This window comes from Triticum urartu, chromosome 5 (assembly GCF_003073215.2).
Source record: "Triticum urartu cultivar G1812 chromosome 5, Tu2.1, whole genome shotgun sequence".
Taxonomy (NCBI): Eukaryota; Viridiplantae; Streptophyta; class Magnoliopsida; order Poales; family Poaceae; genus Triticum; species Triticum urartu.
Window position 1 is genome coordinate 412,118,098 of NC_053026.1, and position 72,089 is coordinate 412,190,186.

At 48.1% G+C, this 72,089-nt stretch overlaps 2 protein-coding genes across 3 annotated transcripts; one reads left to right on the top strand and one right to left on the bottom strand.

Annotated features, from left to right (window-relative positions):
* The first annotated feature begins 33,909 nt into the window (after positions 1-33,909).
* On the top strand, positions 33,910-40,446 carry LOC125509378 (AT-rich interactive domain-containing protein 4). 2 transcript variants are annotated; one of them, XM_048674345.1, is made up of 16 exons: positions 33,910-34,630; positions 34,728-34,965; positions 35,054-35,242; positions 35,757-35,810; positions 36,006-36,094; positions 36,185-36,461; positions 36,542-36,598; positions 37,306-37,337; positions 37,708-37,843; positions 37,918-38,088; positions 38,327-38,926; positions 39,022-39,159; positions 39,264-39,362; positions 39,680-39,780; positions 39,867-39,957; positions 40,036-40,446. In XM_048674345.1, exons 2-16 carry the CDS (start codon positions 34,795-34,797, stop codon positions 40,171-40,173), a joined length of 2,343 nt encoding a protein of 780 aa, XP_048530302.1. In that variant the 5' UTR covers positions 33,910-34,630; positions 34,728-34,794; the 3' UTR covers positions 40,174-40,446. The 2 variants fall into 2 exon arrangements, with proteins under 2 accessions (XP_048530302.1, XP_048530303.1); XM_048674346.1 differs by having other exon boundaries at positions 33,922-34,630; positions 36,185-36,440.
* A 144-nt stretch (positions 40,447-40,590) lies between these two features.
* On the bottom strand, positions 40,591-45,453 carry LOC125509379 (alanine aminotransferase 2-like). The gene is made up of 15 exons (XM_048674347.1): positions 45,284-45,453; positions 45,136-45,186; positions 44,707-44,757; positions 44,563-44,628; positions 44,410-44,471; positions 44,122-44,200; positions 43,756-43,860; positions 43,551-43,661; positions 43,236-43,373; positions 43,035-43,109; positions 42,833-42,953; positions 42,580-42,734; positions 41,694-41,768; positions 41,339-41,542; positions 40,591-40,989 (listed from the first exon to the last, which is right to left on the bottom strand). The coding sequence occupies exons 1-15, from the start codon at positions 45,332-45,334 to the stop codon at positions 40,849-40,851; spliced, it is 1,485 nt and encodes a 494-aa protein (XP_048530304.1). The 5' UTR covers positions 45,335-45,453; the 3' UTR covers positions 40,591-40,848.
* Between the last annotated feature and the right edge of the window lie 26,636 nt (positions 45,454-72,089).

Genomic DNA, 72,089 nt, shown 5'->3' on the forward strand with positions numbered 1-72,089 from the left:
CCGTGCTCTAAAAGATATAAGTGAAGTACTAGAGCAAAACTATATAACTCAAAAAATATAAGCGAAGCACATAGAGTATTCTAACAAATTCCAAATCATGTATGGCTCTCTTAAAAGGTGTGTACAGCAAGGATTATTGTGGTAAACTAAAAAGTAAATACTCAAATTATACAAGACGCTCCAAGCAAAACACATATCATGTGGCGAATAAAAATATAGCTCCAAGTAAAGTTACCGATAGAAGTAGACGAAAGAGGGGATGCCTTCCGGGGAATACCCAAGCTTTGGCTTTTAGGTGTCCTTATATTATCTTGGGGTGCCATGTGCATCCCTAAGCTTAGTCTCTTTCCACTCCTTGTTCCATAATCCATCAAATCTTTACCCAAAACTTGAAAACTTCACAACACAAAACTCAAAGTAGAAAGTCTCGTGAGCTCCGTTAGCGAAAGAAAACAAAAGTCCACTTCAAGGTACTGTAATGAACTCATTCTTTATTTATATTGGTGTTAAAACTACTGTATTCCAACTTCTCTATGGTTTATAAACTATTTTACTAGCCATAGATTCATCAAAATAAGCAAACAACACACGAAAAACAGAATCTGTCAAAAACAGAACAGTCTGTAGTAATCTGTATCTAGCACAAGATCTGGAACCCCAAAAATTCTTAAATAAATTTCTGTACGTGAGGAATTTATATATTAATCATCTGCAAAAAGAATTAACTAAATATCACTTTCCAAATAAAAATGGAAGCAATTCTTGTGAGCGCTAAAGTTTCTGTTTTTTACAGCAAGTGTAACAAGACTTTCCCCAAGTCTTCCCAACGGTTCTACTTGGCACAAACACTAATTAAACACAAAAAACACAACCAAAACAGAGGCTAGATAATTTATTTATTACTAAACAGGAGCAAAAAGCAAGGAATAAAAATAAAATTGGGTTGCCTCCCAACAAGCGCTATTGTTTAACGCCCCTAGCTAGGCATAACAAGCAAGGATGGATCTAGGTATTGCCATCTTTGGTAGGCAATTCTTCAATGAGGCATCTACCATATTTAGGAATTTCTTTATTTTTATTGATTATCAAACTTTTAGGCACAAGATCGAAAAAATCATTTGTAACAAATGGTTCCTTAATGATAGCAAAAAGATTGGGATGAATACTTATAGATTTGAGATCCGCAGTTTCCTTGCTAGAGGATTCACCCTTATTTTTAGGAACATGCATAAGCTTGGAAATTTTAGCGGGAGGACTTGGAGTATTTCTACGGAAGAAAAAGCAGTTCCCAAGTTGGTAATAATATCCTCAATTTTATCGATTCTAGTGGAATCATGATTTATTTTCTCATTAACTATGGGTTCCTTCTCTTTAATATTTTTCAAAGTGACTCCTACTTTAGATCCATATTGAGAGATTCGGTTGTGGATCTTTTTATCCAAATTTTCAATTAACTCTACGGTAGCAACCTTATTTTCAATAATTTCAAGTCTTTGCATTACATGCTCCAAAGTTAATACAGTTCCATTAACCAAAAGAGGGGGTGAGCCAAACAAATCTATCATAGCATTATAAGAATCAAAAGTATGGCTCCCCAAAAAGTTCCCTCCAGTAATAGTATCAAGGACATATCGGTGCCAAGGAGTAACGCCTACATAAAAATTGCAAAGAAGAACGGAAGTAGATTGCTTCCTGGTAGATCTATTTTGAGCATTGCAAATTCTATACCAAACGTCTTTTAGATTTTCACCCTCCCTTTGCTTAAAATTTAGAATTTCATTCTTGGGAGACAACGGAGAAGATAAGGGACTAGCCATAACGACAAACAAACGAACTAACACACAAGCAAACAAAAAGCAAGCGGGCAAAAAGAGGCAAATAGAGGAAGAGAGGGAGGATAGAGAGAGAGGGCGAATAAAACGACAAGGGTGAAGTGGGGGAGAGGAAAACGAGAGGCAAATGTCAAATAATGTAATGCGGGAGATAAGGGTATGTGACGGGTACTTGGTATATTGACTTTTGCGTAGACCTCCCCGGCAACGGCGCCAGAAATCCTTCTTGCTACCTCTTGAGCACTGTGTTGGTTTTCCCCGAAGAGGAAGGGATGATGCAGCAAAGTAGCGTAAGTATTTCCCTCAGCTTTTGAGAACCAAGGTATCAATCCAGTAGGAGGCTACGTGCGAGTCCCTCGCACTTGCACAAAACAAATAAATCCTCGCAACCAACGCGATAAGGAGTTGTCAATCCCTACACGGCCACTTACGAGAGTGAGATCTGATAGATATTATAAGATAATATTTTTGGTATTTTTGTGGTAAAGATGCAAAGCAAAGTAAAAAAGCAAAGGAAATAACTAAGTAGTAGGAGATTAATATGATGAAGATAGACCCGGGGGCCATAGGTTTCACTAGTGGCTTCTCTCGAGAGCATAAGTATTCTACGATGGGTGAACAAATTACTGTCGAGCAATTGACAGAATTGAGCATCGTTATGAGAATATCTAGGCATGATCATGTATATAGGCATCACGTCCGAGACAAGTAGACCGACTCCTGCCTGCATCTACTACTATTACTCCACTCATCGACCGCTATCCAGCATGCATCTAGAGTATTAAGTCGATGAAAACAGAGTAACGCCTTAAGCAAGATGACATGATGTAGAGGGATAAACTCATGCAATATGATGAAAACCCCATCTTGTTATCCTCGATGGCAACAATACAATATGTGCCTTATTGCCCCTACTGTCACTGGGAAAGGACACCACAACATTGAACCCAAAGCTAAACACTTCTCCCATCGCAAGAAATATGAATTGTGAGCGGATAACAATTTCACACAGGAAACAGCTATGACCATGATTACGCCAAGCTATTTAGGTGAGACTATAGAATACTCAAGCTTGCATGCCTGCAGGTCGACTCTAGAGGATCATAAACCCACAATTCATCGATCTCAACAAACACACCGCAAAAAGAAGATTACATCGAATAGTTCTCCACAAGAGAGGGGGGGACATTGTTTTGAGATCCACAAAGAGAGAAGAAGCCATCTAGATACTAACTATGGACCCGTAGGTCAGAGGTGAACTACTCACACTTCATCGGAGGGGCTATGGTGTTGATGTAGAAGCCCTCCGTGATCGATGCCCCCTCTGGCGGAGCTTCGGAACAGGCCCCAAGATGGAATCTCGTGGATACAGAAAGTTGCTGTGTGGGAATAGGGTTTTGGCTTTGTATCTGATCATTTGGGGGTACGTAGGTATATATAGGAGGAAGGAGTACGTCGGTGGAGCAACAGGGGGCCCACGAGGGTGGAGGGCGTGCCTGGGGGGTAGGCACGCCCCCCTACCTCGTGGCCTCCTCTTTTGTGTCTTGACATAGGGTCCAAGTCTCCTGGGTCTTGTTCGTTGAGAAAATCATGTTCCCGAAGGTTTCATTCCGTTTGGACTCCGTTTGATATTCCTTTTCTTCGAAACCCTAAAACAGGCAAAAAACAGCAATTCTGGGCTGGGCCTCCGGTTAATAGGTTAGTCCCAAAAATAATATAAAAGTGGATAATAAAGCCCAATAATGTCCAAAACAGTAGATAATATAGCATGGAGCAATAAAAAATTATAGATACGTTGGAGACGTATCATGGACTAAGCTGGAATCTACAACAATTTTATTCAAAGGGAAATACAAAATAATATGGGCTCTTTGTTAGATCAACAATAAGGCATAAGAAAGCCACTCAACATTTTCATTGTAGTCTTTCCCTTGGTATGACTCAACAAAAGTAAAAGAAAAGAAATTCATAGAAACAGACTAAAATATTTTTGGAGTCTTTAGTTTTTCTTGAAGAAAGCAGAAGTAGGGAAAACAAAACGAGAAAAACTTTTTACACGGGAAAGCTCCCAACAAGAAAAAGAAGAATTGAGAAATCTTTGGGTTTTTATTTTAATATTATAACTAAATAAACTAGAAAGGAAAACCGAAAAGAAGTAAGAAATATTGTTTTGGGTTTTCTTAAAGTTTTTCAAACACACAAGAAGAAAGTGAGAAAATAAATATAGCATGGATAATACAATGAAAAAGTGTGGACACCGACAACTGGAATGAAATGTGTGAATATGAATATAATGTCGGTGGAAATACGTACTCCCCTCAAGATTAGGCTTTTGGCCTAACTTGGTAATCACCATCTGTAGTAGCCATCCGGTCCCATGTAGAAGTTCTGTAGCGGCGGCACTTGAGCGTCCCAATCCCGTGGCTCCTCCTCTATCGCTGCCTGGTCATTTCGGTAGGCAATAATGCCCTTTGGCATGACCCAGTGTCCGCTCCTGGCAATAGAATCAAACAAAGCAGGTGCAGGCAACGAGATAATATCACGGGTTTGCACATTGAAACCCAAGTTGTAACGAATGTTATGAAAAGAATCAACGTCATCAGTAAGCTGGTGAGCCACCATTGCCTGGTGATCTAGATAAACTCGGGGCAAAGGATAATCATGTTGGCTTATCTGAACATTAAAATGACTCGCTAAACGAGTGGCAAAAATACCACCATGAATTTTGCCCTTAGTTCTGTTGAGGTGCAGACAGCGTGCAATAATAGCCCCTAGGATAAACTTGTGATCATTGTGTAGTCCATTGCGTAAAATGGCAAGGTCGATGGCACTGAGTGCTCCGGCCTTCTCCCTAGCAGTTAAACACTTCACGTTGAATAGAGCAAAGTAATGCATAGAAGGAAATTACAAACTAGTGGCGATGGCTTTCGACACGCCCCTTTCATCACCCACTGTCAAAGTGAGGAGAAAGTCCTCAAACTCTGCGGTCTAAGCTCTCTTAATTCCCCGTTAGAGGGAATCAAACATGGGTCGCTAAAGTCAGTGAGCGGTATCTGATGGGTTTCATAATATAAATTAAACCGCACCTCAGGATGATTGTTCCTATTTAAGAAATAAAAAATTTGCACAAAGGAATTTGTGAGGAGGTGGTGTTGGTCACACTCATTTGTAAGGAAGTCGGTCAGCCCGACATTTGCAACTAATTGGGCAAACTCTTGATGGAATTCGGTCTCATCCATGAAGGCATTATGTGTCCATTTGCACGGCCGCAACTTCGCCGTTCTTAGAGTGTTGAGTTCATTGTCCAAGGATTCCCCAATTACTTCCTTAACATTCTTTTTGGAGGAAAACTTCCTGAAGATACTCATCTTATTCTTATGAATAAAATTCAAAAAAATTGGTGAATTTTTTTTTGTCAACAAAACTTTACAACATTGATAGAAACTACTCATATGGGTACCTAGAGGCTATATTAGGCATTCAAACTACTTAGAACTCTAAGAATTCAACATGCAAGCCTATTTATAGCATCACCAAGAGTAGCTAATTATTCAAAATATAAACCACTAGAGCAAAAACTAATTGGGGCAATGGAGGAGTCACATACCAAGTAGCAATCCCCCAAACAGTTTTGAAAACGGAGCTTCGAGCAAAGAGATCGAAATCCATGGGTTTGAGAGCAAGAACATGAGAGAGAGAGTTATGATGATTATTTTTCTGTAGGTAGGAGATGACATGGGCTAAAGAGATAAGTGAGGGGACCCACGTGGGGCCCACTGATGACCCACAAGTGTAGGGGATCTATCGTAGTCCTTTCGATAAGTAAGAGTGTCGAACCCAACGAGGAGCAGAAGGAAATGATAAGCAGTTTTCCGTAAGGTATTCTCTGCAAGCACTGAAATTATCGGTAATAGATAGTTTTTTGATAAGGTAATTTGTAACGGGTAACAAGTAAATAAAGTAAATAAGGTGCAGCAAGATGGCCCAATCCTTTTTGTAGCAAAGGACAAGCCTGGACAAACTCTTATATAAAGGAAAGCGCTCCCAAGGACACATGGGAATTATCGTCAAACTAGGCATATCAACGGGCTATGGAGATGCCCATCAATAGATATCAATGTGAGTGAGTAGGGATTGCCATGCAACGGATGCACTAGAGCTATAAGTGTATGAAAGCTCAAAAAGAAACTAAGTGGGTGTGCATCCAACTTGCTTGATCACGAAGGCCTAGGGCAATTTGAGGAAGCCCATCGTTGGAATATACAAGCCAAGTTCTATAATGAAAAATTCCCACTAGTATATGAAAGTGCCAACATAGGAGACTCTCTATCATGAAGACCATGGTGCTACTTTGAAGCACAAGTGTGGTAAAAGGATAGTAGCATTGCCCCTTCTCTCTTTTTCTCTCATTTTTTTGTTTTTTGTTTCTTTTTTGTTTTTTGGGGCCTTCTCTTTTTTTGGCATTTCCTTTTTTTATTTCCTCACATGGGACAATGCTCTAATAATGAAGATCATCACACTTTTATTTACTTACAACTCAAGAATTACAACTCGATAGTTAGAACAAAATATGACTCTATATGAATGCCTCCGGCGGTGTACCGGGATGTGCAATGAATCAAGAGTGACATGTATGAAAGAATTATGAATGGTGGCTTTGCCACAAATACGATGTCAACTACATGATCATGCAAAACAATATGACAATGATGAAGTGTGTCATAATAAGCGAAACGGTGGAAAGTTGCATGACAATATATCTTGGAATGGCTATGGAAATGCCATAATAGGTAGGTATATATGGTGGCTATTTTGAGGAAGGTATATGGTGGGTTTCTGGTACCGGCGAAAGTTGCGCGGCACTAGAGAGGCTAGCGATGGTGGAAGGGTGAGAGTGTGTATAATCCATGGACTCAACATTAGTTATAAAGAACTCACATACTTATTGCAAAAATCTATTAGTCATCGAAACAAAGTACTAAGCGCATGCTCCTAGGGGGATAGATTGGTAGGAAAAGACCATCGCTCTTCCCCGACCGCCATTCATAAGGAAGACAATCATTAAATACCTCATGCTCCAACTTCGTTATATAAAGGTTCACCATACGTGCATGCTACGGGAATCACAAACCTTAACACAAGTATTTCTCAAATTCACAATTACTCACTAGCATGACTCTAATATCACCAGCTTCATATCTCAAAACAATCATAAGGAATCAAACTTCTCATAGTATTCAATGCACTTTATATGAATTTTTTTATTATATTCCTCTTGGATGCCTATCATATTAGGACTAAATTCATAACCAAAGCAAATTACCATGCTGTTTAGAGACTCTCAAAATAATATAAGTGAAGCATGAGAGTTCATCCATTTCTACAAAGTAAAACTACCGTCGTGCTCTAAAAGGATATAAGTGAAGCACTAGAGCAAATGACAAACTACTCCAAAAGATATAAGTGCAGATCAATGAGTAGTCAAATAATTATGCAACTATGTGAAGACTCCTTCTCATAAATAAAATTTCAGATCTTAAGTACTTTATTCAAACATCAAGAAAAACAAAATAAAATGACATTGCAAGGATAGCACATATCATGTGAAGAAGCAAAAACTTAGGCTCAACCAAAACTGACCGATAGTTGTTGAAGAAGAAAGGCGGGATGCCTACCGGGGCATCCCCACGCTTAGGTGCTTGAGAATTCTTGGAATATGAACTAGGGATGCCTTGAGAATCCCCAAGCTTGAGCTTTTGTGTCTCCTTAATTACTTTCATATCGCGGTTTCCCTAAATCTTAAAAACTTCATCCACACAAAACTCAACAAGAACTCGTGAGATAAGTTAGTATAAATCCATGCTAAACCTTATCATTCTCTACTATAGAAAGTCACTAAAATTATAATTTGATATTGCCTACTAAATGCCTCTCCATATTTAATAGTCCTATCCTCAAATAGAATCATTAAACAAGCAAACATATGCAATCATAATAGCAATCTGTCTAAACAGGATAGTCTGTAAAGAATGCAAGAGGAATCATACTTCTTTAACTCCAAAAATTCTGAAAAATTACCACACTGTAGATAATTTTTTGTTACTTATTGTGCAAAAATATCAAGATTTTTTCATGTTCTGACTATTCACAAATATTCAAAACATAACAGCAAACTTTCTGTGTTTAAAACAACAACATATGGACTTGCAAAATAAGCATGGTAAAGGCTATACTTGACCTTTTTATTGAACTAAAAGATGCAAAACATTACTCTAAATAACAACAAGCAAATCCTAATAAAGGAAAATGATGCTCCAAGCAAAACACATATCATGTGGTGAATAAAAATATAGCCTCAAGTAAAGTTAACGATGAACGAAGACGAAAGAGAGGATGCCATCTGGGGCATCCCCAAGCTTAGATGCTTGGTTGTCATTGAATATTACCTTGGTGTGCCTTGGGAATCCCCAAGCTTAGGCTCTTTCCACTCCTTATTCCGTAGTCCATCGAAACTTTACCCAAAACTTGAAAACTTCACAATATAAAACTTAACAGAAAACTCATAAGCTCAGTTAGTATAATAAAGCAAATCGCCACTTAGGTGCTTTCAAGAAAAGATTCATAATTTTTCACACATTATGCATACTCTACCCTATCATTTCTACAATTTATATTAAGCAATATAATCCATAGAAACTAGAAAATAAGCAAACTATGCATCAAAAACATAATCTATCAAAAATAGAACAGTCTGTAGTAATCTGTAACTCTCGAATACTTCTGTAACACCAAAACTTCTGAAAAATTAGGACAGCCTAAGAAATTTGTTTATTAATCTTTTGTAAAAAGAATCAGTATTTTATCACGCTTCTGTTAAAAATTAGAATTGTTTTCCTGAGCGCAAAAGTTTCTGTTTTTTAGCAAGATCAAATCAACTATCACCATAGATCATCTCAAAAGTCTTACTTGGCACTTTATTGAAACAAAAGCTATAAAACATGATCACTACAGTAGCTTAATCATGTGAACACACAAAAACAGTAGGTATAATTGTTGGGTTGTCTCCCAACAAGCGCTTTTTCTTTATTGCCTTTCTAGCTAGGCATGATGATTTCAATGATGCTCACATAAAAGATAAGAATTGAAACATAATGGGAGCATCATGAAGAATTTGACTAGCACATTTAAGTCTAATCCACTTCCTATGTATAGAGTTTTTGTGAGAAAACAACTTACGAAAGCAAGAATCAACTAGCATAGGAAGGTAAAACAAGCATAACTTCAATATTTTCAACACATAAAGAGGAAACTTGATATTATTGCAACTCTTACAAGCATATATTCCTCCTTCAAAATAATTTTCAGTAGCATCATGAATGAATTCAACAATATAGGTATCACATAAACCATTCTTTTCATGACCTACAAGCATAGAAATTTTACTACTCTCCACATAAGCAAAATTCTTCTCATTCATAGTAGTGGGAGCAAACTCAACAAAATATCTATCATGTGAGGCATAATCCAATTGAAAATTAAAATCATGATGAAAAGTTTCATGGTTATCATTATCCTTTATAACATACATGTCATCACAATGATCATCATAGATAGGAGGCATCCTTTCATCATAATAAATTTGCACATCAAAATTCGGGGGACTAAAAATATCATCTTCATCAAACATAGCATCCCCAAGCTTGTGGCTTTGCATATCATTAGCATCATGGATATTCAAGGAATTCATACTAACAACATTGCAATCATGCTCATCATTCAAAGATTTAGTGCCAAACATTTTAATGCATTCTTCTACTAACACTTTGGCACAATTATCGGAATCCTTATTTTCACGAAAGACATTAAAAAGATGAAGCATATGAGGCAACCTCAATTCCATTTTTCTAGTTTTCTTCTATAGACTAAACTAGTGATAAAACAAGAAACTAAAAGGTTCAATTGCAAGATCTAAAGATAAACCTTCAAGCACTAACCCCCCCGGCAACAGCGCCAGAAAGAGCTTCGTTGACGGTATGTGAGTACCGCTTACCTAGCCCCCCCCCCAGCAATGGCGCCAGAAATGAGCTTGATGTCTACTACGCAACCTTCTTCTTGTAGACTTGTGTCGGGCCTCCAAGCGCAGAGTTTTGTAGGACAGTAGGAAATTTCCCTCAAGTGGATGATCCTAAGGTTTATCAATCCGTGGGAGGCATAGGATGAACATGGTCTCTCTCAAAAAACCTTGCAACCAAATAAAAAAGAGTCTCTTGTGTCCCCAACACACCCAATACAATGGTAAATTGTATAGGTGCACCAGTTCGGCGAAGAGATGGTGATAAAAGTGCAATATGGATAGTACATATAGGTTTTTGTAATCTGAAAATATAAAGACAGCAAGGTAGCAAGTAACAAAAGTGAGCAAAAACGGTATTGCAATGATTCAAAACAAGGCCTAGGGTTCATAATTTCACTAGTGCAAGTTCTTTCAACAATGATAACATAATTAGATCATATAACAACCCCTCAACATGCAACAAGGAGTCACTCCAAATTCACTAATAGCGGAGAACAAACGAAGAGATTATTGTAGGGTACGAAACCACCTCAAAGTTATTCTTTCTGATCAATCTATTGGGATATTCCTATAAGTGTCACAAACAGCCCTAGAGTTCGTACTAAAATAACACCTTAAGACACACATCAACCAAAACGCTAATGTCACCACAAGTATCCGCGGGTTTGATTATACGATATGCATCACACAATATCAGATTCATCTATTCAAACCAACACAAAGAACTTCAAAGAGTGCCCCAAAGTTTCTACCGGAGAGTCAAGAAGAAAACGTGTGCCAACCCCTATGCATAAGTTCACAAGGTCACAGAACCAGCAAGTTGATCACCAAATCATACGTCAAGTAGATCACGTGAATATCCCATTGTCACCATAGATAAACACATGCAAGACATACATCAAGTGTTCTCAAATCCTTAAAGACTCAATCTGATAAGATAACTTCAAAGGGGAAACTTAATCCATTACAAGAAGGTAGAGGGGGGGAAACATCATAAGATCCAACTATCATAGCAAAGCTTGCCGTACATCAAGATCGTGCCAACTCAAGAACATGAGAGAGAGAGAGAGATCAAACACATAGCTACTGGTACATACCTTCAGCCCCGAGGGTGAACTACTCCCTCCTTGTCATGGAGAGCGTCCTGATGATGAAGATGGCCACCGGTGATGATTCTCCCCTCCGGCAGGGTGCCGGAACAGGGTCCCGGTTGGTTTTTGGTGGCTACAGAGGCTTGCGGCATCGGAACTCCCGATCTAGGTTCTGTTCGGGTTTTTTTTGGGATTTATAAGAGGTGTTGACGTCGGGAACAAGTTAGGGGGACCCACGAGGCAGCCATAAGGTCGGGGTGCGCCCTAGGGGGGCCCTCCACCCTTGTGGTGGCCTCGGGACTCTTCTCCGGTATCTTTTCGTTCCACTATTTTTTATATTTTCCAAAAATAATCTCTGTAAATTTTCAGGTCAATTGGACTCCGTTTGATACTCCTTTTCTGCGAAACTCAAAAATAAGGAAAAACAGAAATTGGCACTGGGCTCTAGGTTAATAGGTTAGTCCCAAAAATCATATAAAATAGCATATAAATGCATATAAAACATCCAAGATAGATAATATAATAGCATGGAACAATCAAAAATTATAGGTACGTTGGAGACGTATCAACGGGGTAGCGGTGGCCTCCGCCATGCCTGCCTTCAACGTGCAGGGGCTTGTGGTGCTCACGCTCCTCAACTCCCCGGTGTTGGTGTCCTCCGGCCAGGTCTCTGGGAAGGAAGGGGACTCAGAGGCGACCCTGGAGGAGGTGGGGGAGAGCTCTCCCCCACGGCAGAGCGAGCTCCTCCGCAGTCTCTTTGATGATGATGATGCTGGCGAATATCTGGTTGAGGGTTCCCCGCGCTCCACCGGGGGTATCATGAGGTCCGGGAACCCCTTTGCGGAGGCCGGGATGAGGGACTCCGGAGAAGGGCGAGGCTGTATTGCTTCCCTGGGGCAACGCACCCGCCTTGCCGCCCATTGCCGCTACTCCAGAGCCAGCCGATCTTGAGGGTGCGGCGAGGCCTGTGATCAAGAAGCTTGGAGGCGCCGCGCTCCTGTCCAAGAGGCGGGCGTATGTTGCTGACGATGAGTAAGTACTTCACCTTGCGTTTGCTCCCTATCTTTGATGTCGTGCTCATGAGGTTCTTGTCCTAGTGGCCATCCTACAGCCAATGGTGAAGAGGAAGAGGGAGGAGGCCAGGGCCTCTGAGGCCACGTGTCCTGTTGTGGTCACGGCGACCCGGACGCGGGAGGAAGGGCCCGCCCCATGTCTGCCCACGACGGAGCGAGCCTCTCGGGGCTCGGCAGCCCAGCCTCGGGAGAAGACTGCCTCTGTGGCCAAGCCGACTCCGGGGGCGTCCGTCTCCATAGCACCCGCTGGGGGTTCGAGGGCTCTGGAGCCCCCTGCCATCCTTGCCGCTTCTACGTCGCCAGCCCAGGCGCCGGTGTCACCTCCTCCCCAAGTCCTAAAGTTGGCGGATCATGGCTCCTCTGCCTTGCCCGGCGCTTTGGAGGAGGCCTTCATCGTGTTGGGCCGGCTCCGGACAGATCTTCAGGGCGCCGACCGGCGCGTGGTGGCGGGGCACCTGGAGCTGATCTCGGGGTGGCTTCAGGCCGACTCGTCCATCAGGACGGCCTGGGGTCAGGCTGAGGCCGCCGTCGCGGAGGGCAAGAGGGGGACCGGTGAAGCCATAGCAACTCATGATGCGGCGCTCAACGAGGCGGCGTCTACCAAGGAGCGCTGCCGTACAGTGGAGGTCGAGCTGAAGGCCCTCCGTGACGAGCAGGCTGCCCGCACCCGTCAGCTCAAGGAGCAGGAGGAGGAACTGAAAGCCCGGGAGATGGCACTCGCCAACCGCGATGCCGAACTGGAGCAGGTATCCCAGGAACAGGCTGCGGAGCGGAACCGCCTGGGGAAGCTAAAGGAGGAGCTGGAGGCGGCCCAGGCGTCCCACACCAAGCTTGTCTCCGAGGAGAAGGCCGGGCTGGAGGCCAGGGAGAAGTCCCTCGTCGCGGCTGAGCAGGCGGCCGCCACAGGGTGCAACGCCTTTGTCTCCATCGAGTCGAGGTCCCACGCGGCGCTGTAGGACCTTTACGAGGAAGGGTATGAGAAGCCGTTGGTGACTCCGGAGGAAGGCCCCGCCGGGCTGCTCCCCAAGCTTGCTGTGGTGCTCGAGGGCATCATCGTCGGAGGGGGCCCCATGGTGGAGGAAGAGGCTCGCACGCTTTTTACCTTGGTTGCGACGGGCATCTTCAGCCACCTCCACCTTCGGGCCCCCAGCTTTCACCTTGGTGTGTTGCTCGAACCCGTGGCCCCTGAGCTCCACGATGCTGCCGCTGAGGCCGTGAAGAAGCAGGTGGAGGCCCTGCTGCAGAAGTTCCTCTGCGTTGACCCCGCGACCGCGACTGGTGGCAAGGACGGCGGCCGTTGTTGATGACGGGCCTCCCCAGGCGAGCGATGGCGGTGTCCAAGGCTGAGGAAGAGGCTCGAAGGTGGCGCTTCCCCCTATTTTATTCCTGCAACATTTTATCGTGCCTTGTGGAGGCGTAAAAACTTATGCTTTGAGTTTCAAGAGACATTATGTTTTGTAATAATTTGCTAGGATTTCGCGACTTCCTTTCCTCTTGCTTTAGTGTTCTGCGTCGGCAGGGCCCGGCCCTGCGCATACCTCAGCCGCCGTTGGGGCGTCCGGATCACCAGGACGAGACCAAGGGGTGAGGGGCTACGTGACCGGTTAGGCCCCTGGGTCGTGATGCCCAGAGGTCCTCCTTGACGTATGGAAAGCTTTCAAGAAGGAGGCGTGACTATTGTTTTTAGTGTTCTGCATCGGTAGGGCCCGGCCCCGTGCATACCTCAGTCGTCGTTGGGGCATCCGGATCACTAGGATGAGACCATGGGGTGAGGGGCTACATGACCAGTTAGGCCCCTGAGTCGCGATGCTCAGGGGTCCCCCTTGACGTACGAATAGCCCTCCATACCTTTCCTCACCGAGCTTTCGCTCAGGAGGGACGCGAGAAGACCAGGTCCAAGGGACCTGGTGAGGTGGCGTACGCCAGACATGACCTGACCATAGCCCCCGTGCACAGCCCCCTCGCGCGACCCTCCTGAGGGGAAGGCATTGCGGTGAGACTGAGCAACAAGCCTGGTGGCTCTCCTGAGGTTGATGTAGCCGCTAGGTTGCCCTCAGTTGTTTATTCACTAGCACGGAGCATGGTGCTTCCGCTCTTGCATGGGCATAGCCGCTCCTCGACCGTGTCATCCACCAGCGCGGAGCATGGGGCTTCCATTGGTTCGTGGGTGGGAGCTCCCTCTGAGGGGAGACTCTAGGATGTGTACAACCCCGTCCTGGCACATGGCTTGCACGGCAAGACTAGAGGAGGTGTATATGGGCACTCGTGAGCCAGCACGGGACTCACGAGCCCCTACCTCAAGGCGGGTTGCGCCTGAATTTGATTTGGAACACTTGTGATGGTCCTGCGAGATAGTTAGGCAACCTGCACCGAGTGAATCTCTGAGGATATCGCATGAGAAGGCCAAACACCAACGACCCCAGGAGGTGACGTGAACGGGACCGGCCCGCCAGACAGAGCTCAACCGTTGGGTTTGTCAATGCTGCAGGGACTGACCTGAGCACAGACGCCGTGCTCAGTCTTCTCATGCGAAGGTCCTCAAGAAAGACAACCGGCACGCGGCTCCCGCGGCGGCGAGGCACCGGGTCGCGCACCCTAACTTATCTGTTCCCGATTAGCTCATGCGAGAACAAGGCACCAAGGACCATGGGAGGTGACGTGCACGGGGGCTGGCCCACGAGCCAGAGCTCAGCCACTTGGGTTTAGCGACGCTGCAGGGACGGACCCGAGCACAGATGCCGTGCCAGTCCTTAATCACGAGACGAAGCGCCGGACAGACAGGTTATAATCATAAAACAACTCATGGAAGGGTAAGGCCAGTTCTGATAGATGCAAAGAACGATACATGCCGCAGGGACAGACCCACATGACTTGGGGATAATGCAGCGCAAGGGGCGCCCCCAACTGAATAAACCAAAAGGTGTCACCTGGCACCGTTGCTAAAGAAGTGTTGGAGTAGCTGAAGACGCGCACTGCAGAAGTCGCTCCTCACGAGTCGTCCAGCTCCTGAACCTCGTGAGGCTCTGGAGGCCCGGGGGCTCGCGAGGATCCAACGCCACCTCCGCTAGGATCACTTGGTGCCTGGCCTCATGAGCCGCCAGGACGCCCCGCATGTGGCGCTGGTGTGTGGCAGCCTTGTTCAGCAAACCGAAAGGCATGCGAACGTAGCTGCGAGGGGGGCCACCGCACCGACCAACATGGGACAGCCAGAAGAGCTCCTGAGACGCGACTCTGTTGAGCCCTGGGATGTTGACGCAGACACGCAGCTCACTACCCTCGTCAGGGGAGGGAGCCGCGTTGTGTGGTGCAGGGCAACGCTTGCCTCGCATGGCTCTTGCCTCCTGAAGCTCCTTGGTTGCCTTGGTGATGAATTCCTGAGCACTTGGCGCCTCGCGCCCTGCGCCCTCCTCATGGAAACACGCGTTGAAGCACGCCTCCACATGGTGCCCGAGTGCCTCCCTCGTGACGTTGGCCAGGTCAGAGGCCCTCCAGAGGAGAGCCCCCGAGCCCAGCTGTAACACCCTCGATGCGACTATATCTCCCACGTGTCGAGGCACGACTTAGAGGCATAATCGCATTGAAGGCATATGTCGCAAGTTAGGCAATCTTCACAACATCCCATGTAATATAAATAATAAAGGGGAGATAACATAGTTGGCTTACACTCGCCACGTCAATCAAGTACATAAATAACATTACATCATCCAAACACTCATGGCCCGACTACGGCATCAAAATAAAAGATAACCCAACATGCGACAACGGTCCCGTTCACCCCCAACTGGGCACCACTACTGATCATCGGGAAAGGAAACATAGTATCGTTGAGAGTCTTCGTCGAACTTCCACTTGATCTCATACGCGTCTCCTGGAGCGGAATCATCAGGCCCTGCATCTGGTGTAATAGTAATCTGTGAGCCACAGGGACTCAGCAATCTCGCACCCTCGCGATCAAGACTATTTAAGCTTATAGGTAAGGCAAGGTAAATATATGTGGAGCTGCAGCAAGCGACTAGCAAGTATGGTGGCTAACTTATTCGCAAAGAGAGCGAGAAGAGGAGGCAAAGCATGAGCGAGAAACTAGAGAACAACCTGCGCAAACATTACTCCAACACCGTGTCCACTTCCCAGACTCCGCCGAGAAGAGGCCATCACAGTAACACACTCGGTTGATTCATTTTAATTAAGTTAAGGTTCAAGTTATCTACAACCGGACATTAACAAATTCCCATCTGTCCATAACCACGGGCACGGCTTTCGAAAGTTCAATCCCTGCAGGGGAGTCCCAACTTAGCCCATGACAAGCTCTCATGGTCAACGAAGGAATAAACCTCCTCCCAAGACGTTCCGATCAGACTCGGCATCTCGGTAATTCAAGATACTTCGACAGGTTAAAACAAGACCAGCAACACCGCCCGAATGTGCCGAAAAATCCCGATAGGAGCTGCACATATCTCGTTCTCAGGGCACACTCAGATAGGTCAAGCTACGAGTAAAACCAACCCTCGAGTTTCCCCGAGGTGGCCCCGCAGGCTGCCCGGTTCGGACCAACACTCAGAGGAGCACTAGCCCGGGGGGGTTAAAATAAGATGACCCTCGGGCTCCGGTAACCCAAGGGAAAAAGAGGCTAGGTGGCGAATGGTAAAACCAAGGTTGGGCATTGCTGGAAAAGCTTTAATCAAGGCGAACTATCAAGGGGTTCCCATTATAACCCAACCGCGTAAGGACGCAAAATCTGGGAACATAACACCGATATGATGGAAAACTAGGGCGGCAAGAGTGGAACAAAACACTAGGAGAGAGGCCGAGCCTTCCACCCTTTACCAAGTATATAGATGCATTAAGATAGCAAGATAATATAATGATATCCCAACAAGTAAATAATTGTTCCAACAAGGAACGCCTTCAATCTTCACCTGCAACTAACAACGCTATAAGAGGGGCTGAGCAAAGCGGTAACATAGCCAATCAACGGTTTGCTAGGACATGGTGGGTTAGAGGTTTGACATGGCAATTTGGGAGGCTTGAAAGCAAGTGGTAGGCATCGTAGCAATGGCATAGCAAAAGAGCGAGCAAACTAGCATAGCAAAGATAGTAGTGATTTCGAGGGTATGATCATCTTGCCTGCACAGTTGTCAGAGTTGACTGGATCCTCGAAAGCAAACTCAACGGGCTCCTCGTTAGCGAACTCGTCTCCCGGCTCTACCCAAAAAAGACAAACAAGCAACAAGGGCACAATCAACCACGTGCAAACTCAAACAACACAATGCAAAGATGATATGCTATGCGGGATGCGATGCGGGATGCAAAATGCAAGATATGACAGGAAATGCATGAACCTGGCCTCAACTTGGAAATCCAAGTGTGCCACTGGAAAGATGAGACGAAATCGCTTGAAAACGATATAAAGACGCCAGAATCGGAGTTACGATTTGGAAATGGCAAGCGATTCAAATATGACACTGGTCTTCGATTTACAGCAAGTAGCCAACTAAATGCAATGAGATGAACATGCTACAGCAACCAAACATGACAACAAAAGGCATGGCAGGGATGCATTCAAGATGCTTAACAAAAGTATAGCACTGAGCTACGGCCAATTCATCCATTAACAGGTTCAAACAAGCATGGCAAAAATGCATATGGCAAACAGATCTCAGACTTAGTGAAATTAACACTTGTCTGGAATTTCAGATCAGGTAGCCCTCTTCGGAGCCATAAAACTACAAGCTACAGGATCTGAACATGGCAAAGTAAAGCATGGCATGGAGCTACTCAAAGAGCTTAACAAAAGTCCCTTAGTGACCTTGAGCCAAAAGGGATCAGAAAATACAATTGCAAGCATGTGAACATAGCAAAAACATAATCAGTTTTCAGACTTAGTGAAAACTGGCACATGCTGAAACATAACTCAAGTAGGCATGTTTACGAGCTCGATGCACTCACTAAGGTGCAACTCATGGCAAGACAAGCATACATCCATCAAGAAGGCACAAAATGCAAGCTAGGCATGGCAAGAACAATAGCATATCATGCACGGATCGACTACAACACCATCGGCAAAATTGCAAACAAGTTGACAATCTGCCCAGATTCACAGAGTAGCAAAAGTAGAGCTCGATTGACTCAAGCTAGGGTGCTACATAATTGCAAACAAAGCCATGGATGGATAGAGCACTACAAGATTAACAAAACATCCTTACTGATCATCCTCAAAAGAGGCACGGATCACTAGGAAACAACATGAACATATGGCATCATGAGATAAACAGCTCCAGGACTTAGTGGAAATGCTAAGTCCCTGAAAACAGAATTACTAAGTGCACCACTTTGCAAGCTTGCACTAGTCACCTCACACATCACAAAAATACATGGGTTGCACCTCTGGAAAGATGACAAAACCCTTAACAAAACACATGTAGAGCATCAGGGCATATCATGCACACATTAATCATGGCAAAAATGACAAAAACCTAAACGGAGCAGCAGATCTGACAATAATCTCAAGTAGCCCTCTTCTAACAGCATTTCGGGCATCAAGATGAACTCAAATGAAAATGATGCAATGGAATGAAATGATTTACTCTCTGAGATGAACATTTTGATATTCTATATGCATGAATCGGAGCTACGGATGCAAAGTTACGGAGCCACGAACATGAGCACTTGAACTGAAAATTTCAGGGACTTAGACAAAAATTCAACCTCCCAGATCTAGGGTTTCGGCGGCACGCAATCCGAGGCAAGTTCGGCGAGCTCCTGGCGGCTCCGGCGAGCGAAGAGGCGGCGGGGAGGCGAGGGAGAGGTGGATCCGGTCCGGCCCGACCGGATCCGGCGGCGGGTGGCGGTCTCCGGCCACCGGAGATGGTGAGGAGGCGCGGGGCGGCGATGCTCGCGGCGGCCGGGGCGAGATCCGGCCGGCGAGGGCGGCGGGGAGGCGCGGCGGGCGAGGGAGGCGAGCCCGGGCGGCGGCGGCGGAGAAAGGGCCCTCGGGGCCGGCCTTGGGCTTCCCGGGCCCGGCGGCGCGGCGAGCGGCGAGCGCCACGTGGCGGAACGCCACTGGTGCGGGGGCGGCGGCGCGGAGTGTCCGCCCCGGGCGGACAATGTCCGTCGGCGGCGCGGTGGATTTTAGGGTTTGGACGGGGGAGGATCCGGATTTTTCGAGAGGGGTCTATATATAGGCATAGGAGGAGCTAGGAGAGTCCAAATGAGGTGCGGTTTTCAGCCACGCGATCGTGATCGAACGCTCTAGATGATGGAGAGGGCTTAGGTGGGTTTTGGGCCAAATTGGAGGGGTGTTGGGCTGCAACACACACGAGGCCTTTTCGGTCCCTCGGTTAACCGTTGGAGTATCAAACGAAGTCCAAATGATACGAAACTTGACAGGCGGTCTACCGGTAGTAAACCAAGGCCGCTTGGCAAGTCTCGGTCCGATCCGGAAATGTTTAATCCCCACACACGAAAGAAAGCTAGAAATGACCACCGGAGGAGAACGAAGCGCCGGAATGCAAAACGGACAACGGGGAAAATGCTCGAATGCATGAGACGAACACGTATGCAGATGCAATGCACATGATGAAATGATATGAGATGCATGACAACGACAACAACACACGGAGACAAAGACCCGAACCCGAGGAAATAAATATTAACTTAACGCCGGAAATGGCAAGAGTTGGAGTACAAATTGGGAAAGTTACATCCGGGGTGTTACACCAGCCTAAGAGGGGCGCCAGGCGCACCTTCCTATGGGAGAGGGGAAGGCGCCCCGTTAGTGGGCGCAGGTCCCAGAGCACGGCCGTCAAACGCCCCATCCTCCTGAGGTCCTAGGTGGAGCAGCTGCTTCTTCTTCTTGGGGACGGCCTCAGGAGGGTAGGCAGCACCCTCGTCATCTGGGTTCTCGACCGCCGCAGCTTGGTAGGCGCGCTCGAGGGAGCACACCACGTCCTTTTCATCGCAGGCGACCGTAATAATGCCTCCGCTCCCTGGCATCTTGACGACATTGTAGCCATGATAAGTCATAGCCATGAACTTGGCCAGGGCCGGATACCCAAGGATGACGTTGTACGGGAGGTGAATGTGGGCAACGTCGAAGTCGATGAGCTCAGTGTGGTAGTTGTCGCGCTTGCCCAAGGTGACAGGGAGGCGGATCTGCCCTATCGGGGTAGTGGAGCCATCAGTCACCCTCGAGAAAGGCTTGGTAGGCTGAAGCTGGTCATACGGCACCTGGAGCAAGTCGAACGTCTCGACAAAGAGGCCATTGAGTCCCGCGCTGCCATCGATGAGTGTCTTGGTGACCAGGACGTCATTGATGGTAGGCGAGAAGAGCATCGGGAGGGCACCGACAGTGGCCGCGCACTTGAGCTGATCAGTAGAGTCGAAGGTGATGGCGTACTGGGACCACCTGAGCGGACGTGTTTCCTCGAGCTTCGGGTGGGCCGCATTCACCCCGCGAACGAACTGCTTGAAGATGCGATGAGAGGCAGGGGCCTGAGTGCCACCTAAGATGCAAGCGATGGCACAAGGCTCTTGGAAGCCCATGGCCCCATCATCTTGGTGGTGTTCTTCATCCCTCCTTGGTGGCGGTGGCAGCGGAGGAAGGCCAGTGTTGCCATGAGGACGGTCCTCACGAGGCTGATCCCTCCAGGCGCCCTCGCGAAGCTGGCCCTGACAGCGGTCCTCACGAGGCTGATCACGCCAGTCTTGGTGGGGTCGCGGTTGTCCCAGCGTCCCCCGCCTTGGCCTCCACCACGGCCATAGCCTCGGTCGTTGCGCTCGGGGCGGCAACCGAGGTGCCCGTCGCGGATGGCCTTGAGCTCTTGGCAGTCATTGTTGTTGTGGCTGTGCACATTGTGGAAGATGTAGAACGGGCGGTTGCCCTTGGATGACTCTGGGTGGTCGCAGCCGCGCTTCATCTCAGGTTCAGCCGCGAGCACATCCAGACCCTTGCGCTTCACGTCCTTGGCCTTCTTATCTTCTAGGTCGGCCTTCGGAAGCTCAAGGAGGGAGAGGCGACCTTCCTCAGCCCTTGCACACCTGGTTGCCATGTTGAACATCTCCAGAGCCGAGCACAGGTCCTCGTGTATGGCGAGCTCTTTCTTCATCTTGACATCTAGGACGCCATCGGTGAACGCCGAAATGATGGCCTCATCTGATACCTTGGGAATCTTCAGGCAAACGTTGGTGAAACACTGGATGCATTTGTGCAAGGTCTCCCCTGGCTACTGCTTGATGCACCGTAGGTCACCCGCGGTAGGAGCGCGGTCGCGAGTGCCCTAGAAGTTGGCGATGAAATGCTCGCGCATCTCATCCTAGGAGGAGATCAATCCTGTAGGGAGGTTCAGGAGCCACGAGCACGCGCCATCCTTGAGGGCCATGGGAAACCAGTTCGGCATGACCTTCTCATCGCCGTTGGCAGCCTCGATGCTAAGCTCGTAGAGCTATAAGAACTCGGCAGGGCCGGGGTGCCATCGTAGCGTGGAGGCAGGTCTGGCTTGAACTTCCCAGGCCAGACGACGCGGCGAAGCTCTGGGGTGAATACACGGCAGCCTGCCGCACTCACTGGAGCCCGCCTTGGAGGTGGGACCTGATCTTTGTGCTCCCGCACCATCATCTCGGGCGGCACGCGGTCTTGACGTGGGGATGCTGGGAGCGCACACGCCTCTCCTTGGGGCCGCTGCACCACCTAGCAGCTTTCCTCGTCGCGTGTCGGCGCCCTGCACGGCGGGTCACGCCGAGGAGCCTCACGACTTGGCTCAAGGATGAAATCTTGCCTGGGAGGTGGAGGGGGCGCACCGCGGGCCACGTTACCCGCAAGAGGCGGTGGGGGAGGCAGCGAGCGGGATGGAGCAGGGGCCTCTCCCGCGGCGCTGACGAGCTCGACGATGCGGTCCAGCCAGTCCTCGTAGAGGTCATCGGCCGGGCAATAGTGCAGAAGCTCGCATGCCATGAGCAACGCAGCCTGCGCGTTCACCGGCTCACGATGAGCATGGGAAGATGAAGCAGCCGCCGGAGTCAGCGACAGAGTGGCGGTGCATCCATCGCGCCGCACAGAAGGCGGCAGTGACGAAGCCTGGTGCTCGTGGGCCACTGGGCCGATGGCGCCGTTTGCCGCTGGCGATGGGGAACGACGGGAGCGCCGTTGCCTGCAGGTGCTGTTTGGGCGACACGGGCGGCGAGGGCAGCCCGACACTCAACATGAACTCGACGAGCATCAGCCATGGGGTCGGCGGAAGGGTGACGAATCAACCGGCGAAAGAGAGGCTCCGACGCACCCTTACCTGGCGCACCAAATGTCGGATTTGGGGCTCTGCGGACCCAAGATAGATTCAAACTCTGGGGTGCGTGCAAAGAACTCAACCTCCCTAGTCTGCCAACTCGTCGATCTCACGGCCTAACTCGATGGACTGAGGAAGAATAGGACAAGGCAAATTACCTAGGTTCGGGCCACCTTGCGGTGTAATACCCTACTCCCGCTTTGTGGTGGATTAGCCTCGAGGTGGGCTGAGGATGAACTAGTACAGTGGAAGAACAACCTCAGGAGGTGTGTCCTTGTGCGTGTGAGGGTGTGGATGGTCTGAATGATCCGTCCTCCCCTATGGTGGTGGCTAGGCTATACTTATAGTGGCCTTGGTCCTCTTCCCAAAACAGAGGCGGGAAGAGATCCCACAACAGCCAAAATCGAAGGGGGACAACTAGTACATCTTATCCTGACGAAAGGTGGTCTACGCCTACAAAGCTTCTGGGCGTGACGTCATGGTGGGATCGGCGATGACCTCCATCCTGCCATCCGGACGATCTTGGTATTGTAGCATGGAAATGAAAACCTTTGGTTGAATCCTCGGGACTCCGCGCCTGCGCTTGCCTCTTTAGCACCAAAGAGGAAACCTGTTGTATTGCGCCCGCTGGCGCCCGCCCGGCCTTGGTCGTCATGGCTTGCGTCATCTGAGCCTCACGAGGTGAGGGCTCGCGTGGAAATCTCCGCTCCTCAGGAGCCAGCCTAAGGAGGCCACTCCCTCTGGAGGTTTTGGCGTCGTCCACCTCGCGAGGCTTGGCCCCTCGCGAGGGTCTTGTGCTGTTGGTGCTGAAGATGGGCCGTACCAGGCCGTCGATGGAGCCACGTCGTGGGCCGCAGGTAGGCAAGTCTGGGTACCCCAGTTCCCAGAACACTGACAATAGAAGTAGACCCGGGGTCCATAGTTTTGACGAGAGGCTTCTCTCTTGAAAATATCATCTGTCCCAATGCTCGGCTGACACATGGATCCTCCGGCGAATCCTAATTTACACGTGGAAAATCCCCATTGGTCCTGGCTGTTAACGAGTTGTCAGATCCAAACCGAAACCCGATAGCTTAACGGCGACCTGTTACGGTGGATGCCATGTGTCGGTTACCCTTGACGAAAACACTTCCATGACGCATCATTTATTGTCATGGAAGTGTCCCACTTCCGTGATGATAATTTCGGTACTGTCATGGAACAGTTCTACGACAACACATGTATGACTATCTTGATTCTGTCATAAAATGTCATGGATGTACATGCATGACAGAAAACGTGACTTACTGTGACAAACACGTATCATCACAGAAGTGTTTTTTGTACTTCTAGCTACTAGATACGGACCTGTAGGTCTGTGGTAAACTACTCACATATCATTGAAGGGCAACAAGGATGATGTAGAAGCCCTCCGTGATGGATTCCCCTTTGGCAAGTATTGAAAAAGGCCTCCAGATGGGATCGCAGAAGAACAGAAGCTTGCGGCGGCGGAAAAAGTGTTTCGGGTGGCTCTCTATTGGTTTCAGGATTTATGGGAATTTATGGAGTTGGGGGTCAATCGGAGCTCTGGGGTCCCACAAGCTCAGGGGGTGCACCTGGTGAGCTTGTGGCTCTCCCGTAGCTCCCCTGGTATCCTCCAAAGGCTCCTAGGGTCTCTTCTAGTTCAGAAAAAATCATCGTAAATTTTTATCATGTTTGGACTTCGTTTGGTATTGATTTCTTGAAAAAACAAAACAGGAAAAAACAAGAACTGACTAGGCACCGAGTCAATAGATTAGTACCCAAAAATGACATAAAGGCGCATATAAATTATGTAAAATTGGTAATATAATAATATGAAACAATCAAAAATTATAGATGCGTTGGAGATGTATCACCACACGACTTGGAAGCTCTCTGAAAACACCAACCATTTAGGGTTCCCCACAAACCCAAGAGTAACAATATTTGTGAGGATATCGCAGGGAATCAACGAACTCATGTTTTACTTGGATGGATTTGTAGATCAGGTGTTCCTCTTTCTCTCTCTAAAGTATAGAGTAGATAGATTGGCCAGAGAGGGAGGAATCAAATATCATAGCTTTGAAGAAGAAAGGGTGCTTTATATAGGCCCCCACAATATCTGCTTGTTATGCACACTATACAAAGAAGTCGGATAGTCCGACTTGTCAGACAGCCTAGGCCAAAGTTCGACATTGTATTCGACCTAATACAGAGAGCTGGACAAAGTCGGAGCCTATGATGAACAGTCCGACATGTCAGATAGTCCCACGTAAGTCGGATTTCCTGGCCTGGCCCAGGCAACCAAAATAGCGGCAAAATAAATGAACATTTGGGTGCTCTTCCTCGCATGGGATGTAGATGTATTTAGCTTGAATTATTCAGTGATTCCCACACTTGATCCATGGTGTGTCCCCTCTTAATAATACAACATACTTCACTCAAAACTGATAAATCATCGGTGCAAGTTTGACGTGTTGCCTTCTTTTGTCCTATTAGCTTTGGGGTTGCCGACCAACAATATGTTTCTTTTCCAGAGGTGTGGAAGTTGAAAGCAAGCTCGAAACATAGTTTTCTAATCTCTATTGCCAGTAACACCGAAACCCTTATTAGGGGCGGATGTCCTTTTAGGAAGCCATGTCGCGGTGTGACGGTTGGACATGAACCGCAAGTTTCCTTTGACCATGTAGCCTGATACCATGGTAGTTGTGTTGCTACCTCTCGAGAGAGATGCATCGACAAGATGTAGGACCTTTAAGACTTACCACAGTGGGAGTAACTTCAAGAGTAACATTGGGTCCAAGTTAGCAAATTTGCATATGTGGCAATGCGTTAATGAGGAGAGAGATAAAATGAGTAACTTAGCTAGTTACTCATTCTATGAGTAACATCACACTTACAAAGACAAAATGAGTCTATAACCTAATAAATGAAACTTTGCATGACACTACACATATGTTACTATTCACTATGAAGATAGTAACATAGTCTAGGATAGTGTGTATGTTACTAGTGTAAGTTACTCTCCACTGTGACTAGTCTAAGGGGGAGAAACACATGGAAGAGGAGAGCTCAGGACCTCTTCGCGCTACAACTGCAATAGCTGCTTTGTCTAAGCGTCATCGCTATCGGTACTCCCTTTGGGAGCCGATACTACTGGTCTCGCTCGACTCCACCGCCAGTGCCAAACTTCTCCTCTCGGCGTTGCCGACCATCACTGCTTTTTGCTGTTGGCGTAGGGGTGACGGGGCGAGGGTGAACAACTAAGGGGAAAAGCCGAGCAGTGCAGATAACTAGGAGTGGAAAAAAGAAGAAGAATTCAGTGATGCACAATTCAAAACTTTTTACATCCAAACATAAGCTGGGAATGGCGCTCGTTTGATACAAACTACCAATGTTTTATACAACCAAACAACAAAATTGGCCTTGAAACTCGATACAATGTCCTGGGATACCTGGCATTTGGAACCAATGCAACCAAGCCCTCCAATGTCTATGTCCAAACCGTGCCTTAGGAAAACTCATGGGTTAATAATTTTAGTATATCTACCAAGCATACTGCATATTTGAATTTGAGTACGAATTGGCAATCATATCTGTAAACTGCCGTAAATGCAAAAGAGAAAAAGAAAATGCAATAGCCAACCAAAAAGAAGATGCTCCGGCTCCTAGCGCTCCGCGGCCTCCGCTGCCCTAGCGGCTCCGCTCTCCCCTAGCGCTCCGCTCCCCTGCCTTGCGCTCCGCGCCGGCCGCCACTCCGGCGCCGGCGGCCACCATAGCGCCGTCCCCGCTCCGGCGGCGGCGCCCCCTCCTCCTCCTCCAGCCATGGCCTCTCGAGTCTCCCTCTCGGGCTCGCTCTCGTCCGGATCTGGGTTCTCTTCCCCATCCCCCGCTACCCCGCCGGCGCGTTCCCCTTCCCCTCACCCGCCGCCCCGTCAGGATCCTCCCCCGTCCTCCTCGGCAAGGCCGCGCCCCCTCCTCCGCTCCATCATGGTGCCGCCCGTCCTGGGCACGGCCTTTGGCCCCATCGTCCAGGGCGGGGCGGCTGGCCCGCCCCGTCCCCCTGCGTCGCGGCCCGTGGAGGAGCCATGGCATACCAAGGTGAGCCGACGCCCGCGCGCGCCTCCTAGGCGGGCCTGGCGGCAAAGGCGTCACCTTCCGGCAGGCCGGGCCCGTGCGCTGCCGGCCCCTCGTCCTCATCCTTCCTCGCGGCTTCCGGCGGAGCTCTATGGGTGCTGCTACAACTGTGGGAGCGATGGTCACATCTTGGTGGATTGCCCCAACCCGCCCTTCTGCGTGCGCTGTCGTGGGGTCGGCCACATCTCGCGTGGATGCACCAGGCCGCGTAGCCCCTCCCCGGTCGACCAGCCTGCGCTGCCGCCTACCCTACGGCGTCGCGTGGGGGAGGCGGATCCCTCGTCGCCGCGGCGCTCAGACGCCTCGCTGTCTCTGCCGCCGCCGCCTGGCCCCCCTCCTCCGGGTGCTGTTCGGCTCTGGTCCGATGTGGTGCGTGAGCCTTTTCGGGGTGCAGTGTCGGGCCTGGGTGCTGCTTCACGGCCGGCCGCTCCTGGGGCTGGAGGGCCGGAGTCCTCGGTGCCTTTCGACCAGCGGACCCCTGGCGTTCCGATGGCGGTGGATGAGCGCGACGATCTGGTGGAGGCCTGCTTCCTTGAGGCTGCCGAAGACACCCGGCAGATGGAGGCTGAGCTCGCCCGTGCGGTCCTGGTCACGGTGACTGGCCACCGGCCTGCGGTGGATCTGGAGTCGGCGGCGGAGGCCCTGCACGCTGAGTTTGACCTGGGTCCGGCGGACATGTCCATCCGGGCCTTCTTCCCCGACGACTTCCTTGTGCTCTACAAGGAAGGGGCGACCCGGGATAGGATGGTACGTGCTGGCCACGCTAGTTCTTCGTGGTTCGAGCTCAACTTGCGGCCGTGGAAGAGGCAGGCGCAGGCCATGGTGGCACCGTTGCCTTTTCTGGTGCCGATCGCCCTGCGCAGAGTTCCGACGCACGCGTGGAACCAAAGGACGGCGACTGTGATCTTGCGCGGCCTTGGGTATGTCGTGAGGGTGGATGACAGCACTGCTCGGCGCCTAGACATGGCGGATTTTCGAGTTTGGTTGCGTACTGACCGGCCTCGCCGGATCCCGCGCCGTCGGCTACTCTTCATCGACGAGCCAAGGCGGAACCTTTGGGCGGGAGATGTTGGTCAGCAGGTGGTCTATGGTCAGTGTACTAACACGCTGTGGTACCCGATCGATATCTCAGTCCTCGCTGAGCCGGTGCTGGTTGACGATGGCGCTGCGGGCGTTCGCCTCCCTCCACCGCCACCGCCATCGCCATCGCCCTCTTCCGGCAGTGATGATGCGCCGCCCGGTGGAGGCGCGGGCAGACCCGCGAGGGGCGTTGGCGGCGTCGGCAATGCTTCGGTTAGCTCTGTTGGGTCGTCGACGGCGGCGCCGCCACCGGCCGGGTGGCAGGTTCGTGTCGCCCCGGGTTCGGTCGCCAGGCCGGTCAGCACCAGCCGCGTGGCTGCCGTCACGGCGATCCGCTTGGGTCAGGGTCTGGGGACGGAGGATTCAGCTTTTCGGCAGCCAATCGTCGAGCAGTCTCGCCCGTTGGCCATGCAGAGCAGGTAGGGCCCGCTGCGATCATGATTCAAACTGATCAGACGGAGATACAGCCTGTCTCCCCCGCCTTGGTGCAACTGATGAGGTGGGCACATGCCGACAATTCTGATGGTGGGCATGCGAGGGTCCGGCCTAGGGAACTGGAGAATGCTGGGAGTGGTCAAGACCTAAACTCCGTTCTGATTGGCTCCTGCCAAATCTCCTTTTTTGGACCAAGCGGTGTGGACAGGGACAGCGGCAGCCTTGCAACGGCATCCTAGGAAGAGCTGGAATCTTTGCCCCACGAACCAGGGGACAGCACATGCAGGATTGGACGGGATAGATAGGTGGAGGCCTTGCAGACCTTCCAGGTGTGCCTATCGGAGAGCAGTTGCACCCATGCAACATGCAACGTACGCAGTGTACGTAGTGCGCAGCTGGATCCTGAAGTTGCGCCCGCGCCAGCCCTTGATTCTGGGGTGGAACTGATGCCGGACTCAGCGACCTGCGGTGGTATGGACGCACTGCAACCTGGTGACGTAGAGAGGATGAGGGCTGACACGTGTGTTTCCCTTTCTCCGCTGTTGCCATTACCATCAAGTCGGCCTGTCGCGGTGCAAGCACGCAACCAGAGAAAGAAGAGGATAGTGGAGGGGACACCAAGGAGGAGTGCGAGACTAGCCAAACACGGTGCATCAAAGCAACAGCAAGTTCTCATCCGCAAATTGTGTTTGGCGCATGAAGGTGAAGTGATTTCGGAGGATGCCCTAAAGATGTATGTGGAGTTGTTCTCTTGGCCGCTTTCAGATGCCCACATTGCCGCAATCCTGGCGTTATTTGGTTGGGAGTCGCCGCCGGTGCCCCTAGAGGAGGCAGCAGTGTGCTGAGGACCGCGTGGGTGGTTTGGTAGGCCTTTATCATGAATACTCAACAGTTGAGAATGTTAGTGTGGAACGTTCATGGGCTAAACGCTTTGGCCCGGCGAAACACTGTCTTCTAGGTGGTCACGGCGGCTAGCCCGGCTATCGTGTGTCTTCAAGAGACTAAACTTCATGATGTATCCGTGAATGTTGTAAGACAATGCCTCGGGGCTAAATTTGAAAACTTTTTCTACCTTCCTGCGTTAGGTACGCGTGGTGGGATCTTGGTGGCATGGGTTGCCACTTCGGTTCAACTCTCTAACCCGCACCGTACCAACCATACCTTAACGACTCTGGCTAAGTGTCCCGATGATGAGCAACCATGGTGGCTCACTTGTGTCTATGGCCCGCACGAGGAGTCCGACAAGGTGGAATTCCTCCAAGATTTGGTGGATATTAGAGACTTGCACGCGGGGCCTTGGCTTGTGGCCAGGGACTTCAATCTCATTGCCAACGAGGAGGACAAGAACAATGCCTTGATCAATCGCCGGATGTTGGGAAGGTTTCGCTCCAAGCTCAACTCCCTCGAGCTAAAGGAGATCTACCTGAATGGAAGAAGATACACGTGGTCGAACGAAAGGAGAATTGCCACTTTGGAGAAAATCGACCATGTTTTCGTGTCGAATGAATGGGATCTGGCGTACCCAACCTGTTTTCTTTCAGCCCTGGGTACAGCTATTTCTGACCACTGCCCGTTGGTGCTGGACGTGAATACTTGCATCAGTTTGAAAAGCCGGTTCAAATTTGAATCATTCTGGACCAGAGCAGAAGGGTTCATGGATGTAGTTAAACTTGCCTGGACCTCAACTCCGGTGGCTTCTAACGATTATCTCACGCTTCAAAACAAACTAAAAGCTACTGCAGTGAGCCTCCAAAGGTGGAGTGCCAGGTGGATTGGGAACGTGAAACTACAAATCGCTATTGCTCTTGAGGTTATTAAGTAGTTGGACACAACTATGGAAATGAGAACCCTCTCTGATGCCGAGCGGGAACTAAGATTGTCCCTGAAGAAAAAGCTACTCGGTCTGAGCTCCTTGGAGAGGACTATTGCGAGGCAAAGGTCTCGGTTACTTCATCTGCGTGAGGGAGATGGCAATACTACGCTCTTTCACCAACAGGCTAGCCACTGGCAGCGGAAGAACACCTTGCGTGTGGTGAAGCACAACGGCAACCTCTATACCGGGCAAGAGGAAGTAGCGTCGGCAGTTGATGCATATTTTGGCGCAGCATTTGGCACCTCGGAAGCTAGAAACTATACCATCAACCTAGGTATCCTTGAGCTCCCACGGCACGACCTATCACATCTCGAGCAGCCGTTTACCGCGGAGGAAGTGGAGAAGGTAATCAAGAGCATGCCACTGGACAAGGCCCCGGGGCCGGACGGGTTTACTGGCAGGTTCTACGCCGGGTGTTGGAGCATTATAAAAGACGATTTCATGAAAGCAATGGAGTGTTTCTACAAGGGCGACATGAGGGGTTTAGCCGCCATCAACAAAGCCCTTGTTTCCCTCTTGCCGAAGAAGGACGGAGCACTGGAAGTGCGTGATTTTCGGCCGATAAGCCTTGTGCACGGGGCTATCAAGATTTTTGAGAAAGTGCTCGCCTGTCGTTTGGTCGAGGAGCTACCCATGCTAGTTGGCAACCACCAAAGCGCGTTTGTGAAAGGAAGGTCTTTGCATGACAACTTCATCCTTGTGCAAAGCATGGCGCGGAGACTGCACGCTCTCAAGAGCTCTTCTATTCTGCTCAAGCTCGACATCTCTAAAGCGTTTGACTCGGTAAAGTGGCCCTTCCTTCTCGAGGTGTTGGAACAAATGAGATTTGGGCCGAGATGGAGAGCATGGATTTATGGGATCCTTGCAACTTCAACAACTAAGATCATGGTCAATGGCGACCCAGGCGACACGATCTACAATTGTAAAGGATTGCGGCAGGGTGACCCCATCTCACCGATGCTTTTCATCCTAATTATGGAGCCCCTGCAAAAGATGTTTGAGCTGGCTATGAGCCGAGGTGTCCTTACACCTCTTGTGCGAGTAGGGATGAGGAAGCGCCTATCCATCTTCGCGGATGATGTGGTTCTGTTCGTCAAACCCAGTCCACGGGATCTCCGTGTTTGCAAATTGTTGTTCGAGATGTTCGGCGAGGCAGCCCGGCTCAGGATTAACTTGCACAAGTCTGCGGCCCTACCTATCAGGTGCACTGACGAGGAGGTATCCATTGCATGCACCGAGCTTGATTGCCCGTTGGGAGTGTTCCCTATCAAATATCTTAGGCTACCGCTTTCGCTAAGGAAGATATCTGCAGCGCAGCTGCAATACTTGGTGGATCATATGGCAAGCAAGCTGCCAAAATGGAAGGCATCTCTAATGCCAAAGAGTGGCCGGCTAACTTTGGTTCAGTCCATGTTATGTGCCATGCCCATTCACGCTATGATGGCGCTAGACCTCCCGATGAAAATTATTGCTACCATGAACAAAATCTGCAGAGGGTTCTTGTGGTGTAGGCGAGCGGAAGCTAATGGAGGCAACTGTGCCGTTGCTTGGGACATGGTTTGCTCACCCAAGTGGGCTGGTGGACTGGGACTGCCGAATCTACGGTGGATGAACGTGGCCATGCAGGCTCGTTGGCCATGGCTACAGAGAACGGATGAGACGAGACCATGGAGCGAATTTCGAATACCGGTGCAGAGGAGGCAAGGCTTCTATGCCAGGCAGCTATGAGGAGTACCGCGCAGTCAGGCCACACAACGCTCTTTTGGGAGGATCGGTGGTTGGATGGCAGGAGAGTGCAGGAGGTGGCACCGCGTGTGTACGACTCGGTCCCGCCGCGAATACGAAAGACGAGGCTGGTTTGCTCGGCCGTGGAGAGTGGATCTTGGGCGATAGACTTGACCCCAAACTTGGGCGTCGATACTTTGCATGAATTCCTCACACTTTGGGAGATGGTTAGCACTTGGGAAACAACTCAAGACGACGTGCCTGACGTGATTAAGTGGTCGTGGGAGGAAAACGGCCGATTCTCGGTGAAATCAGCGTATGCGGCAGCATTCTGGGGAAGAGAAGTAATCCCAACGACAGACTTGACATGGAAGTCACGCGCTCCCTTGCAATGTAGGTTCTTTATTTGGTTGGCCATGAAAGACCGATGCTGGACCTCAGATCGTCTTGCACGACGAGGCCTGCCACATCAAGCCGCATGCCCTTTCTGCGATCAGGAGGACGAAACGATCAACCATCTCATGCTCACATGTGTGTTCACTAGAACAATCTGGGCGGCCATTTGTGCAGCGCTGGGCTCTCCGGCTTGGATTCCAACTACACAGGATTCGCTGGTACAATGGGCCATTGACAAGCGCAGATCGGATGAGGTGAGTACAAAGGATCTACGAACCATCTTCGCTCTTGTGTGGTGGGAGTTGTGGAAGCATCGGAATGCAATAGTGTTTGACGGTGCGAGACCGTCGGTCTTCCAGTTGCTAAACAAGATTCGTAGCGAGGGCTTAGTTTGGATATCGGCTGGGCTACTAAAAGGGCATGTAACTCCCTTCTTCCGTAGGGTAGAGAGGTGGGTGAGTGGTAAAGACTAGTTTTGTACCGGTAACAATGTAAACTTTGGTGGAGGCACTCTTTGCCTTTTCTTCTTTAATATATGATATGCACACTCGTGCATATTCGAGAAAAAAAATGTGAATTCCGAAAAAAACACGAGACACAAAGTGACTAATATCCACATCATATTTTGTTTGATAAAGCATTTTGTTTTTTGCAGAATTTTTCCAACAAAATTTGGATTTTTTTTACAAAATCCACACAACTTATTTTACAAACTAGCAAGAACATCAAGATGCATTTATTTTATAAAACATCAGTTGTGATTGATCCATGCGGGAGTAATCCCATGTGTAAAAACCAACGACATCGTCAGGTTTTTATAACTCAGCACGTACACCGTTGATGCAGATCCTCTCCGACACCGACCTCCGCAAGCACGTCGACGGTGCTGTGCGTGTCCCAACACCTCAGACCGAGCGGAGTGGGGGAGACGAGAAAGATGAGAGATAGGTGAGGAGTGAGACGTGGTGGTGGTTGGTGGTCGGACTGAGCGGAGGCATGGGGATGGACGACGCCGGCAGCGGCCACCATGCCAGATTGTTCGAGAGGCTTCTTTTTTTAATTGCTCAACAATGAGGTCGTGGGAGATAAGAATGAACGAGAGAAGACCTTATCTGTAAATATGAAGAGAGGTGCAGATATTTTTTTGTAAAATTATTATAGTTATTTTTTATCCATTAAATATGGATCGGACGGTTTATATTGCAGGATGGCAAGCACAACGTCATCATCAACTCGTTTTTTTATAAGAGTAGAGACTTTGTACAGGAAGAAAATAAGAGAGGCAAAACTTCAGAAGAGCACATGGGCTGCTGCTAGTGGGCCCACCTCATGTATGTGCCAGCCAGGAGACAAACCACAACCTTCTCCTAGGATTGGACCCACAGTGCAGAGACAGAGAGCAGCAGCACACGTGCCCGCCCGCTCGCTCCATCGTCCGGGACGGACATTGGGCGAAACGGATCAAACGGGTCGTCTCCTCCCCACGCCACGAACAACAAACCACGCGACGCAAGCACGAACCCAACGTCCCAGCCAGCAGCCGAGGAGGAGTCCCATCGTACGCTGCACCACGCCTCCAGCACAGACTCCACCCCGATCCGATGGCGATCAAATACACTACATACGACCTCTCTCTACCCTACCAAGACCAAGACCAAGACCAGAACCAAAACAAAAAGCAGCAGCATCCATCCGATCGGGGCAGCCGGGAAACACAAAAGAAAGAAAGAAATTCCCCAATCCCATTCCCGAAATCCCGTCTACTAACTCTAATCTAATCTTTTAAGTTTTCTGTTTTTCCTTTCCGTCGCCCCAGCAGCAGTAATGAGGACGAGGCAGCGGCAGAGAAAACGAAAAGCGCCAAGAGAACAACAACAACAACATCAACGCACCAGGCGGCCGCAGCATCATCATCGACGGAGGAAGCGCGGGCAGATTAGATGCGCGAGCAAAGCACAAAATAATCCATCCATCGCATCCCAAAGGGAAGGCAAGGGATAGAGAAAGAAAAAGTCCCCACTGCCCGCCCGAGCCGTCAAAATCCAATCTTTGACGGGGGACGCCTCGCCCTCCCCTACTGTTCTCCCCTCCGGTTTGTTTCGTTCGCGGCTCCGCGATAATTATTATTGTCAGGCAGGGAGGCAGCCCCTGGTTGGTGGTTGCTGCTAATCAGGCTGCCGCCGCTGCCTAATCCGCGAATCCCCGCGTGATTCTCGTCCCAGTTTGGTCGGCTTCTTTCTTTCTTTCCTTCTTTCTTTCTTTCTTGGAGGTTCCTTGGATTCATCCGTTCATCGGGCGGGCGCGCGGGCTCGATTGGGATGGGCGGGGGCTGCTGCGGCTGCTGGGTTGGGCTCGCGTCCAATTCCCCACCACCACCACCGCCACAAGTACGCCTCTTTTTTATTGTTCCAGGAGTGGGATTTGCCTTTGCGCTGTGAGAGAGAGGGAGCTATTTCCGCGATTCCCATTAGGGCTCCTCCCTCTTCGTCTTCTCCCCCACGCTTTACTCTTTCGTTATCCTCCTTTGCGCCCCCCGAATCCAATCCTCCCCCCTCCGCCGCCCCCCGTCCGGATCCGGGGCTCGCCCTCGATTTCGCCCCGCCGGCCCCCGATTCGGCCGCCGAAATCCGTCCCCAGGTATGTTTCTCGCGCCGATTTGACGGTTCCTGCCTCAGATTTGGTCGGATTTTTCGGGGGATTTGTGGTCTGATCCCCTTGTGTTTCGCGGTTGCAGGGTTCCATGAAGTGACGCCCCCCGGAGGTGAATTTCTGGGTCTTGCTGAGAGTTTTTGCTTGCGGCCATGTCGCAAATCCAGAGCTTGTCACGGAGCTGCGTGCTACTTGCGGTGCTCTGCGGCAAGCACGCCGATAAGCAGCAGCAGCGTGCGCCGCCGGGGAGGTCGGGGCCGGAGGCGAAGCGGCTGCGGCCGTCCTATCCGTTTCCTGAGCTCAGCTCAGCGGGGAGGTTGGAGGTCAGTTAGCAGCGCCCTCACTTTGTTGTGCCTGGGGATGGATGGATTTTGCTTGGTAGCTCACATGGAAGGGGGCTTTTCGATGCAGGTGCACACGCTGGTCAATCCAACGCCGGAGCAGTTCCTCGAGGCGCAGCGGCTGGTGCAACCCAACTTCTTCTACATCCAGGGCCAGCAGCTGGAAGATGAGGAGATTGGTTCGCTCGTCTGGGGGGATGCCGACATGTCTGACCCGCAGTCGTTTGTCTGTCTCATCAGCCCGCCGTTCCCAACGATTGTAAGCGCAGAAATTTTCTCTCAACTGTCTGCAATACTGTTTATTCCTTGGTTGAGTGGTGGCGGCAAGTTCCAAGTTGCAGTGCTGTTAGCTGTTGATGGAATTGAGTTCCTAGTTGCATGATACTCGCTGACATGTTTTGGAGTCAACATTCTAGTTCCATAACTAGCCTATCCCAACTTGTTTGGGACTGAAAGGCTTTGTTGTTGTTGTTGATTCTAGTTCCATAACTGCAATCGGCAATTTTGATTGCAGCTGCTGTATGAATCTGAAGAAACTTGCCCAAGGATGTCTGTTTGATTTGTTGCAATAAGACAGTTTTTCTAAGATTGCCCATGCCACTAGGGTAGCTAATGTCTTCTCCATTTCATTGCATGATGTACATATTAGCTATTATGTTTTCACAGGCAGATTTCCTCTCCATACTGCATTGGATTTTCTTTGCCTTGTATTCTTTTGATTCTTTTTGTCTGTGTGTGGGTGATGGTAACACTGCGGCTTGGTTATAACACAGGTTTATCTGGAGGTTCCTATTGGTGAAAAACTTGCCCAAGCAGTTCACTCAAAGGTAGACACATTAATCTTTGCAATATTTTGCCCAAGCAACTAGAGTCCCATTGTCCATTTCTCTGAGTGTAGTTGGAGAGGTTGCACACAGAAGTATCTAGCGACCTGTCTTAAGTTTCACAAAAGAAAATAACTTTATTTTAGTTATACAATATTGTAATTTGCTAAATCATTGACTTTGGTTGTTTCATTTCAGGGTATTCCATATGTAATATACTGGAGAAATTCATTTTCATCTTATGCAGCATCCCATTTTCGCAATGCATTGTTGTCGGTAGTTCAAAGGTACTGCCATCCCCCTTTCACTTTTCATCAGCATCATATGTCAATGACATGTAACGAGACATGTAACAATGTGTTTATGCTTGAATGTAGTTCGGTGAGCCATACATGGGATTCCTTTCAGCTTGCTCATGCATCCTTTCGACTATACTGTGTAAGAAACAACCATGTTCAAAGTGTTAAACTCGGCCCTCGTCTGCTTGGTGATGCTCCAAAGGTAAATGTAGTCACTCCCGAGAATGAAATGGCTGAGGAAGAAGGTTCTTCTTCTGAAGTGTCCCCAGCTATAAAAATATATGATGATGACATCAACATGAAATTTCTTCTCTGCGGAGTACCAAGTGCGCTGGTAAGCTTCGATATATTAGACGTACGGATTATCCACATCTCTTGCATATTGTTTGTTACTCGATTCAACTATGTCTTAATTTCATCTCTATTCTTGTGCAGGACTCTTGTTTGCTGGGCTCATTAGAAGATGGTCTGAATGCTCTTCTAAATATCGAAGTATGGAGTAAAGCATTGTAGTTCAACAATACTTCTTATCCTCCACGTCCTTCTATGTATGGAATAAACATGATTTCTGAGTCATGGAATCTCACAAATGTTCAACTATTTGCTAAAGAAAAAAAAACGTGGTATTATGATTCTAACAACCTTCATTGACAATCTAAGAAATCTTGTTTACAGAAGTATGATTTGACTAGGTTACATTTTGTCAAATCTGTTTTCTCAATTGCATGGATGTTATCACATTTACACTTGTTCAAAACATTTATGCTCTTGTTTCAAGAGCCAGAAGAAGCTACACTCCTCACTGGACAATGGTTACAAGCAAGAACTACATAAAAATAAAATCCGTCATGATGTGCGGCACCAAACACTGCACGTAAATGAAATACTAGATACAAGACTAGTAAGACTATGCATCCTTTTGTCTTATATGTGAAGCGGCAAAACCATATTACATTTTGATGTTATGATCGACACACATCCAAAAACACCGTACTATTTAGCTATTTCTTTTACTACTTGTCGGTAAACAGATGGATACACAAATAAAACAAATGTGCTAATCTTAGATGCTCCAGGATTTGTTCAGCTAACTCTTATCTATCAATTTTTGTGCCACTTCTGTAATTCTGTTTGTTTCACTATACTTTTCATATGTATTATTAATAGCTCCATGTAACGTTTGATTCTGTTTTGGACAGATTCGTGGGAGTAAACTTCAGAACCGAATCAGGTGTGTTGATTTTCTGTCTGTTGGGTTTGAGAATTCTTACCTGATAACCTTCCTGTAGAGTGCTGAGTCAAGTTTATTTGCTATACATTATGTATTCTCAGCTAGCTCTTAACTGTTGTCGCTTATTATTCTTACTAAATGAAAGAGAGGGAGGGGACAAGTAGATTATTGTTAAAATGAACCAGTGAGCCTTTGTTGGTAGAGTTGCTAACTAAAAGTACATGTGTACTACTTTCTTTGTAAATATTGGGGTCACCCTGTGCAAGAAGTCTTTTTATCTGTAGTTTTTTTTTCTGCTGCCAACTTTATCTTCGTCAAAGATTCTTTGTGGGTAAAGCAGAAACTGATCGGGTGTTCTCATACGTGGCAGTGCTTCTCCACCGCCTCTTGAAGCAGCGTCTGTACCACGTGGAATGGTTACAATGCGTTGTGATATGACAACTTGCAGTTCTTCTCATGTGTCACTTCTTGTTTCTGGGAGTGCACAAACTTGTTTTGATGACCAGGTACAGATTAGCCCATACTTGAGACCTTTCTTGACTGACCACACAAACTCATATGGTGCTTACTATGTCTGCAGCTTCTAGAAAGCCACATAAAAAATGAACTCATCGAGAAGAGCCAGCTAGTCCGTGCTCTACCAAACAGCGAGGATAAGCTCTCATCGACCGAGCCTTTCACTTCTATGTCCACAGCTTGTGGTGCTTCTACCTTTGAAGTCTGGATGACCCTTCCTAAGTGGGCAGCACAGGTTGGTTTAATAGATTGAATGCAACAGATATGCAACAAATTTGAATTCCATGGTGTGCTGATATCGCTTGGCTACTTCTATTCGTATTGTCTACGCATGTGATTCAGTTTGCTACTTCTAATGCTCCTATTATGTGGACTCCTTATGACCTTTTTTTATGCCCCACGCCTGAGTTGTTTACATATGAATCTTTTTTCGTTTATATCTGATGACCGAACATTATTTTCTGGATATTTAGGTTTTGAAGCATCTAGCACCAGAAATTTCATACAGGAGCCTAGTTGCACTTGGAGTTGGCTGCGTAAATGCTACTCCTGTTGCTTCATTCGAGAGGCAAGATGCAGACCGCCTTCTTTTCTTCTGCACCGGTCAAAGGAAAGATTCAGCTGGTGAAGGTGGCCCATATTTTCATCTGCCAAGATGGTCAGCCTCCCTTACCAAGGACAGAGCAAAGACGGGTTCAGAATCAAAATCAAATTTGTTAGTTGTGAATGGAACTTCAGAGGACAGGAAAGCTCCAGTTGAAGGGCCTTCCTCGCTGACATCCTTCAAGGGAAAATTGAAGCCTGCAACTATGAGGCCTATTCCTCACTCTCGACAGCAGCAAATGCATCCTTTTATGGGTTTCCCTGAAGCTAACGTTCACGAAACTAGTCAGGCCAAGCCAAACTTGCCAGTTGCTCCACCTGTTAAGCATCATAATTCAGCACCTGCTTCTACAGCAGCGCATAGGAAATCTACTTCAGGGCCATCTCATGCTCAATCGATCATTCAGCTGAATCCACTTCCCATGAAGAAACATGGGTGTGATCGGTTGCCCATCCAAGTGTGCTCCGAGGTATGCTTCTTTGAGCTTGATGAGGACGGAATATCTCTATACTAAGACCACTACACCAAGCTAGAATAATGGGTCTGTTCTTTGACCTTTTGCAGGAGGACTTTCTGAAGGATGTCATGCAATTTTTAATTCAGAGGGGCCACCATCGACTCGTTCCTCATGGAGGTCTAGCTGAATTTCCTGATGCAGTCCTTAATGCAAAGCGCCTTGATCTCTATAACTTGTACAAAGAGGTAATTCTGCACTTCTGCTTACAATGTACTCTAATGATTAGAGGTACAAATAAATGTGCATTTTGTTAATTATTGTTCCCTGACAAAGGTTTTTGTTTTTTCAGGTGGTGTCCAGGGGTGGCTTTTATGTGGGCAATGGTATAAACTGGAAGGGTCAAGTCTTTTCGAAGATGCGAAACCACACCGTAACAAATAGAATGACTGTAAGTATCCACTATTCACTTCGCTTAGATAGAATTATTGAATTTTGTTATATCTTTTAGCTATCAAAATGCTGGAGAACAAGGGAACAACCTGTGTGTTGGCCATTTCTAAAAGTATTTTTCCATTTCAATTTTAACATGTGCTTACTTAGGTTTGATCTGGTCTCCATGATAACAATTAATTACTGCCTTCAATTTTTCTCTGAAATTTCATGATCACTTCCATTAGCTCCCTTCATAGCAAGTTAGCTTTACTGCTGCTGGTCGAGTGAAATGCTGAACGTGTTCTAATTTTGCACTTGCCTGTGTATATTTAGGGTGTCGGGAACACACTGAAAAGACACTACGAGACTTACTTGCTGGAATATGAGCTATCACATGACGACGTGGATGGGGAATGTTGTTTGCTTTGTCACAGGTCCGATCCTTTCTGCCATTATGTTTGCTTTGGATTTCAAGTTTGTCACTGAAACCTAACACCATCTTTGTACATAATAATTTCAGTAGCGCTCCTGGAGATTGGGTGAACTGTGGTTTATGTGGCGAATGGGCTCATTTCGGTTGTGATAGACGGCAAGGGCTGGGCACTTTCAAGGTAAAAACTTGTCTTCTTTGATCCCCACCCCCTCTTCATGATAACTCGTCTAACGATTGGTCTTGTTCTACCTTGCAGGATTACGCGAAGACAGACGGGTTGGAATACATCTGCCCGCATTGTAGTATAGCGAATTACAAGAAGAAGCCTCCGCCGCCCCAGAAAGTAGCCAACGGGTTTGCGAATACCGTGCTGCCTGTATCACGGAATGTTTAATCCTCTTCTTTTCTTGCTTTTCCTTTTTTTCGCCTCTCTGCCCTAGGTTTCGGGGTGATGCGTCGGTGGTAGGGTATAGGCCTGATAGAGGGGGGAGGCTTTTGTAGTGTTGATCTGTATTATCCCATTAATTTGGTTCAGTGTAGGAGCTCAAGTCTTTTATAGCATGTAACAGCGGACAACACAGGGAGGCTACTTACTGCAGTAGTTGGCCAGATTCAGTGTAAGCACCTGTTGATATAAGTTAATCTGTATCCCCGGTTCCAGCCACCAGACTGCTTGTGTTGTCCTTCGCTCGCTCTAGTCGTCTCGGAATTCAGATCTTCTGAATGTTGGATGTTGTGAATTGAGGTGCAGAATCAGTGTACATTGAACTGCCAGTTTCGTCACGATATGACTATGATCATCGCGGCAATGAGACAGGCAGGTGGATATACCAGGTTTGCACTTCGCAGAGCCAAAGTGTATTAAAGCAACACAGGCTTAATTTACAGGGAAGGACCAACACACTGCTGGCAAAGTTTATTTATTTGCAGTACAACACAGGCTTAATTTACAGGGTAGTGAAAGTTTATTTATTGGTAGTACAACACAGGCTTAATTTACAGGGTAGGGTAGAAAACACCGCCTTCAGGGCTCTGACCGGCCTGTGGCTTGTGTAGCTGAAGATGCACATCAGCTTCGGTCGCGGAACTCGTTCATGAAGGACTCGTGGAACTCCTTGAGGCGCGGGATCATCTCCTTGATCTTCTCCTCGCCCGGGAGGATCGTGCACCGGATATGACATGTCCCGGCGGCCTTGTTGCGCCCAGACACCTTTGTTGCGTCCATGGAAGTCGTTTGCAACAAGATCAAAGGCCACCAGAGTCAGGCAACTAACAACATCTTGTAACATATACGTCCTCCTTTTCTAAATATAAGTCTTTTTAGAGATTCCTATAAGGAACTACATACGGAGCAAAATGAGTGAATCCGTACTCTAAAATATGTCTATATGCATCCGTATGTAGTCCATAGTGGAATCTCTAAAAGGACTTATATTTAGGAACGGAGGGAGTACATGTGCATGGAAACAACTTCAAGTACTAGACAACACCATCTTCCTTCTATTTTTTCCCCTTCCAGATGCAGTCCTGATAAATAGATAAAACAAAAAAGGACTGACCTGGTGGAATCCAGAGCCAGGGACGACGGCGATCCCGGTGGCGTCGAGAAGGCGGCACGCGTAGAACATGTCTGGGGACACGCCCTCGGCCTTGGCGGCTTTGATCGCCGCTGCAGGGAGGTGGATCCGTGGGAAGGCGTAGATTGCACCTTCTACTTTGTTGCAGGTCATTCCCTCCAGGCTGCTGAATGCGCTCGACAAGGTCTGTGAAGAGCACATGAGGGCCAGCCACATGGTTTCTATTTGTACAAGGTATGCAAGACTTGTGTCTCACTGAGTCATTTCATCATTCCTCTGATAGAGGAAGAAGAAAGATGGTGTGCTTGTTGACAATGTGTATGTAGGAGGAGGATACCTTGGCGCGCTTGGCGAGAGATAAACGGATGTCTTCCTTTTCAGCCATAAAATTCTCAAAACAACCATCTCCCAGCTGCAAATATCAAGATGAGTTTGGTAGAAACAAACACATACATATCTATTCTTTTCTAGGTAGGGGGTTGTCTATTTTGTGACAAAATTGAGGCAGCAAGGGTCAACGAGCAACTAATATTGCAAAGGACACAAAAACCTCTTGTCTAAAAACCAGAACGAAAATCTCATCAAAGCTGCATCAAATCAATTTTGATTACAAGTATGCGAATGGTAGGAATAATTACATTAATAATAACCCAATAAAAACAGCCCAAGAAACTTGCAGCAAAAGTCAATAAGGACTTATTTAAAAAAAAGTCAATAAGGATCTTTTTGCTGAAAATAATTATAATCTTTTTGACATTTTTTGGGTACTGTCATGTAAGGACTTCAATAGCTAGCGAAGGTTTGTTGGGGGGGATGGCATTTGCGTATGATTTCCATGCAATTTTAGTTATAGGGAGGCAGCAATTTCTTCAGGCTAGTATGACAATTCCTTCCTAGAAAAGGCAAAATTTTCAAAAAAACTGTCACGTTTGATCTTGATCAAACGACTGCGAGGGTGTTCACTGGGAGTTCCTTCCCAGCGAAGGTTCACCAGCTAGCATTACCGATGAAGGATGGCAGCTTTACAATGCTTTCAGGATAAGACAAGATATACTCCCTCCGTCCTGAATTACTTGTCTTAGATTTGTCTAGATAAAGATACAGACACGTTTTACTGTTAGATACATCAGTATCTAGACAAATCTAAGACGAGTAATTTGGGACGGAGGTTGTAGTAATTAAAATAAATTATAACAAACACAAGAAGGGCAGGACGAACAAACCTTCGGTGGATCCATAGCAAGGCTAGTAAGAATTTGACCACCTATGTTGGGGCAAAGAGTCACGGAAGCCACTTTGCGAATCTCACCCATCACATCATCTCCAAAACCACATATCTCCATGTAGCCTCCCCTTCTGCCACATTCTCCAGAGAACCCTGTCAAGTTCAGAAGATGAAAAAATAACCATTAGTCTCTGCTCTAAGGCTTATTTTCCAGAGGCTACGAACTATGTTTCTGATGAACAACGGTTTACCCATTGAGACTGAGTGAAATGACACTATGGAGATGTCATTCTCGTCATACCCAAGTGATCTGGCTACTTTCTTGAAAGAATGAAATTTCCTATCCTCCACATAGACGTTATCTTGGTATACCTGTAAATACATTTACACAAATGTAGGATGTCTACACACGCGTCCGCGTCAGAAAACTACTGCAGCTCACCAAGTGCAAACCTCATCGGCAAGCATAACCAAACCTTCTTTCCGACAAAATTCTACTATCTCCTCCTGGTTGGTGATAGACAGTACCTACAGCAGAGCTTGCAGATGTTGAGTTTCAGCAGTATTTTAGGGAACCTTCTAGATATTTTTTTGTTTTATCCCATGCATTCACATTTATGGTATTGCAAGGTACATAAATATCTGTTTGCGTACCTGTCCCGTCGGATTTCCGGGGTTTATGATCACCATAGCCCGAACAGTCAAACCTGCGATGCGTGCCTCCTCCAAGCACCTCTTTACTTCGAAGATCTCAAGCCCCCAATCACCGTCCTCACTAAGATTGTATGGCACCTACAAACCAAATTCAGTAACTTGGTCATTTCTTGCATGTAATAAAATGAGCAGTCCTTTACACTTTTTATGTAAAAATGTCAGGAATCTGATCTATAGGTTTGAGATGCAATGAACAAATTAAGTACTGAAGAATTGCGACCGCCGATCAATTATTTCATAAAGCTAGCACCATACCATAGTCCCACCATGAAGTATAATGGACGCCGAGTATAATGGATATTCAGGTAAAGGGCATAAAACGCCATCTTCTTGGGACCTAATGAGTATCTGCATACTCAAATTAATCTGGAAGGAAGAAATGAAAAATGCAGCCCAATTTAGCACGTCGAGATAGACGAAGTGCATTGATGTGATGGAGCTGTTGAATGTAGAGTATTACGGCTGAACTCGCTCCATCTGTCAGAAAGATGTCTTCTGGTCTTGATGGAAAACCATCTCTTGCAGCGATTCCACTTGCGACTGCTTCGCGCAAACTTCTGATTCCCTGATCATGTTAGAGGAGTTTACAACAACGTGGTGCAGAATAATATGGAAAAAAATATTACTGTCTCCGTTCCTAAATACTCCGTCCGTCCCAAAATAAGTGTCTCAACGTGGTGCAGAATAGTATGGGAAAAATATTATCATCGCCGGACAAGACAACAACACCAAGACCAGGGTGTTGGTGCACTAATGCGGCACCGCCCCAAAAGTCGAAACATCAGGCACCTGGTTGTAAGATTATCTTGGTATTCCAATGTAATACCTGACTGTTAGTATATGCACCGGAGTTTCTGCCAGGCATGGACTCAATAATCTTCCGCGCTCTATTTATGGCACATGGGCTGTAATAGCAGGTTGAAACAATACTGGTCAGGTTTCGACGAATCAAATCGTCACAGCAAGATGGTGCATGATACTACTAGCAACTTTTCTGCTAGAACTGAAAGCAAATGCATCAATGGCAATTTGCTTTTCTTCTGAAGAGAAAATTGTGAGAGATGGGAAAACAGACTTTGAGCTAGCAGTACAGTATTATTTAAGCCCAACAAACCTGAATAGCATACGAGTTTCATCCCTGCGCAGGAGAGCTGGATTGTCGCACAGGGAAAGAACCTGAAGGCAGATGATGATATTTGAGGCATAAGACAGCAATTAATGCCTCCCGGATTAATATTTTTTGGAGAGTGTGATTAAAGGTTGTAACCTCACGGAAGAAGGTTATGGGTCGCTGGCCGAGAGCCTGGGGGTTCCCAAGGTTGCAGTATGTTATCTGCAAGGAAGCAACTTATCATCATTGACTAGTGATTTTGGCCAGGATTGAATACATTATATGTAAACAAAGACGCACCTCTGGGAAAGGGCGAGAACCGGGGCTCTTCTCCATCTCCTGCTCCAACCGCTGGATAACACGAAAAAAAGAAAATTTGTACAGTCAAACCAGTGCTTTTGCAGATTTATGGGCCAGGAATGTCAGATGATACCAAAGATCAAAGTTGGATGCATCATCTGAACTGGCTGTAGTGCAAAATGCAGTCTAGCTCTTAGTTTCAGTTTACAGAAGTCATTTCTTTAGTTGGCTTGTGCACTACTTGGTTTCAGTTTACAGAAGTCATTTCTTTAGTTAGCTTGCGCACCCGGGTACTACTAGGTCAGGGGTAACCCACTGCCACTGACTGTGTCGATAGACAGACAGTCTGACTGGACTACTGCGACACATACATACATACATGGACAGTTGAACGGCGAGGGTGAGTGCAGGTAGAATTGTTGCTGTTACCTCTGCGTGCCTGGCGATCTCCCCGCAGGGCTCGTAGTCGAAGATCTTCACCTGTGAGCGAGGAAGAAAGGAAAACATGGAGAATCAAGTCAGGTTTGGCGTACGTGAATCAGGGCAAGCACCGGATGAGGAGGCGTCCGTCAGGTACCTTGGGGTTTATGGTCTCGGCGGTGATGGAGGCGGTCTTGTTGTACGACATGGCACGGGGCGGCGCCGGCGAGGAGAGAGCGCGCGCGGGGAAGGAAGGAGGAGAGCTTGGCTAAGGTGGCGCAGAGGAGATGGGAGGAGGCAGAGAGTGAGTGATTGTGCCGTGCTGGGTGGCAGAGCCCGGGTCAAGGGGGAAGCTTAGGCGGTGGCGGTGGGCACTGCTTGGCAGGCTGCGGCTGCCACGTCCAGCGTGGGAACGAGCCTCTGAGTCTGGGCCTTCGGCGGCGTGTAAAGCAACAGTAAGACTAGCCACAATGGGTACTATTTCTACTAGTTTATGTTATTATTTCTGTAGTGAAGAGTAATATATATGTGGTAACATGCAACCTTTTATTTATTAGGCTATACACATCTTGCCTTAATATGTGTGATGTTACTACTACTAATAACTAGCTATGTTACTTATCATTTTCCTCTCTTTCTTCATTTATTGCTTGCTACATCATCTATTTTATCTAGATATTTATAATGTTATTATCTATATTACTCTCATTATGGGTGGGTAGTCCCCTGCTGCGCGTCCGTCCGACCTGGGGCTCGGCTGCCATGCTTTTCCGAAGCAGTATTGCGACAGTGGTATAGTATGGCGCTTCACTGGCGTGTACAGTACAAAATTAAAATTCACACTAACTTTTATTTCGTCTATTTTATCGTATATAAAAGGAGGATGAAACATAGGAGACAACCCGCAAAAATGCTAGACTTATGTAAAGATGCTATGGAATCGACCTACGCGCTGATCCTCCCAGTTGATTTGACCTTAAAGCTGCCTCCTGATTTCAGCTAGGCCCCAACCATCCATTTGTTTTCTTCCACATAAGCCCGTAAGCAAAATTCCGTAGCCTCCCTCCCGTAAGTGTAGCATTGTTGGACAACCCACGTCCGCCTGAGGCGAACATGCGAGACAATCCGCGCCCGCCTGAGGCAGCGTTACTCACATCTTCGCCTATCCCCTACTATTAGAAAAAGGCCTACTAGTGACGCATCAGTTTGCCTACTAATGACGCATTACTGGTGCGCCACTAGTACCACGCCATTAATATTATATACTAATGACGCACCACTGGTGTGCCATTAGTATCTGGTATACTAATGGCGCATCACGCCATGCGTCATTAGTATAGACCAACATGCGCCATTAGTATGCCTCTCAGGGGCCATATTTATCCATGTGCTTTGACATACTAATGACGCATTGTGGGGTGATGCGTCATTAGTATTCTTTGGCATAGTAATGGCGCACTGTGTAGTGATGCGCCATTAGTATGAATATTATGTTTTATTTTTTTTTACTTTTCTGATTTTTGCATAGATTACAAAATATATTATTGGACAGAATATAGACAACACCACACAGCAACAGCAGATTCATCGAATACAATAGAAGATTAGTCTCCGAATACAATTCATCATATTAGTCTCCGAATTCAAAAGACCGAACAAAGATAGAACATTACAAGTCTCGAGACTGCGAGTAGCGAGGTTGTCTTCACATTACAAGTCGATATCGATCATCTAAACTACAATCACATAGAAGAGAGCTGCGGTCATCACGATGAGTATCATCGCGATGAAACTGGTCTTCATCCAGTTTCTCCAACGCTCCCTCCTCTCTCCCGCTAGATAGCGGGCGTATCTAGATTCCGCCTCCGCCCTAGTGGTGTACCCTTTGTAACTGTTACCGCTGAAACGGTGAACCTGTCTCCGACACTCCTGACAGTCGTCGTAGACTCCGGAAACCTTACCCTTGTACACGACATACGACGGCATCTCTATGCACAAGCCAAACAACAGACAATACATAAGCAATATATAAGTATGCAACAAAAGGATCGGAAGAGAAAAGTAAGACATCAATAGCACGATTCATGGTCCTACTAATAAATATCATCGATTACATCTAAGTTGAACGACTGTCCAAACCAAAGAGACATACAATTCATTAAAGTTTAATTACAACATGAGCCAATCAATGTTTCAGAACTACACATAGCATCACTACTTTCGACTCGACTCATGGGACCGGAGTGTGGATGAAGCCGCCGTCTGCCGTGATGGTCATGAAATTGCGGGCGTTGTCAGCCTGCATTTGTAGCGTTGTGTCTATCTCACTATTGGACGGTTGATATCTGAGGTAGAACTGCCCCGAGGTATGAAGGACATCTTGATGGATGATTTCCGCAAACTCCGACTGGATGCGAAAGAATTCTTGTCTGATGTCCGTGTCCTGGATTGCCGACAAGCTCACGGCCCAATCTTTGAGATTATCTGGTAGCAGAAGGTGATGATGGTCCCGTATGATCGCCCGCATGTGATGGAGGGCGTAGTAGGCATCCTTCTGACTGCCAGGCGGCTGCTTGACGCAGCAGAACTTAGTATTGTGGGCGAACACGTGCCTGCCGTACCTATGAACTGGCCTGGTGAAGGTGCCTCCAGATTTGGCGTAGCTGGGGAGAACATCATCAAGAACTTTCTTGATATTTGTGTAGTTTATCTTGGAGTCACGGTTCAGGTCGAAATACGTGGCCATGGAATATTTCGGGCTTAAGAGGATGAGTGTGCAATGTGTGTCACTGCATAGAACACGGAATGTTAGAAAAAAAAGAACGATCGAAATCTAAGAAATCATATGTTACGGGGCGGTTAGGGGATGACTTACTCAGGAAAGTAAGGCACGAGGAAGTTATCCTTATCTGGGTTTACCAGAATGACGCCTTCGAGGTATGAACTCGCGACTTGGCGGTCCCCAGCGCTGCCCAAGAGCTTGGCACGCATGTAGAAGGGGTCGACTATCACGATGTCCAGGGTCTTGTCTCTAATGATCCGCATCTCCATACTCAGCGAAAACAGCCGAACGAAGGTGTAGTGCAGCGGATGAAGGTTAAACATAGCAAAGATGTCATCAAACCGCAGGACGATCGTACCCCCGATGTCGCCATCCACAAAGCCCTTGCCCTCTGGCACCTTGGCCACGAAAACCGGGTATGCCACATCATTCTCTCTGAGACGCCGCTTCTCCATAGAAAGAACACTATCATGCAGACTCCACATAGCACCGGTTGCAACATTGAGCATATTTGTCGGTAGCACCCCCCTACCTGCCACATGCACCCTCCTCGAGATATCCTTAGGTGAAGGTGGCCCGTCTTGAGCACGGATCATACTCGGTGTCGGCTGGCTCGCAGCGGCGCCCTTTTTAGCCTTTCGTTTCCGTCCCTTCTTCTTGACCTGCTGTAATGGGACCGAGTTCTGCTCATAGACCGCCTTCTTGAGCGTGTTGGGGCTGATAATATTTCGCACCTCAGCTATCTGAGGCTCGGTGAAGGCGGCAGCTGGAGGCGTCTCCTGAGAACTGAACGCCATACGACGCCTGTTGCAATTGGGTTTCTCCGCCGTACCAGCTAGATCGCGGTCGTCTTGGTTGGGTTCTTGAGAAGGAGGCCCGCAGAACTCGTTACCATACCCATGTTCGACAAAGTACTTATCGACATTGGTAAATATACCGTCGTCGTTGTCGTCGTCGTCCGGATCCTGTGCCATATGCATGTCCGGATCCTGTGCCATAGGGATGTCTGACATGTCTAGTAGCGTTGCGGCGTTCTTGCCATGGCTTGGCGCCGGCACGACTGGCGGTCTTGTCTGTGGGGTGGTGTCCCCCGTCCCCAAACGAATCTGGCTCTTCGGCCAAAGTAGGGGCCAGCTTACGCAGGCGCTGTGGGTCATCTCATCTTCTTCGTCGGCCCCAGCAGGTCGAATAGGAGGTAACAACTCGTTGCAGCCTGGCAGCACCCGAACCACTTCAACCCTATACACTATGGGTGGCATCCGATTATCGTGGAACACAGGGTTACCGGTTGAACGATTCTGCCCTTGGCGACATCGACCAACTCGCCGCCCACGAAGTGCAGGAGAGTGCAAGGAACGTCGGCGGCACCCTGCGAAAACATGTAGGGCGTCAGGGATGCCCAGTCAAAAGCAAGGAGATGAAGTCATCGGCCGAGAGGCTTAGTTACCGTGATGTCGTCGAGCTGGGCTAATGTCGAGGCACCGCCAACGGCGGGCATGCAACTGACGGAGGGGCCACTTGCTGGCGAGGTGCCGATCGGCGTACACCCGGGTGCATTAAGCTCCAATGCCCGTGCCGGCGCCGGAGACACGAATACCGCCTCCGCCGGAGACGCCAATGGCGCCGCCTGAGTGTTCTGCGAGTTGCTAGCTGTGAAGCTGGGAACCAGGGAAGGCCCCTGTTGGCCGCCTGCAATCCACGTCGCCAGCCCATGAATCAACGTAGGCACCATGGTGTTGAGCGTCGTTCCCAGTTGTTGTTGCACTTGCTCTTGAACAATCTCCGGAATCCGCGCCACTTGTGCCTTGAGTGCTTCAACCTCGCGCGACTGGCTTTCCGAGCTAGTCTTTTTCTCCTTTCGCCCACCAGCGGTATAGTATGACGACCATTTTGTGGACAACCCTTTGCCGGCCACATGACCAGCTGACGTCGGCTTACTGAGCTTATCCTTGTTTTTCATTATGTTCAACGCCCTATTTAAAGGGGTGTCGAAAGGGGAGCTCTGAGACGACCCCGCGCTACTGCTTTCATTGTCCTGCGGAAGGAACGTGAACCATTTAGAAATATTGGGGATTAATTAGAATGCAACCATATGAAGCTAATTACGCGGGGATGTATTCCTTACCAGAACAAGCTCAAGCGCCCTGGTCTTCGGATCCGTGGTAAGCTCCTTTGTTACCGGGTCCTCCTTGTACCGGGCCCTGAGAAAGTTCCTGGTCTGCTTGTCACGGTATTTCTCGAAGCGGGGCGGTAGGCCTTGCTCGGCACGCTCCGCGTCCTCCTTGTCCCATATAGGCTCCGCCACTCTGTAACCGCCGGGACCGAGTTGGTGGACCCCTAAGTTCAACTGCCGCATTTCTTTCCCCCACTGACTTGATTCGGAGGTTGCGTTGCTCTCGCACTTGATCTTGAACTCCTTGTAGTCATCTTTGCTCATCAAAGGATATTTCTCCTTGATCTTCTCATAACTAGCACCTTTTTCAATCATTGCCTTCACCGTGCTTCTCCAAGTAGACAGGGCCGTGCTCATCCTCGTGAGGGCGGCACTGTTCACTTTATTCCCTAAGAGGCGTGTGTTTGCAAACTCAGCGGGGAACTTGTATCGTTCGTGCAGCTTCATGAAGAGGAGGCTACGCAAATTCCCTCGGTCCTTATGCCTTAGGTTCTCGGTGTTGATCGAGACGGTGCTCCGGAGAATGCACCCAAGCTGAACCGAGTACCCCTTTGACTACTTCTTTGGGCACCGTCGGATGCCCGTCGGAGTTCACTTCAGTAAATTCCTCCTTGACGGTGCCGAGCACGCTCGGGCGCCGGTCCTTCCGTTCCCTCTTCGGTTGGCTGCCATCTATGCGTGCGCCGCCATCATCAGTGGTGGCATCCTCGGCGGCACCATCAGTGGTGTCATCCCCAACGCCACTAGGGGTTGTGTAGTCAGGATCGGTGTCTTCCGCGGCGTCCTCATAGCGGTGAGGTTCTTCCTCCAACTCCTGGGACAGCTCCCAGAATTGCTTGCCGCCCGAACCGCCGGCCTCATCATTGTGGGCCATGTTTCGCTCTAAATAGGAAAAAAGTTTGGTCAAAAAGTTGGTTATTGTCAAGGAACAAGATCATGGTCTCATCATTTAGGGTTTGTCGACACCGAGGCATCCTAAAAGCTAAGATTTTATCATTTAGGGTTTGTCGACGCCGAGGCACCCTAAAAGCCTAAGCGTACATCATTTAGGTTCTCATCGACACCGAGGCACCCTAAAAGCCAAGGTTTCATCATTTAGGGTTTGTCGACTCTAAGTTGGGCCTAATCACTTGGCTCTATTGCCACCTATGGTTTAATGCAACAAGAATAAAGGGGCAGTTGATCCTACTTAATTAAGTACTAAGATACCCCGACCCATGCATTAGTAGCAAGTACCCCATATGTCCGATTTTTAGCAAAGTCATGCTAAAATTCACGGAAAATTTCAGCATGACCTTTGTTGAAAATAGGACATATGGAGTACCCGAATTTGCCGGAACGGAAGTTAATCGACATTCCGGCAGACTCAAGGGCCTCTCAGGGTACCTGCAAAATCATCGCGACACAAAGGTCGGAGACAAAACCCAGCAAACTAGCACCACAATGTGCCTCTACTTTCATATGGATGAAAAGGCCACAGACCATATGGTCCTCTGCTTTCATATGGACAAAAATCAGCTCAGCTTATGCGAGCTTCCATTCCAGATCTAATAGGTCACCCAACAAAAAATCATCAATAGTTTAGCAAGTCTGTACAAACACAGAAAGAATAGAAAGTTTGCTGCCTATTCAAACACAGAAACAAAACACTACTTGAAACTTCTGCTACATTTGGACCATGGCAATTTACTTTCATGGAGCATGTGCATTGAGTCCAGAAGCAAAGACTCTACAGTGAAATGGAAAAAACCTTGGAAATATATTTATGACAACTCTGAATGGATCAGAAGGTGCAAATGCACTTGTAAAAAAAAGGTATGCATTTGCAGCAACTTTGTTCTGATGATGACACCATTCTGTTAAGAAGGCAAGATACACATACATACAGGTAGGAGCTGCAGCTATCAATTGCAATCTGACCACCATTATAACATGTGCCTCCAAAACCTAGTACTGAAAGGTGGAAGCAGGGCAGGAAAAAAGTGCTGATGATGATGCAGAGATGGCTGGCTGGCTGGCTCCATTGACACACACAATCAATGGGCCTCCCAAATTAAACTAGCCACCCAACCAGCTAGCTAATGATACTAGCCCATGATTATGCCCTGTTTTTAGCCATGAATTTCTCTAGAGATGATTCATGACACTGCACCAACGGTCAGAGCACATCTCTCTTTTCTTTTTGTAGCCCAAGGTATCCACCAAATAAGATCCAATTAAAAAGAAAAAAATGGAGTTGTCTGCTTCAAAAAAATATGCTGTCCCAGTGTTGTAAGATGGACCAACTGTATCAAATACCACCAGAGATTATAGTTGGTAGCGATAATCAGTATCAAGTTATTCAGAGAAAAGAACATTTTGGGGAGCTTTTTTAGCATATTTGTTATGGTTCCCTCGGCAACTCTCAGCTTTCATATTCTAATGATACATGGCCATTGTCATTGAAGATGTCATGAATCATCTCTAGAGAAATTTAATCACCTAGTACTAACAAAACATCCATACATTACTAATGAATTTTGTTTCCAGGTGACAATTAAAACCTAGCACTGAATTTACTAATGAACTGATGATGCAGAGAAGCGTAGGAACAAAACCTAGTACTGAATCAGACTGGACAGATCAAATGTGCTCTTGAGATTGAATGAGATTGATCTAGGGTTTGAGCGAGGCGCACCAGGAGACGCCGAAGACGGCGAAGCAGAGGCAACGGGTGACGCCGGAGACCAGCAACTGCGCGAGGAGGAGCACGAAGAAGGCGCAGACGCCATAGACGGTGGAGGCGTCGGTGTCGTAGAGGCAGTAGGAGCGCTCGTCGTACTCGTCCGGCACCACCTTGCCTTGCGAGACAGAGAAGGGGCCGTCAGCCCCGGCGGGGGGGGGGGGGAAGGGGGGGGGGGGGGGGGGGGGGGGGGGGGGGCATACGGTGCTGCGTCGCTGCTCGGCACCGACGGCGAGGAGGAAGGCGAAGACGTTGAGGAAGATGAGGAAGCCGCAGAGCGCGAGGGAGGCCGGATGCGAGGTGGCGAACCTGGCCGCGGGCGGAGGGGGGACGACGAGGGAGGCGGCGCTCGGCTCGAGGACGGCGAGCACGGGGGGGGGGGGGCAGCGAGCATGCCCGGGACGGCGAGCAAGGGGGCGGTGGTGGTCGGGCGTGGGTGAGATGAGGCAGGGGGAGAGATTAGAGAGAAATGTGAGAGATTGGGGATTTAGTGTGGGGGGAAGCTTACTAATGGCGCACCCCGCGGCGGTGCGCCATTAGTATGTTTTTTAGATAGCAATGGCGCACCCGCGGTCGGTGCGCCATCAGTAATCGTTTTTTTATATAGCAATGGCGCACCAGCCAGAGGTGCGCCATAAGTAAATTTTTTTATTTTTTGTTGCATCTAATAATATTTTAGAAAATGAATATGAATATGAAACAGTAATAATTTTTAATAAAAACAGTAATAATTTTTTAAAAAATATCATCAAATTTATTATTTGAAAATATCATCAAATTTGTTATTTGGAAATATAATCCAATTTGTTTTTTTTGCAATTTTAGTTGCATTCATTTGTGACAGTGGAGCGGGTCGGGGAGGGTGCGGGGGGTCATCAGCGGCAGTGGAGCGGGAGAGGGGGCGGGGGGTCGTCGTCGGCGGTGGAGCGGGGGAGGGTGCGGGGGGTCGGCGGCGGCGGCCGGTGGAGCGGGAGAGAGGGTGCGGGGGTGCTCGGCGGCGAGGGGGACCGGATCTAGCGAGGTGGGTTAGCGATCGAGATGGAGGGGGATCGAGATCGAGTGTCCATGAAATTTAAAAATATTCATGATATCAAAAAGTGCCCATGAAATACAGAGAAATGAAGGCTACGATTTAAATACAATCGATCTTAGCTAGCTATCTGTTCACAATCTTCTTGTCCTTCTTTTTCGCAAATGGAGTTCTTCTATAGAACGAATGTCCTTTAGGTAGGGTGGTCCTGCTTATTCTTGTGGTGTATGCTGCTACTTTATCGTCGTCGTCATGTTCGATCTTCGGGTCGCCGTACTTGTCGAAGTCCTGCTCATTGGCTACTCCATCCATTTCGATGATCTTCCTTTTGCCTCTCCTCACGACAACACGACTGGGCTTTAACGGGTCGGTAATGAAGAAGCATTGGTCCACTTGGGAAGCCAGTACCCATGGCTCATTTTTCACGGTGACGTTTGCGCCCGCGGTCTTGGATTTGTCTTTGGGTATAACCATGATGGTGAAATACTGGTCTTCTTTTAGGACGCTCTTGGCCCATCTGACACGGAACATCAGGACCTTCTCTCCAGCGTAGCTCAGCTCCCAGATCTCCTCGATCCTTCCGTAGTATCTGTCCTTGTCGTTACCGGTGTAGGATTCCATCGTTACCCCGGAGTTCTGATAACCATCGCTCTTCATGTCCTTGTCCTCGGTGTAGAATGTGTAGCCGTTGATATCGTACGCCTCATAGGTCATCAGGTTGTGCTCGGCACCCTGTGACAAGGCGAATATGAGTTGTTCTTCCACGGAAGAATCCTCATGTAAAGGGTACGACAGAAGCTTCTGCTTGAACCAACGCGTGAAACATGAGTTGTGCTCTTTGATTATATCTCCGTCTGTCCTCTGTTGGCCTCGGTCATTGTACGTCTTCTCAATAAAGGTTTTTTGCTCTACCACCCAAGGATCGACCACGTCTATGTGTTGTAACACGACTAGGTTTGCTCTTTCAAAGTCGGCGAGTCGACCCTCGAAGTCGACATGCATTTCACGGCGACCCTCACGGTGACCCCATCCAGCTAGCCTGCCGAGGTGCCTGTTGACGGGCAGACCAACGAGGTTCTCGATGCCTAGATAATTCGTGCAGTAGGAGATGCACTCTTCGGTCAAAAAGGCCCTGGCTATGCTTCCCTCTGGACGTGACATGTTGCGAACGTATCCTTTTATGACACCATTCATCCTTTCGAACGGCATCATGCTGTGCAGGAACGTCGGCCCGAGTTGGATGATATCCTCCACGATATGGACCAGCAGATGCACCATAACGTCGAAGAATGCGGGCGGGAAGTACATATCAAGCTCGCATAGTATCACCACGATCTCTTCCTATAGCCTTCTGAGTTGCCTCACGCCAACCGACTTCCGAGAGATGACGTCGAAAAAGTTGCATAGGCCAAATAGCGTTTCACGGACGTGCGCGTCCATGATCCCACGAATTGCAACTGGAAGTATCTGCGTCATTAGCACGTGACAGTCGTGAGACTTCATCCCGCTGAACTTCTGCTTCGCTGGGTCTAGGTATCTACTTATCTTCCCCGCGTAACCGTAAGGAAGTTTTACTCCTACGAGGCAGGTGAAAAACTGATCGATCTCCTCCTGACTTAGAGTGAAGCACGCGGGAGGGTAGTCATTTCCGGTCTTCTTGGCCTTTTTGCCTTTGCGATGACTTTCCGTGTCCTGCTTCGCCTCATCATCATCATCATCATCATCACCATTAGCGTGAAGCTCCTCCCTGATGCCTATTGATTTCAAGTCTGCCCTTGCTTTCGGCCCATCTTTGGTCCTCTCTGGCATGTTGAGCAGGGTACCTAGCAGACTCTCGCACACGTTCTTCGTGATATGCATGACATCAAGGTTGTGAGGCACACGGTGGATCTTCCAGTACGGCAAGTCCCAGAAAACAGATCTCGTTTTCCATACCTTCAGCAGCGGCTCTGGCGCCTTTCGCTTCTTTCCCGGCTCTGGCGCCTTTTGCTTCTTTCCCGACAGTGGGCAATCTTTCCAATTTTTCAACAGCTCGTCTATTTCCTCGCCGCTCCTCGTACGCGGGCATCTTCGGGGTTCAGTTTCACCATCGAACAGATCCTTGCATTTCCTCAACGGGTCATCATCGCGAAGCCACCTTTGATGTCCCATGAACACGGTTTTTGAAGACCCGGGATCTCTATCTAGCTGGCGATACGTTGTGTCATCCATGCACCTGACGCATCCAGAAAATCCGTGGACCACCTGCCCCGTGAGATATCCGTAACCGAGATAGTCGTGCACCGTCGTGAGCAGTGCGGCTCTCTTAGGGAAATATTCTTTCTCTGCGGCGTCCCACGTATTGGCTGGCGTTTTCCACAGCGTGTCTAGCTCCTCTTTCAGCAGCCCCAGATATAGATTGATGTCATTCCCTGGTTGTTTCAGCCCTTCAATTAGCATACTCATGTGAATGTACTTCCTCTTCATGCACAACCAGGGGGAAGGTTGTACATCCACACAAACACAGGCCAGGTGCTATGTGTGCTTCTCTGGCTGCCAAACGGATTGACTCCATCGGTACTCACGCCTAGCACGATGTTCCTTGGATCCTTCCCAAATTCTGGGCGTTCGAAGTTCAATGCTTGCCACTGGCTCCCGTCCTTAGGGTGACTCAGCATTTTGTCTTTTTTATTTATCTCCGGATCGTTTGCGTCATCTTCTTGCTTCTTCTCCTCCCTATCCGCGTGCCAACGCAGGAGCTTTGCTACCTTAGGGTCCATGAAATACCGATGCAGACGAGGAGTGATCGGAAAGTACCACACCGATTTTCGAGGAGCTTTCTTCCTCTTCTTGTATCGAGTGACGCCGCACACCGGACATATGGTAGACTCTGCGTGCTCGTCCCGATAAATGATGCAATTGTCCATGCACACATGGTATTTCACATGCGGTAAATCCAGAGGACACACGATTTTCTTCGCCTCCTCGAAACTGGTCGGGCACTTGTTCCCCTTGGGAAGACGTTCGTGCCAGAATGACATGTTCTCGTCGAAGCATGCGTCGGTCATTTTGTGTTTTACCTTCATCTCCAGAGCCATGAGCGTTACTTTCAGGCAGGTATCCTCGGGCCTGCATCCTTCATACAATGGAGTAACCGCCTCTATCTCCAGTTGATCCAGCTTGGCTTTCTCTCGGGCGGCAGCTCTTGCGTTATCCGTCTGCTTGAGAAGCAGCTCTTGAATATGAGGGTCCTGCACCCAGCCCATCGATGGTCCATCGTCGTCTGCTCCATCGACATCTTCATCTTCATGATCATGCCCTTCGTCTGCTCCGGCATCTTCCTCATAATCATGTCCGGCATCTTCTACATGATGACTGTGTACAACATCACCGTCGTGATCATGTCCTGGAGATTCTTCATCTTCTCGCCCGCCCGAGCTGCGGTGGTTGTCTCGCTGCCCTTCCTCATTTCTTTCCCGGCCCCCATGGACGACTTCATAGTCATCTTCATCACCTTGCCACCGATAGCCATCCATGAAACCACGCAAGAGCAGGTGGTCCCGCACCTGCCCGGAATCCGGGTCCGCAATAAGGCTCTTTAGCTTGCATCTTCGACACGGACATCTTATCTCCATCTTGTTCTTTTGAAGCATCTCGGCCTTCGCGGAGCTCAAAAACCTATTCACGATGCCTTCGGTCATCGCGCGGACCATGGTCGCCTGCGAGGTAGAGCAAAACAATATTTTAGGACCAATAAAAAATTTGGCATGACTTTCCCTAAAAATAGGACCAAAAAGAATGCATAGTGCCAAAATTCTCGCCGAAACGGAAATGAATCAACATTCCGGAAAAATATTGGCAACTATCGCATTTCAAATACCGGTACCTGCAACCACAAACATATATGCAACACCACAAACATACATAGATCTAGCTAGGCCACAAAAAGTGCATGTGCACATTGTTGGAGCGAGCTAGGGAGAAAAAAAATAGATCTACAACATAAAGATAGCTTTTCCCGTACTTACCTATAAAAAAGGGTAATTTAACCACTTAATTTTGATGAATCTATGATGTAAATGAGGTGAGGAGGAGGAGGCAGCCGACACAAGCTTGGAGAAGGAGGTGGAGGGAATGAAGTGGGAAAAGTGAGTGTGTAGGTGTGGCTGTCCAAAATATCTAGCTGGTCCCAGGTTACTAATGGCGCACCATCCACTGATGCGCTATTAGTAACCCTCGTTACTAATGGCGCACCAGGGTCAGGTGCGCCATTAGTAGTTTTGCAAAAAAAGAATAAAAAAAATACAGTAGTGGCGCACTGTGTTGCTGGTGCGCCATTACTAGTTAGAACTAGTAATGGCGCACTGTGCCTGGATGCACCATTAGTATGTTTGGAAAAATAAAAAAGAAATTTGTTACTAGTGGCGCACCATGTGTCTGGTGCACCATTAGTGTCTTCCACACTAATGGCGCATCTGCACTATTGGGGATCGTAGCAGAAATTTAAAATTTTCTACGCATCACCAAGATCAATCTATGGAGTAATCTAGCAACGAGGGGAAGGGGAGTGCATCTACATACCCTTGTAGATCGCTAAGCGGAAGCGTTGCAAGAACGCGGATGAAGGAGTCGTACTCGTAGCGATTCAGATCACGGTTGATTCCGATCTAAGCGCCGAACAACGGCACCTCCGCGTTCAACACACGTGCAGCCCGGTGACGTCTCCTACGCCTTGATCCAGCAAGGAGAGAAGGAGAGGTTGGGGAAGACTCCGTCCAGTAGCAGCACGATGGCGTGGTGGTGGTGAAGGAGCGCGGAACTCTAGCAGGGCTTCGCCAAGCACTACGAGAGACGAGGAGGGAGAGAGGTAGGGTTGCGCCAAGAGGGAGATGATCTCGCGTGTGTTGCAACCCCCAATACCTCAAGTATATATAGGGGAAGGGGAGGGGCTGCGCCCCCATCTAGGGTTCCCTCCCTAGGGGTGGCGGCAGCCCCAAAACCCATCTAGGGTTGCGGCCAAGGGGGGAGAGAGGGGGGCGCACCTAGGGTGGGCCTTAAGGCCCATCTGGACCTAGGGTTTGCCCCCTCCCACTCTCCCTTGCGCCTTGGGCCTTGGTGGGAGGCGCCCCAGCCCACCTAGGGGCTGGTCCCTTCCCACTATTGGCCCATGTAGGCCTCCGGGGCTGGTGGCCCCACCTGGTGGACCCCCGGACCCCTCCGGTGGTCCCGGTACACTACCGGTGATGCCCGGAACACTTCCGGTGGCCAAAACCATACTTCCTATATATCAATCTTTACCTCCGGACCATTCCGGAACTCCTCGTGACGTCCGGGATCTCATCCGGGACTCCGAACAACATTCGGTAACCGCGTACATACTTTCCCTATAACCCTAACATCATCGAACCTTAAGTGTGTAGACCCTACGGGTTCAGGAGTCATGCAGACATGGCCGAGACAACTCTCCGGTCAATAACCAACAGTGGGATCTGGATACCCATGTTGGCTCCTACATGTTCCACGATGATCTCATCGGATGAACCACGATGTCAAGGATTCAATCAATCCCGTATACAATTCCCTTTGTCTATCGGTACGATACTTGCCCGAGATTCGATCGTCCGTATCCCAATACCTTGTTCAATCTCGTTACCGGGAAGTCTCTTTACTCGTTCCGTAACACATCATCCCGTGATCAACTCCTTGGTCACATTGTGCACATTATGATGATGTCCTACCGAGTGGGCCCAGAGATATCTCTCCGTTACACGGAGTGACAAATCCTAGTCTCGATTCGTGCCAACCCAACAGACACTTTCGGAGACACCTGTAGTGAACCTTTATAGCCACCCAGTTACGTTGTGACGTTTGGCACACCCAAAGCACTCCTACGGTATCCGGGAGTTGCACAATCTCATGGTCTAAGGAAATGATACTTGACATTAGAAAAGCTTTAGCAAACGAAATACATGATCTTGTGCTAGGCTTAGGATTGGGTCTTGTCCATCACATCATTCTCCTAATGATGTGATCCCATTATCAACGACATCCAATGTCCATGGTCAGGAAACCGTAACCATCTATTGATCAACGAGCTAGTCAACTAGAGGCTTACTAGGGACATGGTGTTGTCTATGTATCCACACATGTATCTGAGTTTCCTATCAATACAATTCTAGCATGGATAATAAACGATTATCATGAACAATGAAATTTAATAATAATAACTAATTTATTATTGCCTCTAGGGCATATTTCCAACTGTCTCCCACTTGCACTAGAGTCAATAATCTAGTTCACATCGCCATGTGATTAACACTCACAGGTCACATCGCCATGTGACCAACATCCAAAGAGTTTACTAGACTGAAAAATCTAGTTCACATCACTATGTGATTAACACTCAATGAGTTCTGGGTTTGATCATGTTATGCTTGTGAGAGAGGTTGTAGTCAACGGGTCTTGCCATATTCAGATCGCTATGTATCTCGCAAAACTTTATATCGTAGATGCTGCTACCACGTTCCACTTGGAGCTATTCCAAATTATTGCTCCATTATACGTATCCGGTATCTCTACTCAAAGCTATCCGGATAGATGTTAAGCTTGCATCGACGTAACTCTTTATGTCGAACTCTTTATCACCTCCATAACCGAGAAACATTTCCTTATTCCTCTAAGGATAATTTTGACTGCTATCTGGTGATCCACTCCTAGATCACCTTTGTACCCTCTTGCCAGACATGTGGCAAGGCACACATTAGGTGCGGTACTTCAGCATGGCATACCGTATAGAGCCTATGACAAGAGCATAGGGGACGACCTTCGTCCTTCTTCTTTCTTCTGCCGTGGTCAAGCTTTGAGTCTTACTCAACTTCACACCTTACAACTCAGGTAAGAACCCCTTCTTTGACTGATCTATTTTGAACTCCTTCAAAAACATGTCAAGGTGTGCGTTCTTTGAAAGTATCATCAGGCGTCTTGATCTATCTCTATAGATCTTGATGCCCAATATGTAAGCAGCTTTATCTAGGTCTTCCTTTGAAAATCACTCTTCAAACAACCGTTTATGCTTTCCAGAAATTCTACATTATTTCGGATCAACAATATGTCATCCACATATACTTATCAGAAATGTTGTAGTGCTCCCACTCACTTTCTTGTAAATACAAGTTTCTGGCAAACATTGTATAAACCTAAAAGCTTTGATCACTCCATCAAAACATATATTCCGATTCCGAGATGCTTGCTCTAGTCCATAGAAGGATTGCTGGAGCCAGCATACCTTTTAGCATCCTTAGGATCGACAAAACCTTTTATTGTATCACATACAACTTTTCTTACGAAAACTGGTAAGAAAACTTGTTTTAACATCCATCTGTAAGATTTCATAATCAAAAAATACAGCTAATGCTAACATGATTCCGACGGACTTAAGCATCGCTACGGGTGAGAAATTCTCATCGTAGTCAACTCCTTGAACTTGTGAAAAGACTATTTCCCACAAGTCGAGCTTCATAGACGGCAACATTACCGCCCACGTCCGTCTTCTTCTTAAAGATCCATTTATCTCAATGGCTTGCCGATCATCGGGCAAGTCCACCAAAGTCCATACTTTGTTCTGATATATGGATCCTATCTCGGATTTCATGGCTTCTAACCATTTGTCGGAATACGGGCCCACATCGCTTCTCCATAGCTCGTAGGTTCATTGTTGTCTAACAACATGATATCTAAGACAGGATTACCGTACCACTTAGGAGTAGTACATATCCTTGTCGACCTACGAGGTTCGATAGCAACTTGATCCGAAGCTTCATGATCACTATCATTAACTTCCTATTCAACAGACGTAGGCGCCATAGAAAACATCTTTCTGTGTTGCATCACTCTCTGGTTGAAGTAAAGGTTCGACAACCTCATCAAGTTCTATCTTCCTCCCACTCAGTTCTTTCGAGAGAAACTCCTTCTCGAGAAAGGACCCGTTCTTAGCGACAAACAATTTGCCCTTGGATCTGAGATAGAAGGTATACCCAACTGTCACCCTTGGGTATCCTATGAAGATGTGTTTGTCCGCTTTGGGTTCGAGCTTCTCCGGCTTAAGCCCTAAGCATCGCATCCCCAAACATTAAGAAACGACAACTTTGGTTTCTTGCCAAACCAATGTTCATATGACATCGTCTCAACGGACTTAGATGGTGTCCTATCTAAAGTGAATGCAGCTGTCTTTAACGCATAACCTCAAAATGAAAACGATAGATCAGCAAGAGACATCATAGATCGCACCATATCTCATAGGGTTCGATTACGACGTCCGGACACACCATTACCCTGTGGTTTTCCTGGTGGCTTCAACTGTGAAACAATTCCACAATGTCTTAAGTGATTTCCAAACTCATAACTCAGAAATTCTCATCGATCAGATCGTAGGAATTTGATCTTCTTGTTATGATGGTTCTTAACTTCACTCTGAAATCGCTTGAACTTTTCAAATGTTTTAGACTTGTGCTTCATTAAGTAAATATACCTATATCTACTCAAATCGTCAGTGAAGATGAGAAAATAGCGATATCCACCGCACGCTTCAATTCTCATTGGATCACACGCATCAGCCTGTATGATTTCCAAAAAGTCACTTGCCCATTTCATTGTACCTGAAAGCGGGGTCCTAGTCATCCTGCCCATGAGGAATGGCTCGCATGTGTCAAGCGATTCAAAACCAAGTGACTCCAAACATCCATCGACATGGAGTTTCTTTATGCATCTTACGCCAATATGACCTAAGCGGCAGTGCCACAAGAAAGTGGTACTATCATTATTAACTCTACATCTTTTGGCGTGAACATGCGTATTACCACGACCGAGATTCAATGAACCATTCACATAGGGTGCATGACCATGAAAGGTATTATTCATGTGAACAGAATAACCATTATTCTCTAACTTAAATGAATAACCGTATTGCAATGAACATGATCTAATCATATTCATGCTCAACATAGACACCTGATAACATTTATCTAGGTTCAATACTAATCCCGAAGGCAGATGGAGCGTGCGATGGTGATCTCATCAACTATGGAAACACTTCCAGCACACATCTTCACCTCGCCCTTAGCCAGTCTCCGTTTAGTCCGTAGCTTTTGCTTCAAGTCACCAATAATAGCAACTGAACCGGTATCCAATACCCAGGTGCTACCAGGAGTACTAGTGAGGTACACATTAATAACACATATATACTTTGTTGAAGTTGCCAGCCTTCTTATCTACCATGCATTTGGGGTAATTCCTCTACCAGTGACCGTTCCCCTTACAATAGAAGCACTTAGTCTCGGGTTTGGGTTCAACCTTGGGTTCCTTCACTGGAGCGGCAACTGGTTTGCCATCCATGAAGTTTTCCTTCTAGCCCTTGCCCTTCTTGAAACCAGTGGTCTTGTTAAACCATCAACACTTGATGCTCCTTCTTGATTTCTACCTTTTGCGGTCTTAAGCACCGCGAACAGCTCCGGGATCTACTCCATCCCTTGCATGTCATAGTTCATCACGAAGATCTAGTAGCTTAGTGATAGTGGCTAGAGAACTCTATCAATCACTATCTTATCTGGAAGTTTAACTCCCACTTGATTCAAGTGATTGTAGCACCCAGACATTCTGAGCACATGCTCACTAGCTGAGCTATTCTCCTCCATCTTGTTGGCAAAAGAACTTGTCAGAGGTCTCACACCTCTCAACACGGGCATGAGCCTGAAATCCCAATTTCAGCTCTTGGAACATCTCATATGTTCTATGGCGTTCAAAACTTCATTGGAATCCCGATTCTAATCCGTAAATATGGTGCACTAAACTATCAAGTAGTCATCAGGATGTGTCTGTCAGGTGTTCACAACATCCACATACGACGTTGTAGGGGTTTGCACATCGAGCGATGCATCAAAGACGTAAGCCTTCTGTGTAGCAGTGAGGACACTCCTCGGACTACGGACCTAGTCCGCATCATTGCTTACAATATCTTTCAACTTAATCTTTCTCTAGGAACATATTGAAACAGGGAGCTACAACGTGAGCTATTTATCTACAAAATATTTGCAAAGACAATTTAGACTATGTTCATGATAATTGAGTTCATCTAATCAAATTATTTAATGAACTCCCACTCAGATAGACATCCCTCTAGTCATCTAAGTGAAACATGATCTGAATCGACTAGGCCGTGTCCGATCATCACGTGAGACGGACTAGTCATCAACGGTGAACATCTCATGTTGATCGTATCTTCTATACGACTCATGCTCGACCTTTCGGTCTTCCGTGTTCCGAGGCCATGTCTGTACATGCTAGGCTCGTCAAGTCAACCTAAGTGTTTCGCATGTGTCCAGAGGCCATGTCTGTACATGCTAGGCTCGTCAACACCCGTTGTATTCGAATGTTAGAATCTATCACACCCGATCATCATGTGGTGCTTCGAAACAACGAACCTTCGCAACGGTGCACAGTTAGGGGGAACACTTTTCTTGAAATTTTAGTGAGGTATCATCTTATTTAAGCTACCGTCGTTCTAAGCAAATAAGATGTAAAACATGATAAACATCACATGCAATCAAATAGTGACATGATATGGCCAATATCATTTTGCTCCTTTTGATATCCATCTTCGGGGCTCCATGATCATCGTTGTCACCGGCATGACACCATGATCTCCATCATCATGATCTCCATCATCGTGTCTTCTTGAAGTTGTCTCGTCATTTATTACTTCTACTACTATGGCTAACGCTTTAGCAATAAAGTAAAGTAATTACATGACGTTTATGTTGACACGCAGGTCATAAATAAATTAAGACAACTCCTATGGCTCCTGCCGGTTGTCATACTCATCGACATGCAAGTCGTGATTCCTATTACAAGAAGATGATCAATCTCATACATCACATATATCATTCATCACATCCTTTTGGCCATATCACATCACAAGGCATATGCTGCAAAAACAAGTTAGACGTCGTCTAATTGTTGTTGCAAGTTTTTATGTGGCTGCTATAGGTTTCTAGCAAGAACGTTTCTTACCTACGCCAAAACCACAACGTGATATGCCAATTTCTATTTACCCTTCATAAGGACCCTTTTCATCGAATTCGATCTGACTAAAGTGGGAGAGACAGACACCCGCCAGCCACTTTATGCAACTAGTGCATGTCGATCGGTGGAACCAGTCTCACGTAAGCGTACGTGTAAGGTCGGTCCGGGCCGCTTCATCCCACGATGCCGCCGAATCCAGATAAGACTAGTAACGATGAGCAAATTGACAACATCCACGCCCATAACTGCTTTGTGTTCTACGCGTGCAAAGAAAAACTACGCATAGACCTAGCTCATGATGCCACTGTTGGGGATCGTAGCAGAAATCTAAAATTTTCTACGCATCACCAAGATCAATCTATGGAGTAATCTAGCAACGAGGGGAAGGGGAGTGCATCTACATACCCCTGTAGATCGCTAAGCGGAAGCGTTGCAAGAACGCGGATGAAGGAGTCGTACTCGTAGCGATTCAGATCGCGGTTGATTCCGATCTAAGCGCCGAACAACGGCGCCTCCGCGTTCAACACACGTGCAGCCCGGTGACGTCTCCTACGCCTTGATCCAGCAAGGGGAGAAGGAGAGGTTGGGGAAGACTCCGTCCAGCAGCAGCACGATGGCGTGGCGGTGGTGGAGGAGCGCGGAACTCCAGTAGGGCTTCGCCAAGCACTATGAGAGACGAGGAGGGAGAGAGGTAGGGCTGCGCCAAGAGGGAGATGATCTCGCGTGTGTTGCAGCCCCCAATACCTCAAGTATATATAGGGGAAGGGGAGGGGATGTGCCCCCATCTAGGGTTCCCTCCCTAGGGGTGGCGGCAGCCCCAAAACCCATCTAGGGTTGCGGCCAAGGGGGAGAGAGGGGGGCGCACCTAGGGTGGGCCTTAAGGCCCATCTGGACCTAGGGTTTGCCCCCTCCCACTCTCCCTTGTGCCTTGGGCCTTGGTGGGAGGCACCCCAGCCCACCTAGGGGCTGGTCCCTTCCCACTATTGGCCCATGTAGGCCTCCGGGGCTGGTGGCCCCACCTGGTGGACCCCCGGACCCCTCCGGTGGTCCCGGTACACTACCGGTGATGCCCGGAACACTTCCGGTGGCCAAAACCATACTTCCTATATATCAATCTTTACCTCCGGACCATTCCGGAACTGCTCGTGACGTCCGGGATCTCATCCGGGACTCCGAACAACATTCAGTAACCGCATACATACTTTCCCTATAACCCTAGCGTCATCGAACCTTAAGTGTGTAGACCCTACGGGTTCGGGAGTCATGCAGACATGGCCGAGACAACTCTCCGGTCAATAACCAACAGCGGGATCTGGATACCCATGTTGGCTCCTACATGTTCCACAATGATCTCATCGGATGAACCACGATGTCAAGGATTCAATCAATCCCGTATACAATTCCCTTTGTCTATCGGTACGATACTTGCCCGAGATTCGATCGTCCGTATCCCAATACCTTGTTCAATCTCGTTACCGGCAAGTCTCTTTACTCATTCCGTAACACATCATCCCGTGATCAACTCCTTGGTCACATTGTCCACATTATGATGATGTCCTACCGAGTGGGCCCAGAGATACCTCTCCGTTACACGGAGTGACAAATCCCAGTCTCGATTCGTGCCAACCCAACAGACACTTTCGGAGACACCTGTAGTGAACCTTTATAGCCACCCAGTTATGTTGTGACGTTTGGCACACCCAAAGCACTCCTACGGTATCCGGGAGTTGCACAATCTCATGGTCTAAGGAAATGATACTTGACATTAGAAAAACTTTAGCAAACGAACTACGCGATCTTGTGCTAGGCTTAGGATTGGGTCTTGTATATCACATCATTCTCCTAATGATGTGATCCCGTTATCAACGACATCCAATGTCCATGGTCAGGAAACCGTAACCATCTATTGATCAACAAGCTAGTCAACTAGAGGCTTACTAGGGACATGGTGTTGTCTATGTATCCACACATGTATCTGAGTTTCCTATCAATACAATTCTAGCATGGATAATAAATGATTATCATGAACAATGAAATATAATAATAATAACTAATTTATTATTGCCTCTAGGGCATATTTCCACCATGCACATGGTGCGCCACTGCTATATAGTAGTGGCGCACCACATGTCAGGTGCACCATTAGTATCCATTTCATCTATAGCCCTTTTCCTAGTAGTGCCCGCGTCATCAGGGCGGTCATGCTCGCCGACGCCGGAGATGGAGGGGGATCCAGCGGGGCCGGGGGATGCGGATCTCGGAGATGGATCTACCAATGCCGTCGGGATCCAGAAGTCGCGAGCGGAGGGAAGACCACCGGAGTAGTGGAGGGTTCATTTCACCGACATACGCGACTCCGACGGCTGGATCGAGGGTCATCTTCAACACTCCCCGACATCTCATTGGACGGCGCTTCGAGACATGGACAACGATGTTCTTGCCGACGAATATATCACAAGCAAGGTTTAGATTGTGATAGGTTCTCATTTGCGTATTGATATATATATATATATATATGATGTGATTGTCGATTGTTTGATGCAGGAACATGAGGAAGCGGCTGATCTGATCGACTTGATGGCAACACCCGATGTCGGGATGCCGGATCAAAGATTTGGAGGGCGCTTCTGGGTGCTTGCATATAGCGATGATGAGGAGGTGAACGAGGTCGTGCCTGATGTGATGATCCTGCACAAAACGACATCCGCGGTGGCATCGGCGTCGGTGGGATCGGTGCCTCGTATCAGCCATCATCGGAAGAGAGAGGATCATTTTTTAATAGTTATTGCCTAGTTTTTATAATTACATCCCATTTATTATTTCTTAAAATTCATTTTTTTGTTAATCCTAATGCATCCATCCTAGGAAAGATTTGCAGCCCAGCGGGGTAGAGAATAACAAGTTGACCCGGATATTGTGTCCAACTGTCGGTCCAGTTGTATTGCTGATGTTCAAAAAAGGCATGTGTAGTGCAATACAACTTTACATGGCTACTCATCCCACATTCAGCGACGCTGGAAAGGCTCAGGCTTCTGTACAACTTTTTGAAGTCATCGAGCTCAATTAATAACTTAAGAAAAAAAGTTAGAGTACAATGAAACCTAATTAAAAGCTGTCATGAGCGAAGAAATAATTCAACGAGTCCCACTTGTGCGTGTGTGTGTGAGAGAGAGACCCATCGGTCGATGCTCGTAAATACATCTTTCAGCCATATGCATTGATGATGCTCAGTAAAAACTTATATAGTTGACACAATCATATAGAACATCATAGCACACTGAACTTGCATACAAAAATTTCACGCAGGCAGCACAATCAGGGTGGAAGCAATGGATCGCTACGGGTAGGGCTATGTTGAAACCAACGAACTCATACATAATGGTTCATCATCTTTATCAATGACGGGAAAATATCTTGAATGCTGTGCAAAGAAAACAGACAGACAACACAATAACTTTTGCTAGCACATTAAGTTGACGTACAGCCCTTTCTAAAAAAAGTTTAGGTACAAAACTAGAACAGGTCACAATCAAATGTATTGGCACATCAGTGCTTCACACCAACAGCTCGGATTTAACTAGTATCTGACAAGATTCAGTTGTTACCTCAAATTAGAGCGCATCCATGCAGCTATCCCTGCCTCTTCTCCCAAAGAAGCAGTGGCCTCTGCCACGCGATGGAGTAGGCCCTATGCCATCCATTGTTCCGAGCAACACGGGAAAAGTCTGACGTTGACTCATGTAATGGACATCGCCGATGGACCCTGGCACCAGCGGCGGCGGCAGGACTTCGATTGATGGATTGACCACTTCTTTGACATGCAGAAACACTCGATACAGGTACATCCCTAACGTGGTCCGCGGCGGCCTTGGTGGCGACGAATAGTACAACCCCAGTTCCTGCACCGGTATCTCAATACCAATCACCCTCGGTATGGTGGACGACTTCTTCATCCATGCCATAACCGTCAGAGCCCAGCTGTCTGGAGGAACAAACATACTTACGAGCTCACCTCCAAGGTCGTTGATAAGCTCATTCATGGACTCGCTGTTCCAAGCACATCGAGGCATGCCGTGGAAGGTAAGCTTTGTTAAAAACTCAAGCTCAGAGGGCACCGAGTCCCATCTTGGGTGCCACCGATCAAAGCTCACAAGCGCGACATCGCAGAACAAACGCTGGGAAGATTCGAACACATGACTACAGTCGAAAGTTGTCCGGAACCTGACGAACAAATCAGCCAGTGGCGGACTGTCATGGAATGGTCACGGCAGATGTCCTAGTGTGAGGACTTAGTCATGGAGCCATCACACTAGGTTAGCTTAAAGGGGTTAAACGGGACAAAGGACACAGGAGTTTATACTGGTTCGGCCCCTTGCGGTGAAGGTAAAGGCCTACTCCAGTTGAGGTGGTATTGCTTATGACTCGATTACTAGGGAGCGAATATGCTTGACCTAGCTTTCGATCTGTTGTCTCTTGCCCTAAACCGCCGTTGGGTCGTCCCTTTATATACATAGGTTGACGCCCACTGAGGGAGTCCTGGATTAGGGGGCCCTCGGACATTAGGACTATATACTTTGGCCAGACTGTTGGACTATGAAGATATAAGATTGAAGACTTCGTCCCGTGTCCGGGCGGGACTCTCCTTTGCGTGGAAGGCAAGCTTGGCAATTAGGATATGTAGATCTCCTCCCTTGTAACCAACTCTGTGTAACCTTAGCCCCCTCTGGTGTCTATATAAACTGGAGGGTTTAGTTCGTAGGAGAAGAACAATCATAATCATAGGCTAGCTTCTAGGGTTTAGCCTCTATGATCTCGTGGTAGATCAACTCTTGTAATACTCATATCATCAAGATCAATCAAGCAGGAAGTAGGGTATTACCTCCATCGTGAGGGCCCGAACCTGGGTAAACATTGTGTCCCCGCCTCCTGTTACTATCAGCCTTAGACGCACAGTTTGGGACCCCCTACCCGAGATTCGCCGGTTTTGACACCGACATTGGTGCTTTCATTGGGAGTTGCACTGTGCCGTCATGATAAAGGCTTGATGGCTCCTTCGATCATTGGCAACAATGTGATCCAGGGTGAGGTTTTTCTCCCCGGACAGATCTTCGTATTCGGTGGCTTCGTACTGCGGGCCAACTCGCTTGGACATCTGGAGCAGATCGAGAGCTACGCCCCTGGCCATCAGGTCAGGTTTGGAAGCTTGAACTATACTGCCGACATCCGCGGAGACTTGATCTTCCACGGATTCAAACCCATGTCAGGTGCGCCGCACAGTCACGACAAGCATGACTTAGCTCTGCCGTCGGACAGTGTTCGGGAGATCACACCTGTGGCTAATCCGGTCCCCAATCCGGAGCAGATCGTGCCGTCCGAGGATGGGTGGATGGACCCCTCCACGGAGGCCGCACACTCAACAACGATAGAACCAAATACTGACTTCACCTCCTATGAGACCTGTGTTACCGGACCCTTGGATTCGTCCCTGGCCATAGGCTCTGAACCGCTTGCGTCCGTGCCTATCGAATCTGACTAGGCACCGATCATGGAGTTTACCTCCACGGATATCTTTCAGCACTCGCCCTTGGGCGACATGCTAAATTCATTGAGGTCTCTCTCCATGTCAGGAGACCCTTGGCCGAACTATGTTCGGCTTGAGTGGGAAGCGGACGACGAAATTCATTCCCCACCCACCGCCCACTTAATAGCCACTATCGACGACCTAACCAACATGCTTGATTTCAGCTCCGAAGACATCGACAGTATGGACGATGATGCAGGAGAAGAATAGGAACCACCGCCCACAGGGCGCTGGACAGCCACCTCATCATATGATATATACATGGTGGACACCCCCAAAGAAAGCAATGGCAATAAGGCAACGGATGATAATCCCCTCGAGAAGCAATCTAAGCACTGGCGTCATCGATGGCGCTCTAAGCCCCGCCATAGCAAAAGCAGCGATACCGGCACAAGAGACAATAACGCTGTGGACAGTGCCGAAGACGAAGACAATCCCCTCCAGCTAGGCTTCGAGCAGGAGGATGGTCAAGCGAGCCCTAAGGAACAGGCGACAGATAGAGAATCAGGGGATGACAATTATATGCCCCTCTCCGAAGACGAGGTGAGCCTCGGCGATGAAAGATTCATCGTACTTGAGGATCCCGTCGAGCAGGAGCGCTTCAAGCGCCGGCTTATAGCCACAACAAAAAGCCTGAAGAAAAAGCAACAACAACTTCAAGCTGATCAAGATCTGCTAGCAGATAGATGGACCGAGGTCCTAGCAGCCGAGGAATATGAACTCGAGCGCCCAACCAAAAGTTACCCAAAACGCAGGTTGCTACCCCAACTCGAGGAGGAAGCATTAAATCCTACACTACCAGCGTATGATGCGGCTGACCGGCCACCTCGTGGCTGAGACAAAACGGCGTATCAGCCCGAAGTCCAGCCCGCACCCCGTCGCCAGTCAAACAAAAACACCAAGGCCCGGGGCTACATGCAGGACCTACGAGACGTATTGGAAAACAAAGTAGGACATACAAGATCGATCTACGGATCACAGGGGCGCGCCCCAACACGTGACAACAACCATCACACCAGATATACTAAAAGCAAATCTGACCGGGCCGAATACAGCGGACAAGACTCGTACGAACTGCGTCGTGATATAGCCCGGCACAGAGGCGCCGCACACCCCCTATGCTTCACTGATGAGGTAATGGATCATGAATTCCCAGAAGGGTTTAAACCCATGAACATTGAATCATATGATGGTACTACATACCCCGCGGTATGGATAGAGGATTTCTTCCTCCACATTCACATGGCCCGCGGGGATGATCTACACGCCATCAAGTATCTCCCACTAAAACTCAAAGGGCCGGCTCGGAATTGGCTGAATAGCTTGCCGGCAAAATCCACCGGAAGTTGGGAGAACCTGGCAGACGCATTCCTAGACAACTTCCAGGGCACTTATGTGCGCCCACCGGATGCTGATGATTTAAGTCACATAACACAACAGCCCAGAGAGTCAGCCAGGAAATTCTGGACTCGGTTCCTAACTAAAAAGAACCAAATTATCGACTATCCGGATGCTGAAGCCCTAGCGGACTTTAAACATAACATCCGTGACGAGTGGCTCGCCCGACATCTCGGCCAAGAGAAGCCAAAATCCATGGCAGCCCTCATGACACTCATGACC

Coding starts and splice junctions, on each gene's coding strand:
- LOC125509378 (XM_048674345.1), top strand. CDS start 34,795: ATGTCGCAAATCCAGAGCTTGTCACGGAGCTGCGTGCTACTTGCGGTG. Junction 37,844..37,917: donor AAACTTGTTTTGATGACCAG/GTACAGATTAGC, acceptor CTATGTCTGCAG/CTTCTAGAAAGCCACATAAA. Junction 38,927..39,021: donor CCATCCAAGTGTGCTCCGAG/GTATGCTTCTTT, acceptor GACCTTTTGCAG/GAGGACTTTCTGAAGGATGT.
- LOC125509379 (XM_048674347.1), bottom strand. CDS start 45,334: ATGTCGTACAACAAGACCGCCTCCATCACCGCCGAGACCATAAACCCC. Junction 44,629..44,706: donor GTTCTCGCCCTTTCCCAGAG/GTGCGTCTTTGT, acceptor GCTTCCTTGCAG/ATAACATACTGCAACCTTGG. Junction 40,990..41,338: donor CTGGCTCTGGATTCCACCAG/GTCAGTCCTTTT, acceptor GACGCAACAAAG/GTGTCTGGGCGCAACAAGGC.